The following is a 72,089-nucleotide window of genomic DNA, read 5'->3' as shown; positions in this document are numbered from 1 at the left end:
ATTGAAAACAGGGTTTACAATCATGAACACAGAAATAATAGCAATTATAAGAGCAATAGAATATGCAGATACTAGAAAAATAAAAAAATTGACCATATTAACAGATTCGCAAAGTGCTTGCACTTTGTTAAATAACCCAAAACAAGAACAGAATTACTTGATCACACAATTAATTAACACAGTAGAGGAATCATCAATAGAAACAGTTTACATCCAATGGATACCGGGACACATTAACTTACTAGGTAATGACAGAGCAGACAATGCAGCCAAGTTGGGAACAACCCGTAATGCTATAGAGCAAATTAATTATACCTTGCCAGATTTGTTAAATATCCTTTAAAACGAGACTCTCAATATATGGCAAGAACAATACTCACTTATTTCAACTGAAAAAGGGAAGTTTCATTTTGAACACTCTAAACAAACTTCATCAAAACCATGGTTTCAAAATATGCATTTTGAAACTTTAGACACCATTATGCTATCCCGCATCAGATCCGGTCACATGATCACGAAAGACAGGTTAGCAAAATGGAAATTGACACCTAATGACCGTTGTGACCTATGTTCTGAAACCGAAGACATATTGCATCTACTATATGACTGTCCAAAATACAATGCAATTAGAATCGGCTATCCAAATTTGATAAATAAAATCCCTATTCAATTAATTCTAGCTAAAAAAAATGAAGCTGAATATATGGCAATAGTCCAATACTTGAAAGCAATAAAACAAAATGTTTGAGATCTTCCAAAATTAGCATTAATAATTACTTTCCTACTAATAGCTATTCTTAACGCTAGTTAACAGTGTAATAACTATTCATATAAGGTGAATCAAAATCTCGCGTTCGTTAAACTCTCAATTGATATAATTGGCAACACTTCACAAGACTTGGCTGAATGGATCGATAGGTCTAAGCCAGATGACAGCTAGAAAAAAAAAAAAAGAGAGATGAATATGACACAGCAGGCCATTCTCGAAAAATGAACGGATCAAAGAAGAGAGTCCTTCAAGTCGAAGTTCACTGGGCACTGGGCGAACTGGGAACTTAGTGATAAACTGTCACGACAAAACAAATTTTTACTAACCAATTGCGAAAAAGCTCAAAAACTTGCTATGCAGTTTGAAAGCGCGCACAGTTTTAACTTAGGACTTAAATACTAGTCCAATTGAAAATCAAGTTACTCAGGACTTCGAAAATATTCTCAATCAAGAGAACGTTTTCGACAATTCTTGGGAGACTGATTTGGAAGAAGTGAGAACTGTCATTAAAAAATTAAAAATATAAAAGCTGCTGAGGATGATTTTCAACATCCTCATCAAGAAACTTCCAGAAAGTGGCTTATCATTCTTAGTTGATATATATAACAAATGTTTTCAATTAGCATATTTTCCTGACAAATGGAAAATGCTAAGGTTGTTCCAATTTTAAAACCAGACAAAAATCCTGCAGAAGCTTCTAGCTATCGTCCAATCAGTTTGCTTTCCTCCATCAGTAAACTTTTTGAAAAGGTTATTTTGAACAGAATGATGGCCCACATCAACGAAAATTCAATTTTTGCCAATAACAGTTCGGATTCCGCCATGGACATTCGACCACTCATCAACTTTTACGTGTAACAAATTTGATCCGTTCCAATAAATCTGAAGGTTTTTCTACTGGTCTTGCTCTTCTAGACATAGAAAAAGCATTCGACAGTGTTTGGCATGAAGGTTTGATTGTAAAATTAAAAAACTTTAATTTTCAACATACATTGTTAGAATAATTCAAAGTTTTCTGTCAAATCGTACACTTCAGGTTAATTATCAGAACTCCAGATCTTCCTCAAGGCAGCATTTTGGGACCAATATTATACATCTGACTTATTTGAGTTACCTCAGGGATGTCAAAAATCATTGTTTGCGGATGGCACAGGCCTCTCCACCAAAGGACAAAGCCTGCGTGTCATTTGTAGTCGATTGCAAAAAAGTTTGGATATTTTTTCTTCATACCTCCAAAAAATGGAAGATTTCTCCTTATGCTTCCAAAACTCAACTAATAATATTCCCACATAAACCAAAAGCTCTTTATTTGAAACCTTCAAGTAGACATGTTGTCACGATGAGAGGGGTTCCAATAAATTGGTCAGATGAAGTTAAGTATCTAGGGCTCATGCTATATAAGAATTGAACTTTCAAAAATCACATTGAGAGCATTCAAGCGAAATATAACAAATATGTTAAATGTCTCTGTCCCCTTGTTTATAGAAAATCAAAACTTTGTCTTAAGAACAAGCTTTTGATATTCAAACAAATTTTCAGGCCAGCCATGTTGTTTGCTGTACCAATATGGACTAGCTGTTGTAATACCAGGAAGAAAGCTCTGCAGAGAATGCAAAATAAATTTTTTAAAACGATTCTCAAGCTTCCTCCCTGGTATAGTACCAATGAGTTACATAGAATATCCAATGTTGAAACATTGGAACAAATGTCAAATAAAATAATTAATAATTTCAGGCAAAAATCGTTAAAATCTATTGCCACGATTAATGCGTTATATGTTTTGGTTAAGTTAGGTTCAGTAAATTGAAAATGTGTTTTTTTTCTCTTATAAGCAGGTGAAATGAACTCACTTGTAAAAATTCTGAACTGCTACGGCAAATGAAATGATATATGTTGTTAACAAAATGTTAATAAAATCTTAAATTTGTTTTACCAAATTAGGATGATAGTGTTGTCTAACACAGAACACCTAGATATAAGAAATGAATGTAATGTTTGGAATGATACTAATGAATAAATTCAAAATACAAATGTTCTTATGACATTTCTAGATGATTATTGGGAGCGCAGATTAATTGCATTTATTACCGCAATGAACTCTTATGATTGGAAGTATACCTCTCTTTTGCACAACTGCATACTCCAAATACAAATTGAAAACAAGTCCCACAAGCCCCGACTTCATGCAGCGATAATCTCAAATTCTGAGCTGATCTACCTGCATGCCGGAAAGCGCCTACTCATTCCGCCGGACAAAGTCAACATCATTGTCTCAAACTGTCGTCGTCTTCATCGTCTTCGTCGCCATCTCTCATCTCATCTCTGTTTAATTTTCAGATTATTTATTTTGCTGATTGATGTTCCATTTCTTGATGAAAAGACGAAAAACTTTCAGCATGCTCTCCTTCCGGTCGAAGCCCATCGAGTTCCCGGAAGCTTCACCGACGTCGTCTTCTCCCGGCGACTCTTGAGAAGTTGTTCTCGTTTACCTCCTGCTGATATCAATCAAATCAACTATCATACGAAAACGAGATTTAATCTGCTTCGTCAATATTTGCACACTTCGCACGACGACGATGACGGCCGACGACGGCAACGACCTAAAGCGAGTCATAGGTACCAACTACCTCCTAGGATGTGCCAAGTGTCTTGCTTTCCACCGCTGAGATAAGGCGAATTGTTGTCTGCCTACCCAACCCACCTTCGAAGCCAGCATAGTTTGATTACGACTCGGACACAGCCCAAAGATAATTCGCTCTAAAACACTGCCGACTCTGACGATGTACAGTGGGTAAAGACGGACCCAAAAGTTTACAACTTTGAAAATCAGCTGATGAATCGATTGGTGATGTGCCAGATTTTGCCCATAGTTTCCTTTTTCACTTTTTTCAAAAAGTTATTTATGTGTTTGATTGACATATTTAGATTTATGCTTCTTATGTCTGGTCAAAGATATTCTAATTATAAAATAACTATTGGGCAGCCAATCTTTTTTATATATGTATACTACGATAAAAGTTAGAACCAGCCTAGTATACTGCCCATATTTGCATGGTCGATGTAAAAGCTTAGTTTTTTTTATCATTTTTTCCCACTGTGCGATGATCTGCTACATCCCAGCACATGTGTGTGTGTCAAATCTTTATTGCATCGAACGTCTTTTGTTTGTTTGCCGGGGGAGCCTCTTCCAGAGGAAGTGCTGAGAAATTATCAGTCGACCATTCCCCCTTCTCCCACTTGCTGGCTGGCTGGCCCATATGTGTGTATCCTTCAAATAGAGGTTCATTACAACCGCAATCAACTGCAGGAACCGAGTGTGTTGATTGCCGGTGACCCTCGGGGCCCCTCTCCAAACTCCGGAAGAAAAAGTTAGAGCTTCCAAAAATTTGAACCAAAGGACTTGAACGACCAAGACACAAAGTCAAAACTGCGATAACATTGTGTTTCTCAGCCAGGGAAGTTCGTCTGCAGAAGGATAAATTGCGATTCTCTGCAAAGGAAGGAAGGAGGAGTTGAAGGGAAAGGGTTCTCATTCTTCACTATTGTTGCTTTGTCGTCGTTGTTTGGCTCGCTGTTGTTGCTGCTGCTGCTGCTGTTGATATGACTAGTTGGGTTCGCCAGGATATCCTCATTTGTACTTTGGAGGTCCTTTTTCTTTGAGCTACCGACTACTGCTAATCATCAAACGAAGGAATATGTGCTGCAGAAGAATGGAGCTTTGTTCTTTGTCAGACTCTGGGCTCGGCTGGCCTTTAACTTTTGCAAGTCGTTGGACTCTCACATGAAAGCATGTGGTAGCAATAAGCGTGTTTGTGGCAGGTAAGATGGCAAGGATTTTCCAGATTCATGATACATGAAGTACGAAAACGAATTCTAATTTATGGCTTACTTGTATTTCAATCTTGGACATATAATGTTGACCGAAATTTTAAGCGTCGAAGATCAAAGATTTACCATGAAGTAATTCATGTTCTGAGATGCTTTTTACCTTTATGTCATAGGATAGCGTCGCGAAAAAAAAAAGGTTAATTTGACATTCTCGGTGAAATGTGAAGCCCGCATGGTAGAGGTTGCCGTCTTTGAGGTCCACAGGCATGATCTAATGGCCATTGCTCAAAATCCGATCGTCGCCGTCCTGCATGGAAACCGTAGACAATAAGTGTCCAACTCTAAGTATTTGATGATAACTAGGGTCGATGTACCAATAGCCGCATAGCTAAGAACAAATATTCGTATAAAATCGAAAAATAAAGCCTGCGGGATTATTTTTAGATCATCTGAAAGCTTTTTATCTTGGCTTTGTGGAAAAATTATGAAACATAAGAAAAGTCATGTTTCTGTATTTATTATCGCCTGTGCCACTATAGGAACACATGTGCCGATAGTAGCACTATTCCTAATTTCTGTTCCTATAGTAGCACTAGCCTCACGGAATAGGCAAAACACAAATCAAAACCGTATTTTTACAAAACTTTTATATTTTTCCTTTGAAGTGTGGATCAAAAGCGTTCGATTTATGTAAAAAAGTTCCTAATTTATCAACTATTTTGTTTAATAACAAAATAGTTTCTCTTAGTAGTGCTACTATAGGAACCATAGGTTAACTATAGGTGCAAGGGAGCTAAAATTTTAAGCAAAACTATTTATTTCGATCATTTTTTGAACAAAATCGAGCTGTGTGTCAATGGTACTTAGATAAATAGCTACTGATCTTCATGTCAAAAATTATTTTGCTACGATTACCAGTGAAAAGGCCGTAAAACGCCACTAGTGCGACTATAGGGGACCGTCCACTAAGGGAACACCGACCCTACCACTGGTTTTTCATGATATTTTCGATTCGCGTAGATAAAGTACGCCCCACGTCACGGAATAGCTATAAAGTGAAAATATTCGGTATCATGGTTTGCCTCAGAGGGGCGCTAGTAGTCGATGAGTTTGTTTTTCTCTCATGGAAAGAAGAATCTATGTTTATGGATTTGGAAGCAAACCAGTGAAAACCGAAATGTTTTTTTTATTAGGTCTTTCGGGGTAATCGAATCCTATGTGTTAGTTGTCCGATTACGCCTAAGGTCTTCCAAGCGCATCTACAGGGTATCCGCAAATTATCTGTACAAACTTTTAATGCAAGGCATCATGCAATCAAGTGAAATAAATTCATCACTCCTACATGGTTTAATATTTCGACCTATTTTATTCTTAAGTATGTAAATTTCCTATTTCAAATATTCGTTAAATTAATATTGTCACTGCCTTAACTGTTCAAACCATTGTTTAATATTTGCATTTCACGTTACATTTTTACCGATTTTCTTCATATTCCTTGGATTAATATTGATGTTTTGCCAGACATTCGCTTTTTTCTCTTTCCCATGTTTTATCCCTCCGAAGTTATTTCCTTTCGAAGTTTTGGCATTCGACATTTTGGCATTTGAAGTTTTGTCCCTTCGACGTTTTGTTCTTTCGATGTTTTGGCACCCAACCGTTAAAAATAGTTCACTCCAAAAGTTTTCCTCATTTTACTAAAAAAACAAGTCGTCTTTATTTGACCATAACTTCATGAATACTCAATCGATTTCAAATATGCTTACATGCTTCTGAACGCTAATTTAGTTGATTTTAAACTGCTTAAGCCACACATTTCACTAAAAAATGGTTTTGCAAGAAAAATTCTTTATTTTTTGCAATTGATTGCCAGATGAATTTTAGTTTTGAAGCTGGAGCTAGTTTTTCTCATTGTAACACAAATACTTTTGCTTGTGTTTAAAAACATATGCACTGTTCAACTCGTATTTGAAAATAAGATATTTTATAACCTTTTGTTAATTGTAAATTTCAGACGAAAAAGCATAAATAATCCAAAGAAATTTATTTTTTTCAATAATAATAATTTTGGATAGTTTTTGTTCATTGACTCAGTAAAAACCATTTTCTACTTTAACGTGTTGTACATACAGTTCAAAATCAACTAAATAAGTTTGTGTTGATTAATGATGAATTTAGGATCCAGATAGAGCAGGGTTTGATCCGTGCATGCTCCTTTGTGGGCGCGCGACGGAATACGAATCGTGTCCGGTTCGCATAGTGATCGCACTATCGGATCATGTATCACGTCACTATATTCATGGATTCATTTGAAATTATATCTTTATCATTTACCAAAACGAATCCTTTCCTGTATACAAACTCCCAATGTTTTCTTGAGGAAGTGCAGAGGACTCCTTGGCTTCTATAAAGAAAGTAACACATTAACATTTCCCTCCCATCCCCAAATTGATCTGCATTCGGACGCAGCCGGCGCCATTAAAGTTTGTTATAATAATGAGAGCATCAGTACTTATACATTGAAGATGCTACTGATCCTGAGTAGCGACTGTTGGTTCCTTGTGTGAGTACAGCTGTTCTTGAAATAACAGAGTAGTACCTGCAGTCGGTCAATCATGCTTATTATGGCGGTTAAAAATAAAAAAAAAAGTCTCCTATACCTTCCTCACCATCATTACCTTAAAAAAAGTGTTCTGTGGAATTTTCAGCTTTCTACTGGAAGTACTGGAATGTAAGTACACACTAATCATCCCATAGTGAAAACTTATTCTTAAAACCATGATAAACCCAGTGAACCACGTATCGTATAAGAATATGCATCCAAAATCACATATTCATGCGTCCAAAATCAGAATCACACAAGATGCCATATTAAGCGTTATCAATGTCAATACAAGTTGTATATAAATTCCCAATACGATTCATAAACGACAATCTGTACTGACAACAAAACATGTCGTAAATAGTGCAACATAGAATCGCGTTATGTTATATAAACTGACAGATAATAGTATATATCAATCCAGAAAGCATCGTATGAAATCGCAATAACTTAGCAAAAATTGCCATCCAAACTTTGTCTATCTGCTGACGATGGGCCTCAAAGAACAGCGTATGTGTCGCTGTACATGAAACATGTATTGATATTGGAAAATAATCACCCATCGGATATGCAACCCTTGGTGGTACAGTGGTTAGGTGCCTGATTACTGATCCAGAGGTCCCGCGTTCGAGACTCACTGAAAACTTTTTTTTTATTTTCATCCAAATTTTGTGGCATCGTATATCTGATCGCAGAAAGTCCGAAAAAGTCGTGCCAAGTACGCATATAGCCTTCACTTTGGTAGGTATATAGCCTTTTCGATTGAATTGATTCATATAGAATGATGTATAACAAAAGTTATACCAACCAAAATGTTGACTGGGAAGAAATTTGCTAAAGAAAGTAGTTTAATCTGATGGAAAGTCGTGTTTCAGAAAATTGGATGGTGAAAAACCCCAAGCGGTATATTCTACTTGCCCTGCATAATTGTTGATATTGTCGAAACCCCTTATGGAAATTATTTGCTGAATTATTGGAAAAATACTAGGTAAATCCCTGAATCAAATCATAGTGGACTCCTTCAAAAGAATACAGAAGGATTCTTGCATTGACAATATCTCCATCAAGATTAGTTGTGGATTACAGACATAGTTTGCAAGAGTGCCTGTCCAACACACCAGATAACACTTCAATAGTCGCATTGTGTTAAATGTACAACACAGTTAAGAAAACCTTGGTTTTCGTTCACAGCAACAGCGTGGTGCTTCTGGAGATGGTCAACCGCGTGACGGCCGGAAATGTAAATCGTTTGAACAGATTCGGTATTTCCATAAACATTTATTTTAAGAACTTTCATCTTTAGGGGTCCGTGGGTCGTTTGTCAAACTTCAAAGGGGGTCGCGGCTTCGAAAAGGTTGAGAACCACTGCGCTAATGTACGTGCGGGCATCCAAGTAGCCTGGATAATCTTTGAAACATACTACGAAGGATGTAGATTAAATCGATATCAGATTATTGTAGTCTCGTTAAACCAATCATGCTTTATGTAGAAGTAAAATCTACACTTATTTTTATAAAGAACGAAAGATTCTTTTGAATCCAAAAGTTCTTTTATCCTCCAACACCGTCTTTAGGAAAACTTTTGGGAAATTTTGCCAACATATTCCTTTCGACTAGCGGAGTTAGTTTATATAGAAATGTATGTTGTGGCCTTCGTAGCCGGGTGGTTAGCGGCGTCAATCCTTCAGGCACATTGTGCTATGGAGTGTGGGTTCGATTCCCACCCCAGTCGGAGAAAACTTCTCGTAAAACGAAAAATTCTTCACTAGTCCACTGGTCGTTCCGTGTGTCCGTTATCTAATGTTAGTTATGTTCAGTCTGTGCAGCCTGTGGCTGAAGATGGTGTAAATTGTCTTTAATGTCTAGGGTGGACGAGAGAAGCTTAGGTTTGCCAATGTTGTTTCGTTATTTATTGATTTCAATCCAGAAAAAAACATCTGCCATAAATTTTTTACCCCGGATAACTTTTTACAAAAAAGATTACCTTGATGTTCGCAAATCCACCCCCTAAAGCCAAATCCTCGTTGTGCTACTGTAACAGAACAATTTCGTCAAATATGTTTTTTTTTTCATCATAAACGGAGAAGGTTTTTAATGGAGATCTTGCAAACCAAGTAAAACTCAAAATTTTCTTGTAAATATTGCAAATGCATTTGATTGGCGTTGGAATTCTAATCCTGGAATAAAAATAAATTTGATGATGTACAGCCACGACATCAAGATCATTACAGGAGATTTAAACTAAGGTTTTGGTACCGGGACTACTGACCATTTTTTGGTACCGAAATACCGGTACCGGAGAGCATTTAGTACTGGTATTTTCAGTACTGATGGAAAATCTAATAATCGTTTGAATCAGCAAATTTCTTCACAATAAATGGTACGTTAGTTTGGAAAAGTTTGTTGATGGCGAATTTCTCAGGTCGATCAAGGCTTATTCCAATTATAATCTTTTCAGCACTAAGGATGGTTTAACTCCGTACATAAAACGTTAGAAGCACGCTCATTATTTGCATCTTAATAAAAAAATGTTTGGAACATTTAAATAAAAACTGAGGGTGAAGTTATTGAACGGAAATTAGCAGATATTATGACTACCAACAGGATTATCGAATTATCGATTGCCGAATACAAATGAAGCTTCTGAAAACTAGTTACAAATAATTTCAGGACATTGAAGCATTTAAAGGTGCTTCAATTATACGAGTCTGTTCAAAACAAAAAAAAAATTGTTGACACTTCAAGATGCAACCAGTCGAGCTACATCCGGATGGACCTAGAAAGAGATTTCTCCGTATCTAAAAGTTTTATTATATAAATACACAAGTATGGCAGTTTGGCAATTAAAAATTTAAATTCCAACATGCTTTGCGCTTCAAAACTCTTCTTTATGAATGAAAAGCAAGATGATAGCATGAACATATACAATAAATTATACATTTTAAACGATTTCCCGTACTACATTTCCCGTGTACATAGAATCTGCAACTTTTTAGAATTTCCTTTAAAACGGTCAACTGTGGATAGTTAAAGAACAGATATGATTTAATGTGACCCGCCACGTCAGACAAACTTTGAAATTCAATACATATCTTTGAGTATTTCATGAGTTATGAAGTAAGAACGGTATGCTCATTTATGCTTAGACCGTATTTTGTTCGTGTTATAATTTATCAAAATTAGGAACAAGCTTTAGGAAGCCTGTACTTATTGATGAATTTGAAAAAGTTGATCCATTTTGTCCAATACTACATGCTTTATATTTATTGCGAAAAAAATCTTCCATTACCGGTATTTTACCGGTACTGAGACTTACAGTACTGTGGAACCGGTACTCGTCAAAAAGGGTCGGTACTAGGAAACGTAACATTTTGTCGGACGGACGCGAGGTGATTGAAAGGTGGAAGCAGTACTACGAAGAACCCTTGAATGGCGCTGAGAGCACAGGCACGGAGGTTCAAGGCAACGGAAGAAATGACTAGGTCGGAATGCTCGACAATAGCAACCAACCTGCTTCCACTTTGAGAGAAGTTAAGGATGCCAAGAATAACAAAGCAGCTGGGAAAGATGGTATCGGAGCGGAAATCAATAAGATGGGCTCGGATAAATTGGTCGCTTGTCTGCATCGGCTGATAGTCAGAATCTGGGTGAATGAACAGCTATCGGAGGAGTGGAAGCTAGGGGTTACATGCAACAAAAAGGGCGACAAACTAGAATGTGAGAACTATCGAGCGATCACTATTCTAAATGCCGCTTACAAAGTATTATCCCAGATCATCTTCCGTCGTCTATCACCAATAGCAAATGAGTTCGTGGGAAGTTATCAAGCCGGTTTTGTGAACGGCCGCTCGACGACCGACCAGATCTTTACAGTACGGCAAATCCTCCAAAAATGCCGGGGATCCCTACGCATCACCTGTTCATTGATTTTGAAGCGGCATACGACAGTATTGACCGCAAAGAGCTATGGAGAGCCGTGTTCAATAGCCAAGGCACGATTTTCACAAGATCCAGTCAATTTGTTTGCTCTACTGATGAAATAGATATAATTGGAAGAACATTTGAAACGGTGGCAGAAATGTACACCCACCTGAAATGCGAAGCAACAAGAGTTGGACTGGTGGTGAATGCGTCGAAAACAAAGTACATGCTGGCGGGCGGAACAGAACGTGACATGGCTTGCCTAGGAACCAGCGTTACTGTTGACTGGGTGGTAGATGAATTCATTTACCTCGGATGCTGACGGCGGACAACAATGTTAGCCGTGAAATACGGAGGCGCATTATCTGTGGAAGTCGTGCCTACTATGGGCTCCAGAAAGAATCGGTCCAAAAAAAATCCATGTACAAAACGCTGATTAGACGTGGACGATGCTCGAGGAGGACCTGCAAGCACTTGGAGTCTTCGAACGTCGGGTGCTTAGAACGATCTTCGGTGGAGTGCAGGAGAACGGTGTGTGGCGGCGACGGATGAATCACGAGCTTGTCCAACTCTACGGCGAACCTAGCATCCTGAAGGTAGCAAAAGCTGGAAGAATGCGTTCGGCGGGGCATGTTGTAAGAATGCCGGATAACAATCCTGCAAAAAAGGTGTTCGATTTGGATCCGGCAGGTACAAGAAGGCGAGGGGCACAGCGGGCACGATTTGCTGACCAGGTGCAGCAAGATCTGACCCTGGCGAGTGTAGGACGCAGCCGATGATGGAGGGAGGCAGCTGCGAATCGAATTGTATGGCGTGGAATTGTTGACGTGGTTTTTTTGTAATGTCAATGTTGTCAATAAATGTATTGATGATGTACAAATTTACAGAAATCGAGCCATTTTTAAATTGTGTCCGGTATTGTGAGCCACTTTTTTGGTGGTAAATTTGGTACTTGAATACTTCATCAAAATGTTATGTCAAAATTCACATTTTTTATTTTCAAATTCAAGAATGATATTATTTATCATAAATGAGTTACAGGATAACATTTTATTTAGGAGTTTAGGAATTTGTTTGTGCTAAGTTCGTTTGAAAATTAAAAAAAAAGTTAATTGGACTGATTTTGGCTTTCGTTTCTGATCTTTTCGTTTTCGTTGGCAGTTGGTCTAATTCTTAAACTCCACCACGTACAAGTGTTCCTGTGACGTGGCAGAAAACCACAGAAGTTACGGTATTGATCGATGTTGCCTTCGATTCTGTGATGATTAGGAGAAATTCCTCGAAAAAGGCTTATAAGTAACCTAGCGAACCACCCGAAAGTGAAAGGATCAACAAATATGGTACTCAAAAAAGGTCTCCACCAATGCCCACAAACAATCTTTAATCCGAAGTAGTTTGTCAACATGATCCAAAAAAAAAAAACAGTACTCTGTTAAGGATTCGGGTATCGAATAATTATTTCGAATAAAATTGGACAAAATTATAAGCATTTTTCACACCATGCGTGTGTTGTTTACTTTTTTTGCAGTTTTCTCCTCTCTTCTCTCGCTTCTCACGGACGGAGAAAGTTGCCATCAGTATGCATTTGAATTCTGCAGTCAATTGTTCTGTATAAAATATTATATTCATTTTTGCTGTTAAATTGCGTCGTACATTGTTTTTCTCACGCATAAAAATGTTTTGCAACACTTGTGACATTGTACGCCTTTTGAGTATTATGAAATTATTAAATACGTGGTTGTAGCAAGTGTATGAATATCCAAACAATTTTAATTAAAAAAATTAAAAATTGACATCACTTCCAATCAGCGAGAGCGGCGCATCCGATTCATAAACAATGTTGGCTCAGTGAATTCGCATTCCGGTGCTGTTTTCGAGCACAAATTGACTAAAATAAGTGATTTATTGCTCGCAGGAGCATCGTGCGTGAATAATCAAAGTGTTTCAAGTATCGCATTAGATTTTTGAATTAATACGGTGAGTAAAAATACGATCAAAAGTGAGTTTTAGAACGGGCACCGAAAAGCCAGCAAACAATATCTCGGTGCATGAAGAAGAAGTGATTCGGTAGTGCGTGGTATTTTACAACACAATCTTCTTCTTCTTCTTTCTGGCGTTACGTCCCCACTGGGACAGAGCCTGCTTCTCAGCTTAGTGTTCTTATGAGCACTTCCACAGTTATTAACTGAGAGCTTACTATGCCAATGACCATTTTTGCATGCGTATATCGTGTGGCAGGTACGGAGATACTCTATGCCCTGGGAAGTCGAGAAAATTTCCAACCCGAAAAGATCCTCGACCGGTGGGATTCGAACCCACGAACCTCAGCTTGGTCTTGCTGAATAGCTGCGCATTTACCGCTACGTCTATCTGGGCCCCTATTTTACAACACAAGTCACAGCAATAACTACATGTTTGCATTCAAAAACTGGTAATTTGTGAAAAACACATTATGAAATGCTTTCAGTTAAGAAACCACCCCTCTACAATAAGGTTAGTAGCTTCAAATAATCATTTTTTGTGATCGCTCTCGAAGACACTGTGAGAAGTGTGGGAGGAGGGAGCGGAAAGTGAAGGGGGGAGTAAGATGCCATATTAGAGGCCATTTTGGTACTCAAGTAGATATGTCCTTAAACTTGATAAGAAACAAACTGGAACTTTATTTTATTACTAGTGGTCCCGCCAAACTTCGTCTTGCCATCAAGTAGGCTGCTGGAAAATGTCATGAAATCGTCCATACAAAATGACAGATAAGTTTTCTCCCATTATTCTAACTATCCCGTAAACTTTCCTAAACTATTTTCCCAAACGAACACGTCGCATCCCCTGTTGAATACAACAGTGAAATAATTATGCAAATCCGTTCACCCGTTCTCAAGCCATTTCGTGACATACAAACACCATTCCATTTTTATTTATATAGATAGATAGATAGCTAGATTACCATAACTTAAACCATATAATATTTAGTGGTCTGAATTAGACCATGAAGGGTCCAAATGAAAACAGGGATGTTCCAATTAGGAACTTTTGAAGAATTTTGTTGAAAAGCGTCTTCTCGTATAAGATAGAGCGAGATATCTCATTTTTTCGGGGCTTTGCATAAAACTTTGTTGTAACCTTGTTACCTGTTAAACATCCCTTCCAGACGTAATCTCATTATGAATGAACTGAGATAGACTCATTACGCCTCACGCCATTCAAAATAACCTCAATATCCGAGGCAAACATCCGCTGGCGCAAACATCTTTTATGGCTGCAAAAATGTAACTGACTGCCCAAAAAGTGTTTATCTCAAAATTGCTCAGATATTGCGACTACAAGATATCGCTCCGCCAGCTGACCCCTCCCTCCTTAGCAGTCATCTCCACCAAATAGCCCAGTATAAAAGCCCATCCGCAGATTTGCGCCGGCTTCAATTGTGGCGCTGACTTGGCTTCCGGACTTTTGCGTCTTGTGGAAGCAGAGGATCAGCCCTCCCTCCGGAATCAGGAGATCGGACCTTTAGAGTCACCAAGCCTTTAGAGTGAGGCTGTGAGTGTGACTGAAAGTGAAAGTTTCGCCAAGATGGGATCCTGGGCACTTGGATTACTGGTGCTCTTTGGCGTAGCAACGACGCTGCATGCGGCCACCGGTAGGATTCTAAAAAGGGGACTGCGGGGAATTGTGTGTTCTTTTAGTTCGTGTGTTCGTCGTAATTCATTCTGATATCTGTCTGCTTATCTCGCGAGTGCAACACGCTTGTGTGAAATCCTGCAGTGAAAAAGTGATTGAAAATGTATGCCTACGAAACCGATCTAGGAAAGTCAATCTTTGTGCAGGATTTCAACAGCCGACGAATGTTCAATGGAGTTTTATTCGTTTGTGCTTTCAGATAAAGTGGTGTGCTATTACGGCAGTTGGGCTACGTACCGTGTTTCGAATGGAAAGTATGACGTGGAGGACATCAACCCCAATCTTTGTACGCATATAATCTACACATTCGTGGGCTTGGACGCAAGCAACAGTTTGGTGAAGATTTTGGATCCGTGGAATGATGTGACACTGCGTGAGTTGACACTCAAAGTATTGGAAAGATATCTGCTATCATCTTTTTTATCTCAAATGCAGAGGCATTCAAACGGTTTGTTGGATTGAAATCGAAGAACGCCAATGTTAAGCTGCTGTTAGCTGTGGGTGGGTGGAACGAAGGTTCGTCTGCATATGCTGCGATGGCCTCTTCAGCTGTATCCCGAAAGGCGTTCATCGAGTCCGTTGTCAGTCTACTGAAGACGTACAGTTTCGATGGATTCGACGTCGATTGGGAATATCCAACGCTTCGCGGTGGATTGCCAGAAGATCGAGTGAACTTCATAGAGCTTTTGAAGGAACTGCGCATGCGCTTCGATAAGGAAGGGTATTTGCTGTCGATTGCGGTGGCGGCTACCAAAGATTACCACCGATCGGCATACGACGTGCCGGAAATCAACAAGTATGTGGATTTCGTCAATCTCATGTCGTACGATTTGCACGCTTATTGGGATGCTAAGACGGGACACAACTCTCCGCTGTATGCCGCCTCCTGGGAGACGGATTCTTTCACCAATCTGCTCAACGTGGTAAGTAACCTCGAAATGTTGAATCTTTCATGAACAATGCCGGTGTTATGTAACTGAGTGTGACCACAGAACTGTGAAAATGCTGATTCAATACATGAAGTAGGATTGCACATGACTATGCAGATCAAACTCAGCTATTTTCGCTAGCTAGTGCTTATCTTATACATAATCGCGAATCGTTCAGACGCATTTTTGGCTTTCCCGTATCTTGTGAATAAGAAACTTATCCTCGAATCTCTAAGATCTTACGTGAAGTCCACACAATGTTGCTGGACAATTCATTTGTGCTTTCAAAAAAAGAAAGTATTTTAAAGATAGTCAACATCATATTTATTTCCTCTTCTTCGTTTTTTTAATTGTCGCACGATTACCGCTTTGGCTACATGGGCCCCAGCAGGCATGGGAAACACAAGCTGAGTGTAACATGTAAAACAGTTTGGATTCAACTTCTAAGATTGCACTTTGAAAACTTTTAAGGCACAAATCTCGCGAAGGAAGCATCTAACAACAGTGAACGTTTTATTTTGACTTTGTGGACTAGCAGAAAGCCTAAAATAAGAAGATCAAAAACGTTTGCCTAATATTTCTGCAGTTAAGTGCCTTTGAAAACGTGAGTACGGGCACGAGTCGGCCATCTGTGGATTCCGAGATGTTTCACCTTCAATGTCCAATGCGCTTTCTACTGCTTCGCCGAGCGACCGCCGAAGGCATCCGATTGCAGAAGCGAATGATTATTTACACTCCGATTCCGCTGGAGTGGCATTCGTGTTTGAGTGCCGATAAGCGCTCACTGATTGGAAATACACTCGGCGGAATGATTCAGTGATCGCGAAATCCGTACATGCAGTTGAATGCATTCAGTGATTGAATGGTGAACGCGTTCTTACGTGTCTCCCAGTTCAGAGAGGATTGGTTCTTTTGATTTTCCGGTTATCTCTATCGTTTGCGATTCATCGGGATTGCGCTCACCGTAGCATACTTCGCTATTTTTTATCGGTAGCATTCGGATGAGTGAGTGAATTTTCCATGCTTGGCCCCAAGATTGAGATTATCCCTTATTGCAATCATCGTAATACAAATAGACATACAGGTTCATCAAAATCAAAAATGAAGGATACCATGGGTTTAAACGGACTATTAAAGAACTTAACAAGCTGCTCTAAGCAGCCAGAATCTTATGATTTCTGAAGGGTAATTAGGGATTCCCATGAGGTTTCATATGGTTTCTAAAATGTTACCAATTGGTTTCAAAAGGTTGTCAGCAGTTTCCACAGGTATAAGGAGTTTCTGAGAATTTTTATTAGGATCACAAGATGTTGACATATGTTACAAGATACCCCAGATAACAAGAATCATAGGGCCTCCATAGGCGGCTTTGCTGCGGCTTAGATAATGTTTCAAAGGTGTAACTGCGAACTATGGCGAGATGGAGTTTATTGTGAACGAACGATATTCGATCACAAGATGCACTCTGTTTTAAGATGCATTTCCTAAACCCACTAGAATATATTGCCAAGACCAATGAGATACATATCTTATAAACGTTAAAAGACATATAAATAACCTGTCACATTTTACAGTGGAAAGAAACTGAAAATAGACAGTCAAAACATTATACAAGCGTTATAGCCCGTAGGTATTTTCAGAAAATTGTTTTGAAATAACATCCCAAGTAATAATAAAAAAAATATATTTTTGCGTTTAGTTTCATGAGGACGTAACTTCAGTGATCTATTTCTCTTTATCGATTTTATTGACTTGACCGGGTTAATGTTTTCGCTTGTTTTTTTTATTCAGCAGAAAGTCCTCTTCGTCTTTTATCAGGCTGCATCGTAAAATGTAACGAAATTCTATTCAACTTCGTGTACCAATCTGAAGAGAAAATCTACGAAGAGAAATCGATCATCACAGATATTCCTGTATGATATTAAATGCGAGAATTTTTAAATTATACTTAATGGGGTCCGAGCAAAAAAAAAATGTTAGAGTGAATTTAATTTAACAAAGCTTTAAATCTTTTAAGCAGAGGCGTCTGGTCAGCCTGTTAAACCTGTTTATTGTACAGGTAGACCATTTGAATCAAAATCGTACAACTAATTTAGAAGGCAAATCAAATTTAACAAATCTTAAACTAACATGAGTGTGGGTTCATACGCACTACATAGAAAGTAGCATAGCAATTGTCCCAAGGCGCCAAGAACGATCACGTTGTGTGCTAAGTTCTCGCACCATGTAAATAGCTCGTTTGATATTTACAGCACGAGCGTGATACTTCACTAAAGACAGCAGCGCAAAATTTGAAGAGACATGCTGTCGGAAAACGCTACTGTGCGTTCAACATGTTCAACTGCCGCTGTTGAACCAAGTCCCATTTTACTAAAGTCCCACATACATTCACAACTTAGTAATCTGTACACGCTCAAAAGCATACATGTGTGGAAACAACGCGTTCAACGAAAGAAATTGAACAGGTTTCTTTTTCCGAAAAATTGGTGCACGCTGAGAAGTTTCCTAATAGAATTTATCCTGTTCGGTATAGATCAGATGTCCATAGTCCATCCAGACATATTTATATCAACTTAGAAGGATATCCACATAAACGAACCAGAACGAGTTCTAGTCTTCGGTGAAATTAGCGCAGTCAATGTGGAATTGGAGTGTTCTTAGAGTGTAAAGCATGCAAGTATGATGCTAACTTTCATGCAATACGAAGTCGGTTTCTCTCGACCGAAACGGTTGGTACGGTTGTCCCCGTTTCTTCTTTCTTAAAATTGAAAATTTTTGGCCTATCAGTTTATTCATGCGTGAATACCTAATCGTCATTATTTTTTCAATTGTCTTCAACCCCAAAGTCTGCACAGTGGGCCTGGCCATTTTAATATTTGTATCATATCGCTGATATTCTGAAAATATTAATTGACAAGAAAATATCTGTATAAATTTAGGTATTTCCAGGATGCTTTTCAAAATTGGCTGTGCAAACGCTTAGATTAGATTAGATTAGAATAGATACGAAGTCGGTTTCTCTCGACACGTTCAACCAGCCAATTTGAACAGGCTGGAAAAAAAGAAAAAGCTCAGGAAAAATGTATTATCAATGAAATTATATATATTTTTTCTTCGTAGACTGCTTCAATTTCCGTATTTAAATAATAGATGATTTTCTGTATAGTTTATTGTTGGATTTATGTTGTTTTTTTTTAAAAAGGATTAAACTTTCCCACGGAAACGAACCAGGCGGCGTACGAATCATTCGTGATGTGTTCTTACGCTGCATTCATACAATTCAAGTATTGCAATGCTCGTCTTCAGTGCCGTGTACTAGACTCAACAAGTCGAAATACGCGTATCTACCAAAGGATACAAACTCTAGTGGAATCGAATGGTATAGTACTAAATTTCTACATCTACTTATAGGCATCCCACTAAACAGCTTGAAGATTCATTATTATATCTTTTGATTTTGAACATTATTGCTGAACATAGGGTTCAGAACCACTTGGGCACTTGGGGTTTTTTCTTAGACGAATTGTTTGAAACTTTGTAATAAAAAGCACATCAGTACGACGCATGTTGTAGCTTTTCAGCTCTGTAGCTTTCTAAAAACCCCACTGCCGAAGTGAATCCAAAGTGCCAAGAATCCGGCTCTCTACTTGATATTTTTGACTTCGTTTTCACGGTTATTTTTCGAATTTGTCTTAGTTTGTATTGATATAAGATCTTGTACCGTTTCCATGCTCAAAGATCAAATTATGAACATGATGTGTTCTAGAATATTTTACATCACAAAAATACACAATTTTGTCCAGTATAGCAAAGCTGTGTAATCATCAGATTGAAAGATATGATGAATTTATGGTAAACTTTATATAAATTTCTACCATTTTTCTAGGCAAGTTTCTCCTGAATCGGCACTTTTTGGTAACCATACTTAGTATACTTTGCTGCCACACCTTAAGTCCCATGGCAATAGAATAATAGGGTCTGACAGAAAACCTTAATTTCAACCATTTTTTGACAAGCGTGAAATTACGACCTTAAATAGTTTTTTGACCTTTTTATGCTAACAGTCACGAAGATATCTGTTTAACCCTCTGATACCCAACCCTGCGTTTAGACGGGGTACACTTTGGAATTTTGTGTATTTTTTCGTAGCTCGGAAATCAACATTATTTTATTTCTGGCTTAAACCTTGACTCATAACACGCAAATAAAGATAGTTTTTAATGACTTCTGAAACTTTTTTGTATTTTTGTATAACCTACATGGGTTCATTCAACGTGTAAAATAAAAAGTCGTTCCTTTTATATTTTTCTACGATCAACCTATCACAGAAAAAAGAGCTTGGTGATATTGAAATAATTTCAAACCAGTTTTTTTCCGTTAATTACACGGCAAATCAAATTAAAAACAAAAAAAATATAATATATTTAAAAGTACTGTAAAAACATGAATTTATTTTATTGCCAAAAATCAGACCCTAGAATAGGCTTCAAGAAAAAAATGAAAAAGGATAGGGATGTTCAAAAATAAAAATTAAAAAAACATAAACCAAAATTCATAAATTGCCCAGACAACCAGAATGCACGTATAATGAAATCATCTTTTGCGTTATGCGATGCTTATATGTGCAATATTTCACGTATAAGATGTCGTGAAAAGGCCTTATACGTACAAAAGTGGAGGCGACATACGTGCATATTTTATATGATGAAACATAACATTCAATGATTTTATTGCGAACTAATTTATACTCTTATGCGACTTAATTTATGATAACAAAATTTATTTGACAGCTGCTACGGATTAATCCGAATTACTTTGTACGAGTATACGGAACGAAACGAAATGTACATATGAATTCGTAAAATAGCGTTTTATGCGAGGAAACTCATCGATGATACGATTTCAACCACCAAGTAGTGCGGATGTGATGAAATTTGTATGAGTAAACGTCTTTGTTCGTAAACTGTTATGCGAATTCTGGTTGTCTGGGTGGCGAATAAAAATAAATCTTTGCCCATAACGTGCTTAGAACGATTTCGGATAACTAAAAATGATATTTAGAACTAAAATAAACATTTGGGTATAAGAGGGTTAAGCTATTCATCTGCATAAGCATTCCATCGATAAACACAATGTTTTAATGGAATATTTATGCATTTTACATTTTTGAGAATTTTATAGGTAGGTTTCTAATATATGAGCAATTTCGGGTATAAGTATACTTTGTAGGTACAACCACTTTGTGCTAAAATCATGAGAGGAATTGAGTTTACAGTCACCCCACAGTGATGGATAGCGCACAGATATGGCTCATCCCCCCATCAAGTTTAACAAGTTTGAAATTTCTATGGAAAACGTTAATTTTTCGTAAATAACCGGGAATTTTAAGGCGTATTCTCAAAAATAGCTATATTCTGCAGTGCCAGGGAGGTCATTTTATTTTGAACAGCACCACCATGTTTTTCAATAGTATTTTGTTCTGAACAAATGACCCTTAGTTTATCCATAACTGTGGGGTGGCTGTACAAGCAGTTAAAATTCTTATTTGTTTTTATTTATTTTTTTTTATATTCGCACTGTGATCGAAGTAGAATTATCGTCGGCTACTACAATTTGAAGCGAAAATTTAGCTCTTTTAGTGCGCTTTAAATCTGAAGTTTAGTGATATAAGAATATGCAGAATATTCCAGTTTTAATAATGCACTGTGATAAAAAAAAATAATTTGAAGTCAAAATTCCAAGCTTGTTAAAAAATGGTTGAAATTAATGTGCTCTATTGTATGTAATGAGGTATTGAAATATACTGAGTATGGCTGCCGAAAAGTGTCGGTCCAGGAGAAACTTTTCTAAAAAAACGGTTGAATGTTACACACTGTGCGTCATGTACTGTTGGTGTGGTTCTTACGTTGGCACAAATATCTTAAAAATGTCAGTAATGTTATATATCTGGGTTTTTTAAAACAATTTTTCGAACTATCCTTGTCAACCATAGATTCTCGATAAGTGGTCAAGATGCTGTCCTAACAGTAACAAATCGATCTCGGAGAGTATTCAACTTTTCCGCAGGCTTCACAAAAGGATACCGGGGAGCTTTGGAGGTTCTCAATAGGATGTTTAAAGTTCCAAAGATATCTCAGACAAACAGCAGCCGTATGATAATAATTTCATCGCTATCGCATTCTGAGATTATTTATGAAAAAAGTGTATCACAAACATACCTTCTCAGTAGGCGCGTTTTTTCTAACAAAATGAGTTTTAATTTTGAATAGTAGTTAAAATAGCAAAAAGTATAACACATTTCCTTTACACTTAAGTTAACAGCGTTATTTTGGTGCTTGAGACAAAAATGTGTTCCGCAGTGTTATCTGAAACTCGGCAGTATGATACACGCTTTAATGGGGAATATGCTGACAAAATATGAGCACAGTAGCTTTCCAAAACCTACCCTACCACTGTTTTTTTTTTGTTTTTTTTTTCTTTATTAACGTGAATTTTAACACATATGGCTAGTTCTTCACTCAATTCCTACCACTGTACATTGGTTCGAAGGCGGCCAAAATCTCAAAAATCATAGTTGTTATTTCCGAACGGTAATATTTTTCCAGCCTTTGCTCAACATATAAGTGGCCTAAATGAAAAGTTTGAATTTTGAATTTTATACAACTCTTTGAGTGGACCGTGGAAGTGCTTTTCAAGAAAATTAATTAATGCGATTCATAATTCATCAGCTTTTTATGAATTTAATGAGAGCTCAAACCAAAATTATATCTACAGAGAAGTTGTTTGTAGATATACAAAGTACATTTGAGTTTAATAAAATTTTCCATTGAATTCATACAAAGTGAATTAAGGCAACAAATTCTTCAAAAAAACATATTATTTTTCGTATAAGTGGCCCGCGTATGCTCTCTCATCGCGAGTTCATTCGAAAGCTAAAAAGAGCTATCAAGTAGGTTGCAAATTATTTTGCGATAACTTGCGATAGACCATTTTCAACGCTTTTAAAGGTTTACGGAGTAGAGATGGGCAAAATTACTCATTTTACTGAACGGTTCCGATCCGAATCACTCATTTTAGTGAACCGGATCTTTTGAACGGTTCAGTGGCTCTGCGGCTTGCAAAGGAAGAGCGAACTGATCCGCGCATGGCGCGCAACAGAGAGCGGTTTCATAACTTTCGTATCGTTCGCTCTCACAAAACGACGAGACCGAACCAAAATGAAGAAGCAAAATATGCTTTGCCATTCCAGTGTGCATTTTTTCTCTATCGTTCATCTACTTGTATGCTAGTGGGCGGGTCAAACTAGTTGTTTGGCTTAGTATGCTGAGAGTGTATGCATGTGTGCAGTGGCGCGCTAATCAGGGCAGGTGTCAAGCGATATAAAAAAGTCAAGAAACGAACGAAGGAGAATAGAGAAAAAGAATCAATAATTCGTTTTTTTTTGCGGGCCACTTTTTGTCTGATTAAATGAACCGACTCTCACAAAAAAGAGCCACGGATCACTCGTTCTTTTGAGTGAGCCGGATCTTTTGAACGACTTTGGTTCTTTTTCCCATCTCTAGTACGGAGTGCAATTATAATAAAATAATAGTAATTCTGTGATACGCTAGTACGTGGCATCCCAAGAAGCATCGAATAACTCGCACCTATCTTCATTTAAATCATCTTTCTGGCGTTACGTGCCAACTTTGATAAAGCCTGCTTCTCAGCTTAGTGTTCTTATGAGCACTACCGCAGTTATTAACTGAGGATTTTTCACGCCGATTGACCATTTTGGCAGGAACGATGATACTTCATGCTCTGGGTGGTCGATAAAATTTAGTTTACTAAAAGACCCTCAACTGGTTGTAAACCCACGATTCTCAGGTTGGTCTTGCTGAATAGATGCGCGTTTACCGTTACGGCTCTCTTGGCCCCCATTACATACAATATTTTGTTCAAATTTGAACTGTCACTAAACAAATTCACTAAATAATCTTCTTCTACTTGTCATTACGTCTTCACTGGAACAGAGCCTGCTTCTAATCTAAGTGTTCTTATGAGCACTTCCACAGTTATTAACTGAGAGCTTTCATTGCCGAAGTTGCCATTTTCGCATTTGTATATCGTGTGGCAGGTACGATAATACTCTTTGCCCAGGGAAGTCAAGGAAATTTCCATTACGAAAAGATCCTGGACCGACCGGGAATCGAACCCAGACACCTTCAGCATGGCTTTGTTAGGTAGTCGCGGACTCTTAACACTCGGCTAAGGAAGGCTAAATAATATAACACAAATTATCTTGGCTACTACGAAACTATTTGAAGTCATGCACAAATTACGTCCCGCTCCAAGGTGGGGGGTCAAGTCAAGCGTGACATAATTTGTGTACCATCTCTTTCCTTTGAGATGAAACCTTCAAATAAAATGAAACAAATTGGAAAAATCATTCCCTATGTGGACTAGCTTTTGCTGTCAGAACAAGTTTGATAACATACTGAAGCTAAAGACATAACAATCATGCTGAACCTAATGAAATGGAAGATTCTTGCATTAAGGCAGGGTTAGATCTGAGATATTTAAGGGCAAAGGTGCATAACATTTTCAATTTTTTTTTTCAAACGTCACAAGAATTTCAACATATATTTTTGAGTGATTTTTTAAATCACGACTACATTGCAGTGATTTTTTTTTTTGCAAATCTGACAAAATGGCGTGTTTAACAAATAAGGAGGACATATAGGGTAGGTGTGGTTGGTTGGTTTGACTTTATTAACGAGATTTTTAGCCCTGGGCTAGTTCATCTCGGGACCAACGGCTTTACTTCCCTTCCGAAGGAAGTCGTCACTATAACTTTTTACGTCATAAGTGACTATGTCGGGGATGGGATTCGATCCCAGGTCCTCGGCGTGAGAGGCGAGTGTTCTAACCACTACACCAGGTCCGTCCCCAGGGTAGGTGTACAAGTTATGGACATAATGTTTCCCTATGGCTGTATGGCTAAATGTTTCCCTATGGCTGTATGGCTAAATACATGATAATTTGATTATTTTCAAATTTTTCATCATTCTGTGAGTTTTAGTTCTTTGATACCTATCAAATGAATCTATATGTTAAAACATTCAAAAATATTCAAAATGTGAAAATTTTCGAGAAAACACATATGGCCAAATAGGGAACCACTATAGCCATAACTGGTACACTTTCCCTAGACGAAATTACCAAATTTTCTTTTGATTGTTTTTGTGTAAAGCTTCTATATCTTTGGATGAATCGTTCATATTTTTTGTCAAAAATTTCACCTTAGTCTAGTTGTTTGTACTATTGGGGTTGTGCGTGGAAAAATACTCAACAATATATTTTGAAATTCAAGAAATGCCTGAACTGCTGTGAAAATTTCATTTCAATCCCTCAATAAATGACTGAGAACTAGCCTGCCCAAGTTGACTATTTTGTCTTCTTATTTCTGGCGTTAACGTCCCGGACAGAGTCTGCTTCTCAACTTAGTGTTCGACCACTTCCACAGTTGTTAACTGAGAGCTTTCGTTGTCAAAGTTGCCATTTTCGCATTCGTACATCGTGTGGCAGGTACGATGATACTCTATGCCAAGGAAAGTCGAGGAAATTCTCTTTCCGAAAAGATCCTGGATCAACCGGAAATCGAACCCAGACACCTTCAGCATAGCTATGATTTGTAGGCCCCATTTTGTATAGAAGGTTAAAACAGTTGAATATGTATTATCCAAACCTGAATATTCTAATTATCTTATAATGAAAAATATTCAGTTTATATTACTCAAATATGGTATACAATATGTTAAATATATAATTTCAGCTATTTTGAAGAAAATTTGCAGTTTTGGCCGAAATTTATTCTAAGTCGAACTACTGTGTGCTGTAAATCAAGAGTGCCAAAAACAGTGATTTTTTTTTCGATTTTGCTTGACGTTTGCCAAAGAATGCTAATTGTTTTTCCAAAAGTGCTAAATTTTACAATTTTTCTGTTAAGAAGTGTATAAGGAACCTTAAATTGTGAATTATTGACAGCTTTTGATTCAAAAAGCTCGATGAAAATTTCACACAATTTAACTTACGTAATTATTCTTCATAAAACTAGTTTTAATAGGCATGAAAATTTCATTTCAAAGGTGCTTATAAGATCATTTACTTTTAGTAACGACATCTTTGGAAGCAGAATGAGATTTCATATGTTTTAATGAAATCAAGTGGCCAACATTTCAAGATTCATCTATACGAGTTAAGCTCCGATACCATCCAAACCAGCTAGTCTATAGTTTTATTTTTTTTCATTTTTGATTGCCGTCCTACACTACTCTTGATATTGAGTTAGGTGGATTCCATCGAACGCTGAACTGACATAAATTTTACTCCGCTGTCCTGGAGATGACATGCCTGAGTCCTCCGTTCCATTCGTATGTTCGTCGTAGTGCTGTTTCCTCCTCTCGATCACCTCACAACCATCTGATAAGATAAGTATATTCTTATTCTCAAACGTTTCGGTCCACAGACGAAGCCTTTTCGAGATGCTTTGTGTTTCTTCTAGTAATTCGTGTTTCTTGAGACCGGATTGTTCAGATGTTTGTTGAAGCACTGCTTCCATATTTCACTGCAAGTGCACCCGACTCTGTTTTTGAACGGTTTTTTTACATGAAAGTGCAAAAAAAGTTTCCATACATTTCTTTCCGCCAAAACCTTGTTTTTCATTGAAACATCGAGTCGTTTTTTGCACGGTTTTTGAAATTTTGAACTGAAAACTACGCACAGTACGCATCTTTCTCATTGCATCGATTTTATCGAAATATTATCATGCAATTTCAACTAAATTATACATAAATTGAAGGTTTCAGTCGTATTTCGCAGGCTTGTTAGATAAGATTACAAAAAAAATTGGTAAATCATACTTTAAATTTCATGCTAATATCAATTAAGCCAGTGTTTTATGCAACTTTGGCGACCTTTAGCTAAAAACTGTGACGTGCTGGGGCACTTCTGAAAACGGAATCAGATACAGCGACCCCGAACCTACTTATCCTTGAGACATGCAAAAATGTCATTTTTGTTACGCTGTGTAATTAACGAATATCAACTCATTTACAGGACGCCTGCGTACGCGGTTGGCTCGACGATGGTTTAGCTGCCAGCAAGCTCATCATGGGCGTTCCCGCCTTCGGACATACCTTTACCTTAGCCTCCTCGACGTCGAATGGAGTAAACGCACGCACTGTTGGCGGAGGAACTGCCGGGCCATATACCCTGGAAACAGGAACCTTATCCTACTTGGAGATCTGCGAACGGTTGAAAACCGGCTACACCAAAAAATGGGACGACGTTCAGAAGGTTCCTTTTGCATACCTGAACAACCAGTGGATCTCGTACGATGACGTAACCTCAATTGGGCTAAAAGTCGCGTATGCAAAGAGCAAGAGCCTTGGAGGAGTTATGGTTTGGTCGATTGAGTCAGACGACGATCGCAATATATGTGGTGAGGGAGCCTATCCAATCACCAGTGCAGTCTACAAGGCCGTGTTTGGGTCTTCGGGGACGACCACGACTGTTGCTCCAACAACTACAACTACGGTCAAAGCTACAACGACCACAACGAGCAAAACCACTACAACTGTAGCCACCAGGGTCCCCACTACGACGACAACCGCCAAAGCTACTACGACAACAACGGCTAGAGCTACTACGACGACAACTGCCAAAACTACCACAAAGGCAACTTCTGCACCCATCACTACGACAGTGTCTCCGGGAACCTTGGTTTGCAAGAACGGATTCGCCAAGGACCCAACCGACTGTCAGTATTTCTACCAATGCGATCTGGCTGGGTAAGGACATCTGATGATTTGAAAAGCCTTTGTGACTGTTTTTAATACATCATTATTTCTCCTGCAGATACGTTATCACAAGCTGGCGATTCAAGTGTCAAGCGGGACTCTACTTTGACGAAGCATACTCGTACTGCAACTGGTCGTATCTAGTCAAATGTTGAACGTTTTGTTGATTTAGATTCTACTTAGTATTGAAACAGCTCACTTTTGTCGAATTCATACTCTACCTAGGTTAAGTGTTAGATAGAATAAATTATAAGCATTAAAAGCATCAGGGTTTTGAAACTTGTTTGATGTGCAACATATCCTGGATCGCATCACCAACCAATAATAATGACTCCCAGATCCTCACCTTATCCTACTAACCTAATATCTTTCCCATGACGACTGTGGAGATGCAGAGGAATACTCGGTCTCTAGTAGCAATGGTTGGCTAATTAACATTCTTCACCTTCCCCGATACGAACGTGACCGGCCCCGTTATTGACTTTTACATATTTTAAGCTCTGTATTCATGCACATTGAAAACGATTAACTCTGATCGATCACTCTCCAAATTGACACATTCCCAAATTTTCTTTTACAGACAAGGTATTCTGCTTCTACAATTCCAATGCAATGTATCGTACAGGAAACGGTCGAGTGGCTCCCACAGATCTAAACCCTCATTTGTGCACACATTTGGTTTACCAGTACGCCAATTTTAAGTCATATGGAGCCATTTCAACGGAGGATCTCGAAAGCAACGGACTACGGCAGTTTGCCAATCAGGGTGTAGGCCTTTTTAAGAAGATGATTTCCGTTGGCGGGCCGGAGCAAAGCTCATCAGTTTTGTCCAACATTATGTCGATCGTGTCGCTGCGGAAAGCTGCCGTGCTTTCGATCATCAGTCTGGTCAACGAGTACAACTTGGACGGAATCGACTTCTATTGGCGGTATCCCGTTCTAAGCGGCGGAAATCCTGTAGATCGAGAAAACATCATTAAATTCTTAACGCTACTAAATGAGTCATTGAAGGCGAGCGGAAAGCTGCTAACAATTTCAGTTGCACCAACCAAAGACTTTTTCATGTCGTCTTATGACGTTCCGCAGCTGTCTTCTGTTGTGGACTACGTAAACGTGATGGCTTTTGATCTACGAGCTTATTGGGATGCCAAGACTGGATTCAATTCACCTGCTTACGCGTCATCAGCGGAAGCATCGGTCGACGAAGCAGAGTTGAATGTGGTAAGTGTCCGAAAAACGTAGATGTACCACATAATCAGCAGTGTTTCTTTCAGGACTCAATTTTACGAGGATGGATCAACGCAGGACTCGCTAGTTCCAAGATCATCTTGGGGGTATCGACGGAAGGTCACAGTTTCAAGCTGTCCAGCACTTATGCGACAGGTTTGAGAGCCAGAACGCTTGGTCCGGGCACGGAAGGAATCCACACGATCACGGATGGGGTGCTGAACTACCTGGAAACTTGTGAACTCATTGGAAAAGGCGGTTGGACCATAGTGTGGAGCAATACCCAGAAGGCCCACTACGCGTACAAAGGTGATCAATGGGTGTCTTACGAGAGCATCCCTTCTTTGGAAGCGAAGATTGCATTGGCCAAGCAGTACCAAGTGGCGGGAATGGGAATATGGGCCGTTGATGGCGATGATGTGAGAGACGTGTGTGGTCAAGGAACATTCACTCTGTTGAGATTTGTTGCGGAAAATTTTGGAATTCAGGAGCCAGGAGGGGAGCCTTCTAATACAACCCCAATTACGACCACCACCACGACCACTCCGGCTATCATTAAGCCGACAACCACAACAACCACAACAACCACCACAACAACCACCACAGTGGCAACACCGACGGGACTTCCGGAAATATGCCCCAGCAGTGGATACGTTCGCGATCCATCCAATTGTGCAAAGTTCTACAGATGCGTCATTGGTGCTCGGTTCTCCATTTTGTCCACTGGAACCTGCCAGGAAGGGTTGTACTTTGATACTAGATACAACGTCTGTAATTGGAAGACTTTTGTTTCATGCTAACACTAATATAACTGAAACCTTATAATTTATATTTTATTATTTGGAGGATACTAACATATAATAACTTATATTATAGAACATATAAGATAGGAATACATATTATCTACCAGAGTTAAATAAATGCAAGCACATTTGAAGCGAAACCACGAAAGCATAGGCCTATAAACTGCAAAGCATTATCCAAAAGCAAGGGCCTCACGATTAGAATTCTACCTGTATATTAGTCAACGATACATATATTAGTATTTGATATGTAATCTTGCGCGATGTCCAAAAATAAAAAGCTTGGACATGATTGGCCGCCCGTGGTTGCTACTCCAGTATCGCCAGATCAGCTGCACTTACACAAGGAACCAACCAGATGACTGCTTGGGACTGACAGGCACCCTCAGTGTATAAGTGTTGTTGATCTTCTATTTTTAGGCGATTATGGCGCCTGCCACGTCAGGATGCTGACCAATGTGGGGAAGAGGGAGGAATTGATGATGCATCAAACTAACTCCCTCAGTACACCGTATATACCACTGCGTCTAGCCAGTTCATATGGGAAGGTGTAGGGCTGGTACAATTTTTATGGCAGAAAGGCTTACTGTTTGGTTAGCAGACTGCCTATGTACCAGGCGTAAGGAAAGGCGTGCTATAATGATAGAAGAATGAAAGCGTAGGGAGACGTTTTTTGTCCGTCTTGGGTTCTAGCAAATGCTATGAACTGTGGTGTATTAAAAGTGGGAGACAGAAGCAAGAGAAATATACAACTGCAAAGTACGAGGAAAGGGATGGGCCTGGGATTGAACCCATGACCTTTTGCTTATGAAGCAGAAGCGGTGTCTCTTGGGGGTTGTTCAAAAATAGAAAAAAGAAAAATCGTACACAAAATATACAAATTTTTTTAATAAAAATAACTTATTTCCATGAAACGTGCTAAGAACGATTTAAAAATGATATTAGGATTGCAAGTATGAAGGAAAAATATCTAAATTTTTTTACATACGACACGCAAACAAAGATTTTTGATATATCTGAGATAACTCAGGTAAATCAGATGTGAGTATTGGTCGCAAAGTGCTGCCTTGAAGAACACCAGCTCTTACAGGAAATCTCTCAGACTTGCAGTTCTGATTATTAACCTGAAGTGCACGATTCGACAGAAAACTTGGGATTATTCTAACCATGTATTAATTTTCTAACAATAGTTTTTGAGTTATACAATCAAGCTTTCATGCCAAACACCGTCGAATTGTTTCTCTATGTCTAGAAGAGCAAGACCAGTAGAATAGGTTTTAGATTTGTTGGAACGAATCAAATTTGTTACACTTAAAAGTTGACGAAAGGTCGAACGTCCATGTTGGACTCCGCACTATTCATTGGCGAAATCCGAATTTTCGTTGGTGTTGTACAATAATAAAGACAAACCTCGCTTGTCGTACACAACGTTAGCGTGGCGGTCTGACTTCGGTGAATCGCGTATCAACCAAAAGGTATTTTTTTGGCTGTCGCTCGATTTGTTACCGGTAGAACAAACTTGTGATATGCGCAATAAGCGATGTTTTTCGATATCTCCGTTGCAAAAATTACAAAAGTTCGCCAATATACTAGAAACTCGATTCCCAAAAATTCAAATTATTTAAATAATGCAAACAACGCTGTTTTCAATGTATTAGTATGGAGCAGCACGTTCACTGCATTATGGTTATGAGAATATGAGTATATGAGAATGCCCTGCTTGAAGTGCGCAGAGATGAAGATTTCACTTATAAAAATCCATACCAATTCCTTCTATTATGGCCAACAAAATTAATTGGAAAATGTCGAATAACTTTGGCAATTTCTTAGACAAAAGACAACTGGGATTTGAAGTGAAAAAGCTCAGATAAATAACAGAAATTACTCAAATGTGAAAAAGTCCCAAATCAAACATTTTTTGTAAGAAATAACAAACAGCTTGAATTTTAACCTTTTTTTTTTCAAAATCTTATAATGGTCTAAATTTTTAAGATTTCTTAAAAAAGATTATACTAAAATCTTTTAAAGAATATCGAAAGGTGGCTTCAGAAACCTATCGGATATTGGCTATAAAGCTGATGGAATTTATTCAAATAATTTTGTCATTTGTTTTTAAGCTACTTCAGAAATTTTGCAGACTAATGTTCCCAAAAAAATGAACTAGAAAACCTTTTGCGATGATCATCAAAAGTCTTCCAGAAATACTTCCAGAATATATCACAAATTACCTTAGAAATGCCTTGTCCATTCTTTTATCTGGAAATTCTTCTTTAAATCCAGAATTGCACAAAAACTTTCTAAAAAAAAGTGCTTTGACTCTCCTCCTGAATATTTCCCTCCTAATGCTTGATACTAGCATATCGGTCAAATCTGTGGAGGGATATTTAGCAAATTTTTGATAGTTCTACTGTAATTCTAGGGCGCAATTCCTAGAGGCTTTTTAGCAGAATTTGGGAGACTCCAGATGTCGAATAAGAAATTCTGCTAGATTTCTAGGAGAATTTCTATAAAAGATTCTGATGGAAGACATCTTTGGTAATGTTCCCAACGTCAACATGTATTCGCCTTAAACTTCTACTGGTGCTCCTTACTTCAACATGAAAACTTCTAAAAATCCTGAATGCTTCAACCACATTTGTCTGGAAAAGTCGTGATTGGTTATGTTGTATATGGAGTATCTTACAAATTATTTCCAAAACTTTACAAATTTATTTCAAATTTAATCTGGATCTTCTAGATTTTTGTAAAATGGGGCCTCAATAATCTGAAATATTCCAGACAAATCTGGAAGGTTGGCAACGTTGCGCTCAAGTAGCATGAAACTTCTGAGTTTCTGCAGAAAATTTTTGATGTTTGATATTAATTCCATCAGTATTTCGTCCGTATGAACGCCACCGTTCAAATCATTATCCATTATGAAAATAAGAACGTAATGTCAAGAAGAAAAAGGCTTGGATAAATATAGGCAGTGATTAGTAGAATATTCTGAAAAAAAAAAATCCTTGAAGAATCTTTTGAGTTATTGCTGGAGAACTTTTTGGAACACATGTAAACTTGGTGGTTTCATCAGAAGTTATTCATGGAAAAATCACGGGATTACCAATCTGGAAAATTTATGGAGTAATAACTAGATCCTGCAAAATGTCGGATTACTGGAGAAGGTTTTGGATTAGTTTGAAAATTAATTATAAAAACTGTAGAAAAACTGTTGAACAATTGCATTGAAAAAAAATAAAAGGATCGCTAGTACTTAAAACAAAGCTTGGAAATACTCGAATGAAACTCCGGTGGATTTTACTGGAAAATACTAGGAATAAATCTCAGGGGAAACAATAATATAACGTTTTGAAAAAAAAAATCTAGGAATGATTTTAAGTATTTTCGTAAAAGTGTTTGAAAGAATAGTTAAACGTATTATACTTGAAATTTTATAGAATATTTTCGATGGATTTTTTTTTTCGAAAAAGCTTCGGAGTGATGAGAGAGAGCAACATCATAACGATTTTTTGAGGAATCTAAACACTTGAAGAATTCTTTGTGAAAAAAACTGAAAATTGTTTTGCGGGGAAATCGCTTCGAACATTGTCAAAATTGAATCATCAATTGTAATCGTTAATAATAAATCTCGAGAAATATAAGGTGTCTGTCGATTCCTACTGGGGAAAATATTTTAACGATGTTTTCATGTTTTATTGTATTCGAATTCTCTGAACAGAATCTCTGTAGAGTAGAAGTAAATCCGGGATTATTTTTGTTGAAAACTTTTAAGCATTTTTTAACGAAATTCTGTTAGATTTTCTGAAATACTTTTTGGAAAAATCTGAAGACTTTATTAAGAACCTCAAAGATAGTTTCTGTGAACTCTTCTATCATGGAGACAATTCTGATGCAACTCGTTGAATATCTTGTACTATTTCGGCCCTCCAGAAGCAGAAAAAGCTTTCTCTAGAAACTGGAAAGCTACCTTCAGAAGCTGGCAAAACTTCCTCCAAACTGGAAATACTTTCTGCCAGACGCTGTAAAAGCCCAGAAACTGGGCAATTTTCATTATCTTCATTAACGAGATTTGCAGCCCGAGGCTGGTTCATCTCGATAAATAACTGGGCAAAGCTTCCCCCAGAAACAGGAAAAACTTCCTCCAGAAACTGAAACAAAGCTTTCTCCAGAAGCTGGGAAAAGCTTCCTTCAGGAGCTGGAAAAGCTTCCTTCAGGAGCTGGAAAAGCTTCTTTCAGAAGCTGGAAAAACTTCCTTCAGAAACTGGAAAAGCTTCCTGCCAGAATCTGAAAAAGCTTCCAGCCAGAAGCTGGAAAAGTTTCCTCCTAAAGCTGGAAAAACTTCCTCTAAAAGCTGGAAAAACCTCCTTCAGAAACTGGAAAAGCTTCCTGCCTAAAGCTGAAGAGCCTCTTCCTGAAGCTGGAAAAACTTTCTCCAGAAGTTGGAAAACTTTCTCCTGAAGCTAGAAAAGTTTCAACCCGAAGCTGAAAAAACTTCCTCCAAACTGGAAAAGCCTCTTGCCAGAAGCTGAAAAAGCTTCCTCCAGAAGCAGGAAGAGCTTCCTGCCAGAAACTGGAATAGCTTCCTCATGAAGCTGGGAAAAGCTTCCTCCAGAAGCTGGAAAAACTTCCTCCAGAAACTCGAAAAGCCTCCTGCTAGAAGCTGGAAAAGCTTCCTCCAGAAGCAGGAAAAGCTTCCTCCAGATGCTGGAAAAGCCTCCTGTCAGAAGCAGAATAAGCTTACTGCCAGAAGCTGGAAAAACTTCCTCCATAATCTGGAAAAGCTTCCTCTTGAAGCTGGGAAAAGCTTCCTCCAGAAGCAGGAAAAGCTTTCTCCAGAATTTGGAAAAACTTCCTCCAGAAGCTGGAAAAGCTTCCTCCAGAAGCTGGGAAAAGCTTCCTCCAGAAGCAGGAAAAGCTTCCTCCAGATGCTGGGAAAACTTTCTCCAGATGCCTGAAAAGCTTTCTCCAGATGCTTGGAAAAGATTTCTCCAGAAACTGGTAAAAGCTTCTTCTAGAAGCTGGTAAAGCTTCCTCCAGAAACTGAAAAATCTTCCTGCCTGAAGCGGAAAAAACTTCCTCCTGAGGCTGGAAAATCTTCCTCCAGAAGCTGGAAAAGCTTTTTGCCAGAAACTGGAAAGCTTCCCCCAGAAGTTGGAAAAACTTCCCCTAGAAGCTGAAAAACTTCCCCCAGAAGCTGGGAAAAGCTTCCTCCAGAAACTGGAAAAGCGTTCTGCCAGAAGCTGGAAAAGCTTCCTCCAGAAGCTGGAAAAACTTCTTCCAGAAACTGGAAAAGCTTCCTGCCAGAAGCTGGGAATAGCTTCCTCCAGAAGTTTGAAAAACTTTCTCCAGATGCTGGAAAAGCTTTATCCAGAAGCTTGGGAAATCTTTCTCCTGAAACTGGGAAAAGCTTCCTCCAGAAGCCGGAAAAGCTTCCTCCAGAAACTGGAAAAGTTTCCTCCAGAAGCTGGAAAAGCTTCCTCCAGAAGCTGGAAAAGCTTCCTCCAGAAACTGGAAAAGCTTCCTGCCAGAAGCTGTAAAAACTTCCTCCTTAAGCTGGAAAAGCTTCCTCCAGAAGCTGGGAAAAGCTTCCTCCAGAAGCAGGAAAATCTTCCTCTAGAAGCAGGAAAATCTTCCTCCAGAAGATGGAAAAACTTTCTCCAGATGCCTGAAAAGCTTTCTCCAGATGCTTGGAAAAGCTTTCTCCAGAAACTGGTAAAAGCTTCTTCCAGAAGCTGGTAAAGCTTCCTCCAGAAACTGAAAAATCTTCCTGCCTGAAGCGGAAAAAACTTCCTCCTGAGGCTGGAAAAACTTCCTCCAGAAGCTGGAAAAGCTTTTTGCCAGAAACTGGAAAGCTTCCCCCAGAAGCTGGAAAAACTTCCCCTAGAAGCTGAAAAACTTCCCCCAGAAGCTGGGAAAAGCTTCCTCCAGAAGCTTGAAAAACTTCTTCCAGAACCTGGGAAAAGCTTCCTCCAGAAACTGGAAAAGCGTTCTGCCAGAAGCTGGAAAAGCTTCCTCCAGAAGCTGGAAAAACTTCTTCCAGAAACTGGAAAAGCTTCCTGCCAGAAGCTGGGAATAGCTTCCTCCAGAAGTTTGAAAAACTTTCTCCAGATGCTGGAAAAGCTTTATCCAGAAGCTTGGGAAATCTTTCTCCTGAAACTGGGAAAAGCTTCCTCCAGAAGCAGGAAAATCTTCCTCCAGAAGCAGGAAAATCTTCCTCCAGAAGATGGAAAAACTTTCTCCAGATGCCTGAAAGCTTTCTCCAGATGCTTGGAAAAGCTTTCTCCAGAAACTGGTAAAAGCTTCTTCCAGAAGCTGGTAAAGCTTCCTCCAGAAACTGAAAAATCTTCCTACCTGAAGCGGAAAAACTTCCTCCAGAAGCTGGAAAAGCTTTTTGCCAGAAACTGGAAAGCTTCCCCCAGAAGCTGGAAAAACTTCCCCTAGAAGCAGAAAAACTTCCCCCAGAAGCTGGGAAAAGCTTCCTCCAGAAGCTTGAAAAACTTCTTCCAGAAGCTGGGAAAAGCTTCCTTCAGAAACTGGAAAAGCGTTCTGCCAGAAGCTGGAAAAGCTTCCTCCAGAAGCTGGAAAAACTTCTTCCAGAAACTGGAAAAGCTTCCTGCCAGAAGCTGGGAATAGCTTCCTCCAGAAGTTTGAAAAACTTTCTCCAGATGCTGGAAAAGCTTTATCCAGAAGCTTGGGAAATCTTTCTCCAGAAACTGGGAAAAGTTTCCTCCAGAAGCCGGAAAAGCTTCCTCCAGAAACTGGAAAAGCTTCCTCCAGAAACTGGAAAAGCTTCCTGCCAGAAGCTGTAAAAACTTCCTCCTTAAGCTGGAAAAGCTTCCTCCAGAAGCTGGGAAAAGCTTCCTCCAGAAGCAGGAAAATCTTCCTCCAGAAGCAGGAAAATCTTCCTCCAGAAGATGGAAAAACTTTCTCCAGATGCCTGAAAAGCTTTCTCCAGGTGCTTGGAAAAGCTTTCTCCAGAAACTGGTAAAAGCTTCTTCCAGAAGCTGGTAAAGCTTCCACCAGAAACTGAAAAAGCTTCCTACCTGAAGCTGAAAAAACTTCCTCCTGAGGCTGGAAAAACTTCATCCAGAAGCTGGAAAAGCTTCTTTCCAGAAGCTGGAAAAGCTTTCGGCCAGAAACTGGAAAACTTCCCCCAGAAGCTGGAAAAACTTCCCCCAGAAGCTGGAAAACTTCCCCCAGAAGCTGGGAAAAGCTTCCTCCAGAAGCTGGAAAAACTTCTTCCAGAAGCTGGGAAAAGCTTCCACCAGAAACTGGAAAAGCGTTCTGCCAGAAGCTGGAAAAGCTTCCTCCAGAAGCTGGAAAAACTTCTTCCAGAAACTGGAAAAGCTTCCTGCCAGAAGCTGGGAATAGCTTCCTCCAAACTTTCAAAGATGCTGGAAAAGCTTTATCCTGAAACAGGGAAAAGCTTCCTCCAGAATCTGGAAAAGCTTCCTGCCAGAAGCTGGAGAAGCTTCTGCCCGAAGCTGGAAAAGCTTCCTCCTGAAGCTGGAAAAACTTCCTCCAGAAGCTGAATAAACTTACTTCCTTTTTCTACGCTGAAATGATCGGCACAAATACTTTTTAGAGCCGGCTTAGAAGACAGATGTCAGGGATATTTTAATATTTAGTATATAAGTACTTCATCTCTTAAATGCAAGCAAGAAAAAAAAATGCTGATCGAAAACCACAAATATCTAAAGAAAGTTGGAGTTATTAATGAAGGGTCTGTTTTAGATTATATTTAAAATCCGCCAAAACAGAGTCCTGCATGTCTTGCGGCCCGCTCCATGTTCTGATAGCACCGAAATGGCCCGCATAGACAGTTAGGCTGAGGCCCACTGATCAATCATGTTTTCAGTTCAATGTCAATCTAAAATTATCCAAGTACTCATTTGAATCAAGGACTTCGAATCTACACGCACACCCCGCATGTCCCATGAATAAGGCTACCCAAGCAAGCTCAATCAAATATGTTCTAGATAAATTCAAAATTAACGATCAAAGCATTGATCAAAAAATGTTCTTGAATGAAGGCTTGCGTGCTGCACATTGCCCACTTGCTGATCTTCCTAAGGTTTATGAATGAGGATCCAAGCAGACCCAAACAAACATAGGGTCAGTGTTCCCTTAGTGGACAGTCCCCTATAGTCGCACAAGTGGCTTTTTACGGCCGTTTTGCTATGAATCTTTTCAAAATATTTGTTGACATGAAGGTCAGGAGCTATTTATCTAAGTACCATTGATACACAGTTTGATTCTGTTCAAAAAATGATCGAAATAATTAGTTTTGCTTAAAATTTGAGCTCCCTTGCGCCTATAGTTAACCTATTGTTCCTATAGTAGCACTACTGAGAGAAACTATTTTTTTTATACGAAATAATTAATGAATTAAGTACTTTTTTTACATCAAACGAAAGCTTTCGATCCACACTTTGAAGGAAAAATATAAAAGCTTTGTAAAAATACGGTTTTGATTAGTATTTTGCCAACGCCGTGATGCTAGTGCTACTATAGGAACAGAAATTAGAAATAGTGCTACTATAGGCACATGTATTCCTATAGTGGCACAAGCGATAATAAATGCAAATATATGAATTTTCGCAGTTTTCATATTTTTCCCACAAAACCAAGATAAAAAGCTTTCAGATGATGTAAAAATAATGACGCTAGCGTTATTTTTCGATTTTATATAAATATTTGTTCTTAGCTATGCGGCTATTGGTACATCGACCCTACTCAATTAAGTTTGGAATCCAACGGCTTTCTACGGCTATCCCTGAACTCTGTTGAGCCTAGGTCTTCAGAGCAACAATCAACGTCTTTCTGAGGTTATCCAAGAAAAATTTGGTCGGACCCAACTTTATGAGCCTGTCTTCTTCTTCTTCTTCTTTTTCTTGGCATTAACGTCCCCACTGCGACAGAGCCGGCTACTCAGCGTAGTGTTCTTATGAGCACTTCCACAGTTATTAACTGGGAGCTTTCTTTGCCAAAGTTGCCATTTTCGCATTCGTATATCGCGTGGCAGGTACGATGATACTCTATGCCCAGAGAAGTCAAGGAAATTTCCATTACCGACCGACCGGGAATCGAACTCAGACACCTTCAGCGTGGCCAGTAGAAGCAAAATCCAATTGCAGTGCTGTCAGAAGCCAACGTCCATAGTGTAATGAATAAAGCATGACGCATACAACGCACCTTAATAGATCCAGCACTTTGAAAGAAAAAAAAGGAACAATTCAACAAAAACATTGTGCGTAAATCTTCGCTCAAGGAATCAAACTTTTGCAATTTCTCAATCTGAACTTTTACTCTTTTGCCAGCAGACAGTACCTAACCTAGCTCGATTTCCGCTACTTTTTCTCAACATCATCTCTGTGCAGCTGAAGCCAAGGCCGCCGGTCGTCATGTGCACTTTGCTGTGTTTGCGTTTAATCAAAAAACTTTCCTGATAACAATAAATTTATATTAACTTATCCTATTTTTATAGGACTTCATTAGGTAGTGGAAGACGCCGAACCATACCTGGATTCTTTCTCATTTTTTTTTTCTGTTCGTTCTTCTGTGTCAATTTCGGGAAGTTTTTATTTCCTGAATGTGCTGTTCTCCGATATAGTGAATGCAAAAGTTTGATGGAGCTGCCAGATGTTGGGTCGAAACATTGGTCTCGCATTTCGGTGAGATGTAATCGAACCTTCAGAAATAAAATAAGAACGATACTTTGCGACCAAGAAAATGCCTTGGGCTGTTTACGCGCAAATATGCGTCTAATTATGTTTGCGAAATCGCAATGCGTTTACTTGCTTTCAATAAACATAAAAACTCGGAAATACATTGAATGGAAACATTTTTTTTTCCTCTACAGCTTCATTTAACTTTTGCCAACATGCATCCCCATTGCCATAGCCACCGTTTGGTTTTGGCTTCAAAGATCAAGTCAAGGAGAGAAGTCAACGATGCGTCTCGTCCCGTTCCGCCGACGCATTTCAGTTGGCATCAGTTTTTATGACAACGCAGGAAATTACCAGTCAAAGGAATTTTTCCCAGCACAGCACATTTTCCACCCGTAAATAGGGGAACCAATTTCCAGACGTTTCACAGAGGAGTAGCAGTATGAATGAAATGGCCAAAATGTTAAAAGTTTTCTAAATGCGCTACACGTGGTAGAGATGGATAAATTATGTGTGAAATTATAAAAAACACGTGCTCAGATGGAATTTGAACCCACGACATTGAAATGCTGAACGAGTGCTTCTTCAACTAAGCTACCGAGCCACTTGGTGTCCCAATAACTTAGAAGGTTACAAGTACTATACCATTTAATTTTATTTTCGACCTCAATTGCTACGAGCAAAGGCAACGAGCTAATATCGCAAGCTAATTTGAATCAACGAATGTACCACACTTTCAGATAAAAAATGAAAGGCATGTAAGCATACCTACAAAAAAAAAATTGACTTTGGCCAGAAATTTCTTCCACTCACTCTTGTGTGCATGTTCGTTAGAATCGTCCTTGTCCTCGTCATCTTCGCCGGTGGGTCTCGGTTCAAGTCGAACCTGTCGAATGCAGCTGCAGGAACACCGTCTGATCGTTTGATGGAGCAACAGTACAATTGTCGTCTTGTAGCGGTTTTCACTATAAGGCCATGTATGGCGACGAGGATGATGTGTGGAAAATGGGGTTAACTCTCGTGAACAATGCAGTTACAAAGTAACAAATTGTTGGTTGGATTGGGGTCAAGACGTTTGAAATGCCACTTTCAGAATGTGTTTTGTTTTCTCGTAATAAGATCATTTTTTGAAGACCAAATTGCTACCGGTAACTAAACAATATTTGCAAGGTAACACAATGAAAACATTCCCCAAATTTAAGCCTTTTCACGGATTCCAAATGGCCCAATGGGAAGGATAAAACAAAATTTTGTATTTTCATCAGAGTTCTTCTGGAGATTCTATCAGGAGTTCCTCCAGGGATTCCATCAATATTTCATCCGGGAAAATCATAAGAAGTTTCTCTAGGGATTCTATAAGGAGTCCCTGTAGGAAATTTATCAAGAATTTCTCTAGGGATTTCACCAGGAGTTCCTATAGGGATTCTATCAGGAGTACTTTTAAGGCTTCCATCAGAGCTTATTTGTCTATTTCATTTGGCCGGGTCATTTGGACGAACGCCGTTTGGCCGAATGCCGTTTGGTCGAACGCCATTTGGCCGAAAGGGTCATTTGGCCGAATGCCATTTGGCCGAATACCGTTTGGCCGAATTTGAAAAAAATTCTGAACTACAATTAGCATGAATTTTGTAATTTATTTCAAAGCTAAATTTCAAAGAATAGTTTAGAGGAACATCCTAGATGTACGCAATTATTCACTTTTTTGCTAGCGGAAATAGCTGCCAGCATAGGTTTTCGCATTGCATTTGTAGTCAGTTAGCTTTTGTCAGTTACTTAAACGGTTTACGACTGATTCGTCCTTCTGTATCATCAGTTTGCTTCAATCATTCTGATCGTTCTTAGTAAATTAATTTATTTTTATCAACCACAAGTTTGGTTTCGTCTCCACAACAGTGAAACAGTGAGCTTATTTGACGTAAGTATTTACCGAGTAATCCGGTTTACTAATATACGCAATCAACAGCACGGAGTTCTGTTAACACTTTGTAATATTAATCTTGGTGGAGAATGACATTTCACCTAAGTTATCCCTTGTGCTGAAAATTGTAAGTTTTTAATAAAACTCTTTATTGGACGCTGGCTGAGGTTTCTATTGTGTGGGCTTCCAATGGGTCGCGACGTTCTCAAACGACCGGCGCAGCCAGCGCAGTTGCTGGCTAGTGTAGTGTGCTATTCCTATATCTAAAAAATAATGCGCTCTCGGGCTAGGCATTGGATATATATAGAAAGCGTTGTGTTTGGATGGGCATCTAATTCTTCCGAAAGAGGTGCACTTTGCGAAAGAGGACCACGTGATTATTGAGCTGAAATCGAATTCAGGTTAACTTCTGCGTTCATGAGTCCTCTCATGGCGAAGTGGTTAACGCGCCCCAACTAGAGATCGGGGAGTCGTGAGTTCGATTCTCACTGAGAAGACGTGTAACTTTTTCGCAAATCTTCACATCAATTTGTCCATCTAATCCAATTGCAAATTATATGTAATGTTTAGCTTTTCGGTAGTTGTTAAACTTCCACTCGGCTGGTTGTGGCCGTAAACCACGATTCATAATTAAAACAAGTATGAATACATATGCAGTTAAGAGAGCATTTTTTAAAAATTGATTTATAAAACCCAGAAAAGCTAAAATGGATAGCTGTTTCTACTATTTAATAGAAAAAATGTAAGTTTATCCGACCATCATTGAAAAAAGATCATAATATAATGTTTTATATATAAAATCGCTGTTTTCCTTAACTTGGGCAAACTACCCCCAGTCCCCCTAATTGTTGTTTTTCTCGCAAAAACATGCCTACTTAGATTGTGAATATATCTGATCGGGGTAAGCATAATCAATATCTTTTAACAGCATTCAAAAAAAAAACAGAATGAAATTGTATATTATATCAAACAATTATAGGTGTAATATACTTGTAACTCCAATAAAATGTCTTGAAAAACAAAAAAAAAAAACACAAAACTTTATTATGTTTTGAACATCCACAATCTTTTTGCGTGGAAATTTGCGTTTTCTAAAGTTCTAAATGTCGTTCATAGGCTATTTTGACGAGAAATTTGAAATAAGAAACAAAGGGCATGTTGCATTTTTAACATGAAAATTAAATTTTAGACAAAAACGGTCTTTCACAAAATTGTTTACAAAAATGTAAGCTTTCATACTAGAGTGGTCCACAATATCACATAGATAATATAATCAATTTTCATATTTTCAAAAAATGTTATATACTCTTAAGCAAAGTTGTAAAACGTCAATTTTTTAACTTTAACAAAAAAAAAGTTTTCCTGTAGCTCAAAATTTGACTTATCTTGAGCAATTTTTCCCAGTCATCGTAGAATAGTCCAAGAAAAATAAGTTTTTCATCTCTTTTTTCTCTCAAAGTAGTCCATGAACGAATTTTTAGCAAATAAGAAAACGTAAATCTTCATACAAAAAAATGCTGATATCTATTTTAGTTTAAAAATTATTAAGTTATTGGAGTATTTTGCATATTCATTTGACTTTATTTTACAAAGTTTATAAACTTTCATCCGGTGACGTCTATTTTAGGTTTTGTTACTTATTAATCACTACAAACCAGTATGTTAACTTTTCAGTGATGCATAAACCTGCTTTCAATAAAATTGTTTTTCACCAAAATGTGATGTTAAAACACTTCTTAACAACAACCTGTTGTAGATAGTTTAAAATTGTACTTCGGTTTTCTTTCAACCAATTGGTTGTTTCTGTTTTTTTTTCGGTTTGAAACACAGTTTTTAACAAAGACTAGTTTCGAATTCAGACAAAGAGTTTTAAAATTGGATAGAACATAAGAAAACAAGACGCGTGCGCTACCTCTAAATCTTAATATTTTTAGCTCGAACTTTGAGGTTTTTTCTTGTTTTAATGTGATTTAAATTTATAAGAGCACACGAATTTTTGATTTTTGATAACTTTTTTTGGGGCCTTCCTTAGCCGAGTGGTTAGAGTCCGCGGCTACAAAGCAAAGCCATGCTGAAGGTGTCTGGGTTCGATTCCCGGTCGGTCCAGGATCTTTTCGTAATAGAAATTTCCTTGACTTCCCTGGGCATAGAGTATCATCGTACTTGCCACACGGTATACGAATGCGAAAATGGCAACTCTGGCAAAGAAAGCTCTCAGTTAATAACTGTGGAAGTGCTCATAAGAACACTAAGCTGAGAAGCCGGCTCTGTCCCAGTGGGGACGTTAATGCCAAGAAGAAGAAGAACTTTTGAGAAATAAGCCGCACTCCAATGTGCATCGTCGTATATTAACCCAGGAGTAGAGTGCGGCTTATTTCTCAAAAGTTATCAAAAATCAAAAATTCGTGTGCTCTTATAAATTTAAATCACATTAAAACAAGAAAAAAAGCTCAAAGTTCGAGCTAAAAATATTAAGATTTAGAGGTAGCGCTCGCGTCTTGTTTTCTTATGTTCTATCCAATTTTAAAACTCTTTGTCTGAATTCGAAACTAGTCTTTGTTAAAAAACTGTTTTCTCCAATTGTTTCTTCATTTTACTAAAAAGTTCATATATGTTTGAACATAATTTCATAAATACTCAACCGATTTTAAATAATTTTAAATATTTTCATAGCAAATTTAGTTGTTTCCAAACTGTTTATACTATACATTTTTCTAAAAAATGGATTTGACTTAGTTATTCAACAAAAACTACTTAACAAATTGATTTTTTATTGAGATTTTTTTGGATTCTTGAGGTTTTATCGCCGTAAATTGCATTATCCTAAGAAACTTAAAATTATAAAGCATCACAGAAAAAAAAAAATATATTTAAATTTCTATGTAGTGTAAATTGAAGTCTACTGTGAATATAAATCAAATCCATGTGATGTTACAGCATCATGTAAACTTAAATTAACCCGTAGGCTACGGGGCTGACAACCAAAATTCAAATTGCTCGTATTTGAGCATAACTCCATATTTTTCAGTGAAATTTTGAGGATTGCTTCACTAATAGTTGTAGTTTCATGAGTGAGGGGAAAGTATAGATTCAGAATATTGTGGACAAAGTTATTCCAGAACATCTCTGGGTCAGGTAGGGTAAAAATCACATAAACTTCCTTTTAGAACTCATTTATCATTTGGAAACGAAATGTTTTCATACAAAAAGTGAATAGACCCGTTATTTGTAATAAGTTACGATGCAGCAGGATATTAAGAAAAAATAAAATTAACCTAGAACAATGTTAAGGCCTCCAAAACATTCTGAAGTTTTGACCATAATCTACACAAGTTCATACATTATTTTAAGCGAGTGATGTCCTCGTTTAGTGGTTTACAGCACTCATTTAGCCTTAACAGACGTGTTCACAAATTTTGGCAAGATATTGGATATTGGAAGTCATCCAAATCAACCTGGAGTTCAGTTCATTTTGATCTATCAAATCTACTACAGTTTATACTCACCCAATTCCCGTGAAACTTTCTCGTTCCTATCCATAAAGCTTCATATGACTCGGAAAGTGTACTGTTATGAATATTGATAATCTGAAGGTCTTCAGAACATACTGAAGTTATGGGCATCAATTTTTTATATGCAGCTTGACTTATTATTCAAACAAAATGTTTTCAATATATCCATACTTGATCGCAAATCTCCGTTAGAGTTAAAAAAATTGTTTCAGACGTGTTCACAAATTTTGACAAGATATTGGATATTGTAAGTCATCCAAATCAACCTGGAGTTCAAGTCTTTTTGATCTATTAAATCTACTACAGTTTATACTCATCGAATTCCCGTGAAACTTTCTCGTTCTTATCCATAAAGCTTTATATGACTCGGAAAGTGTACTGCTATGAATATTGAACATCTTATGGTAACTGAGCGATCATCTTTTCCGAAACGTCTCGTAAAAAATACGTCGGCAGAAAAAATAAAAATTCTTTCTTGAATATACGCTACAACAAATTTACACAGTCGTCTTGTTTCAACCACATAATTTACAGTTAATGATGTATACGAACGATACATAAAGCGTCCGTATTGCAATAATCGTTCCACCTTTCGTAAGGCAAAATGTATGATTTTCGATGGTCTACTTCACAGCGTGTAGTTTATTATCATCATCATCATCGCCACCATCATCATCTACATAATTGATTTGATTCCTGTAAACGCATCTTAACATTCGTAAAAACTTCCAGCTCAGTGATTTCCAAAAACTCATGCAAATAATTAAATACACTTTGCAAGAGACATTGTTGAAATTAGTGGAGGTGCTCAGTACCCTTGAATGTCCATATGTCATTTCAAAAGCTTTGCAGATGTCTCTAGAGCACTGTTTCTCAACCTTGTTAACGGCGAAAAAACGGCTCGCTGTGAGGGGTTCGTTTCAGCGTGCTTTCTACTTGGTCAGCGGTCCGCGGACCCCCTGTTGAGAAGAGGAACTGTTATAATAAATGTTGTTAACAAGTGAAAAACAATACCAGAAACTTTTTTTTAACTTTAAAGGAGATTTGTGATCAAATATGGATATATTATAAACATTTTGTTCGAATAATAAGTTAAGCTGTATATAGAAATCAATGTCCACAACTTCAGTATGTTCTGAAGACGTTAAAATGTTCAATATTCATAGCAGTACACTATCCGAGTCATATAAAGCTTTATGGATAGGAACGAGAAGGTTTTACGGGAAATCTATGAGTATAAACTGTAGTAGATTTGATAGATCAAAAAGACTTGAGCTCCAGGTTGATTTGGATGACTTACAATATCCAATATCTTGTCAAAATTTGTGAACACGTCTGAAACAATTTTTTTAACTCTAACGGAGATTTGCGATCAAGTATGGATATATTGAAAACATTTTGTTTGAATAATAAGTCAAGCTGCATATAAAAAATTGATGCTCATAACTACAGTATGTTCTGAAGACCTTCAGATTATCAATATTCATAGCAGTACACTTTCCGGGTCATATGATGCTTTATGGATAGGAACGAGAAAGTTTCACGGGAATTGGGTAAGTATAAACTGTAGTAGATTTGATAGATCAAAAAGACTTGAACTCCAGGTTGATTTGGATGATTTACAATATCCAATATCTTGTCAAAATTTGTGAACACGTCTGAAACATTTTTTTTTAACTCTAACGGAGATCTGCGATCAAGTATGGATATATTGAAAACATTTTGTTTGAATAATAAGTCAAGCTGCATATAACAATTTATGCCCATAACTTCAGTATGTTCTGAAGACCTTCAGATTATCAATATTCATAGCAGTACACTTTTCGAGTCATATGAAGCTTTATGGATAGGAACGAGAAAGTTTCACGGGAATTGGGTGAGTATGAACTGTAGTAGATTTGATAGATCAAAATGACCTGAACTCCAGGTTGATTTGGATGACTTCCAATATCCAATATCATGTCAAAATTTGTGAACACGTATGTTAAGGCTAAATGAGTGCTGTAAACCACTAAACGAGGACATCATTCGCTTAAAATAATGTATGAACTTGTGTAGATTATGGTCAAAACTTCAGAATGTTTTGGAGGCCTTAGCATTGTTCTAGGTTAATTTTATTTTTTCTTAATATCCTGCTGCATCGTAACTTATTACAAATAACGGGTCTATTCACTTTTTGTATGAAAACATTTCGTTTCCAAATGATAAATGAGTTCTAAAAGGAAGTTTATGTGATTTTTACCCTACCTGACCCAGAGATGTTCTGGAATAACTTTGTCCACAATACTCTGAATCTATACGTTCCCCTCACTCATGAAACTACAACTATTAGTGAAGCAATCCTCAAAATTTCACTGAAAAATATGGAGTTATGCTCAAATACGAGCAATTTGAATTTTGGTTGTCAGCCCCGTAGCCTACGGGTTAATATACATTCAATTTTTTACTAAAAACCCTTGAATATTACATAATTATGTAAATTTAAAGTAAATTCCATTCAGAAATAATGGACTGATCGTTAATATTTAGGTTTATTTTGATGCTCCAAATATGAGCCTTTACAACATATTTTTAGCTGTGATCTTATTCAATAGTGCATATATTTTTTAACATGTGCAAACATATTTGTGTTTCAAAATTGTTTAAGAATTGTTGCAAAATTCTTTTCAAAGGTTTAACAAATGAGAAAAAACAGTTTTAGCTTTAAAGATATTTTTTTACTGTCAAAAAATATAAAAAATGGCATTTTTTGTTAAAAAAAAAACATGTGTTTTACAGTTTTTTTGTGAATAACTTGGTCAAAACAGTCTTTAGTAAAGTATAATGTATGAACAGTTTAAAAACAATTAAATAAGCTTTATAAGCATGTATAAAAGCATATTTGTATTTGGTTGAGTACTCATGAATTGATTGTCAAACAAAGATAAAAATTTTGGCAAAATGAGAAAAAAATGGGTTTAACTGCATTCAACTATAACTAGTTTTGATTTAAGACTAAACTGCCCATAACTGCATAACAGTCACATTCGACATTTTTGACAAATTGAAGTCATCAAATGATAAATACTTTCGATCAACTTACTAAAATCTGTGAGATTGTTCTAGAAAATTCGAAAAAAAAAATAAGTTGTTTTGTCACATTGGCAATTGTAACCGCATAACAGTCACATTGAGATTATACATGAGCCTCATAATGTAGTAGCAACGAAATTTTTGTCAGAATTATTTTCTGACTATTCACCCAATATCCGACATGATATCTACAAAATTTGAGCCTTAAATAAACTCTTTTGAATTCTTAATGATATTTTGAAATTTTAGTTTCCTCCCATACTGCAGTAAAATGCAAACTTGTTGTCCCATTTACTCAATGCCTACTTTTGTCGAATGTTACAAAAATGCAGTTATAGGCAGTAAAGTGGTGTTCTACAAAGTTTTCATAAATCTATTTTTGAAGGTAATGGTGCTGAAAGCTTAAAAATTGGTTAGACAATAACGAAGCTATGGTGACTTCACTGAAGACCATTTTTTATTAATTAAAAATCCACCTTCAAGACCTCTAAACCTTAATGTTTTTATTTCAAACTTTGAGGATTATTTTTTAGTGTGGTTTGAATTTATAAGAGCATACGAGTTTTTGGCTTTGAGAACTTATGAAAAATAAGCCGCATTCTAATGCGCACAAAACTTTAACTGCGTTCGACACTTGTTCACACTATCTTGTGCTTTGTGTTAGATGCTCCAAAAAGCGCCGATATCCAAGGAAAAAAACAGAGCGTCAATGTTCAGAATAAATCACTAGTTTTAAACGAAATTGATTGTGTTTGAATCTGCTCAATTCAAATCACTTATTATTCTAAACGACCATTGTAAAATCATCATTATGCCAAAAACGGAGTGAAATCAGGTGTAAGTGACGATATAAAGTTATGAATATTAAAAAATTCTTCTTCTTCCAAGCAGCCAACAAAAAAAATAAATAACATAGTTCATAGAAAACTGGCTTGTTTTTTCGGCTGCCATTCAATTTGAATGGAATAAAAAAATTTCGTTTTTTAAAAACTTGGTTTCGTTACTTAAACCCCGTTGCCCCCACTATTATGTTACTCATTAAAAACGGAAAATTCCTTAGAGAATATTCAAACAACATTTCAAATTTTTCACCTGTAAATTTTATTTCTCGTTTCCCAAGAAATCAAATCTCGAGAAAATAAGAAAATTCTAGTTCATATATCCAAACAATCGCCAAGAATTCATTCCATGATTGGTGTGTCGCAAGGCTGAAGCAAGGGAGACATTGAACTCAAACACCTTTTTGAACTGGGTACCGTAATCCGGGAGCAAATTGATCAAAATTTTACAACTTTTTGTTGGGTTACCCTTCGGAATTCAAATATTGTCAAACAAATTTCGTCAAAATCAGTACTCCATTGATATTTATCAGATTATGTAGTCGATTATTTAACATATCATAGAAATAGTTTTAATATCAAAAAAAAAAAATAATGACACACTGCACAGTGGTCCAGGAATCAGTTTTACGCGGAAAGATGCATTTTGAGCTTTAGAATGAAACATTAGACAAAAACGGTCTTCTACAAAGTTGTTTGTATTAGTTAAGCCCTTTGTTTGGTGTTATTGAAAATCAGGGTGGACCACATTTTCATAGAAATTGTGTAACTAACTTTCTTATTTGTAGAAATTATATTATACATGCTTCAGCAAAGTTGTAGACCATTCAATTTCAAGCAACTTTGCCAAAAAAAGTTTTTTTGTATCTCTTAAATTGACCGATTTAGAGCTTTTTTCCTGCAGTGACATAGGGTGGTCCGAACAAAACTGGTTTTCTGGCTCTAGAGTTTTCAATTCAAATTTCTCATCAAAGTAGTCTAAGAAACACTTTTAGAGCTTTGAAAAATGCGTTTTTTGGTGAGTGAAGAAACTCGCTATCTCTTTCCGTTTAGGAGTTATTGTTGTTTTTCTCTCAAAAACATGCCTATTTTGATTGTGAATATCTCTGATTGGAGCAAACATAAAAAATATCTTTTGACGGCATTCAAAAGACAAAATAAAATTGTATATTATATCAAAAAATTACAGATGTGTTATTTTTGTAACTCTAATAAAATGCCTTGAAAAACAAAGGATTTTAAGCAGAAAAACTTTAATAACTTTTGAACTAAAATAGATATCATCAATATTTTTACATGAAAATTTGCGTTTTGTTAAGTTCTTGAAGTCGTTCATAGACGACTTTGACGAGAAATCCGAAATAAGAAAGATAGGGCTGTAAAACTATTTTGAAGATTTTCATAGTATGTATTTCTTTATTATTTTGCATTTTGAGCATGAAAATGAAATTTTAGACAAAAATGATCTTCTACAAAATTGTTTCTAAAAATGTAAGCTAACATACTGTGTCATTTAAACTAGGGTGGTCCACAATATCACACATATCATAAAATCAACTATTTCATTTGCAAAAATACTGGTATATGCTCTTAGGCAAAGTGGTAGAACTTGAAATTTCGATTAACTTTGCCAAAAAAAGTTTTTCTGTAGCTCAAAATTTGACCAATCTAGAGCATTTTTTCCTAATCATCGCAGGGTGGTCCAACAAAAATAAGTTTTTCAACTCTAGTTTTTTTAATATTATTTTCTCATCAAAGTCGTCTATGAACGACTTTTAGAACTTAATAAAACGCAAATTTTCATGCGAAAAGATTGATGATATCTATTTTAGTTCAAAAGTTATTAAAGTTTTTGTGATAAAAAATGTTTGACTTTCAAGACGTTTTATTAGAGTTACAAAATTAACACATCTGTAATTTTTTGATATGATATACAATTTTATTTTGTCTTTTGAATTCCGTCAAAAGATATTTTTTATGTTTGCCCCAATCAAAGATATTCACAATCAAAGTAGGCATGTTTTTGAGAGAAAAACAACAATAACTCCTAAACGGAAAGAGATAGCGAGTTTCTTCACTCACCAAATTACGCATTTTTTAGAGCTCTAAAACTGTTTCTTAGACTGCTTTGATGAGAAATTTGATTTGAAAACTCTAGTGCCAGAAAACCAGTTTTGTTCGGACCACCCTATGTCACCGTATGAAAAAAGCTCTAAATCGGTCAATTTAAGAGATACAAAAAAACTTTTTTTGGCAAAGTTGCCTGAAATTGAATGATCTACAACTTTGCTGAAGCATGTATAATATAATTTCTACAAATAAGAAAGTTAGTTACACAATTTCTATGAAAATGTGGTCCACCCTAATTTTCAATAAAACCAAACAAAGGGCTCAACTAATACAAACAACTTTGTAGAAGACCGTTTTTGTCTAATGTTTCATTCTAAAGCTCAAAATGCATCTTTCCGCGTAAAACTGATTCCTGGACCATAGTGCACTGGGGCGAAATTGATCTTCATATAACAGAGCAGGTTAAAGAATAAAGAAAACCCAATCTAATAAATTTGGGTGTCTTGAGTATGAAAATGATGTCAAAATTCTTACAACTCGAGTCTTTGATGATTTTATCGCAAATTTAAACTTTGAAAATCAGCCTAATACGCCTGATAGGCAATTTTCTTTGAAATAAGCTATTTATTTAAGAATAAACGGTTTTATTAGCAAAAAACTATACTTGCTATGCTGTATGATATCAAAAATGAGTTGAGTAGCTCATACTTAAGCGTACACAACATTTTAAGAACTCAAAGTTGACATGTGGGCATAGCACCAGTGGATTGTTTAGCACCGACATTTCCAACTGTATTGCTTACACCTACAAAAACTAAGAATATTTCTATGCATAACTGACCCTAATTTTTATTAGGGTATTAGAAATGATTCAAAATCATCATTAGACATCTATAAACCAGAAAACATGAAATGTCTGTGGTGCCAATGAAACCTTCAGCGTCCTTGGGAGGAAATGTTTATGGTACCGACCTGATCAAATTCGCCCCAGTGATCAATTTGCCCCCGGATAACGGTACCGTAAAACGGGGTAACTTTGATAGTTTTTTCGACGAAAACTTGAATATTTATGCATGCTGTTTCAAAGATGTACAATTTATATTTTTAAAACAAGTACTGGCATCCTAGCTATCGATTACAGTCGATAGATTGGCAAAAGATTTATTATGAATGGATATATAATTTTTTACATAATCGAAAGTTGGTTTTCTGTTTTGGGGTAACTTTGATAATGGAGTATGATTCGAACAAAATTGAATGAATAACGAACATTTGTAGGGCATTGCATACCTCTAGACATTTAACGTTATATGGAAATTTGTGACTTAGATTACAAAAATGGTCCCAGTTTGTGAAAATGCTTTTCGCTAAGAGATTTGAGACCGATTTCAAGTTCTATGATAACTAGGCTGTCAAAGATAAGTGGCCAACTATTCAAAACTACATCAAATAGTGATCGTAGAACAGATTGTTTGTAAGCGTTTCAAAAATGCTAAAATTGGGTAATTTTTTAAATTCGTATAAAATGCCTAATATGTTCTTGATTCAAATGAAAACCACTCTTACATGAAGTGTCATACTAATATTCTTTAGTTTTGCATTCGTTTTGCTTAACTGATTAACAGAAATTATGATATTTCGTTTAGTATGTGGTGGGTCACGCACTATCAAAGTTACCCGCATTATCAAAGTTACCCCGTTTTACGGTACTTGTTTTTTTTCTTTTCCTTCGCGCTCTGCAATCCCATTCAAATTGCAAAAGGTTCGTCACACCCACCGCAATATTTTAATGACAATCTTCTGAAACAATTCACATCATTGTTCCTCATGCTGCGATAGAAAACCGCGCAATTCTTCCACTTGTCGATATTTTGAACATTGAATAAATAACATTTCATATACTTTGCAATTGGATTAAATGGACAAGTTGATGTGAAATTTGCGAAAAAAATTCACGGCTTCTCGGTGAGAATCGAACTCAAGACTCTCTGAGTTCGATTCTCACCGAGAAGAGGTGTAACTTTTTTGCAAATTTATACAACTGTAGACAGTGAAGTAGTTCAACAACAATTTTGGAAATAACAAGAAGAGGAAAATTAGCAATAATTAAAGGTGACGCTGCCATGACAAAAATACAATAATGATGCAAAATGAAAGAGAATTTTTTGAATTCTATTCTGAACGCATGGTGCCGAAATACCTCACAAGCTGTTCAAACATTGATACTCTTCATGCAAGCATCAGTATAAATGGCACAACTGTGGATCGAGTTCGAATTAAATTGAAGTTGTGAATTGACTGTGACGAATCAGAATAATGTTTTGGATACTGAAAGCGCTGGTGGCGTTTTGTGGGCTCACAACCCTTTACGCTGCCACTGGTAATTATCTTGCCTGGTTATTGTAACAGAACTAATCACGCACTCTCCCTTCGATTTCAGATAAAGTGGTTTGCTATTTAGGAAGTTGGGCTTCTTATCGAGCGGGGAACGGTAAATTCGTGGTGGAGGATATCAATCCAAAGCTGTGCACCCATATCATTTATTCTTTTGTGGGATTGGATTCTACCACTTATACGGTGAAGCATTTGGACACCTACAATGATATTGACTTACGTGAGTTTCAGGAAAACTTTAATCTTTTCAACACTAATACCGTTTCAACGCATTTTAGAGGCATTCCAACGGTTCATTGGCCTCAAGTCTCGAAATCCCAACGTCAAGCTGATGGTCGCAATCGGCGGTTGGAACGAAGGTTCAATCAACTACTCAAACATGGCAGCGTCTGCCACCTACCGCAAGAAGTTCATCGATTCCGTTGTGAGTTTTCTGCAAACGTACAAATTTGATGGTTTCGATGTCGACTGGGAATATCCGACGCAAAACGGGGGAAGCGTGACCGCTGATCGTGCTAATTTCGTAACGCTTCTCAAAGAGCTACAGTTGCGTTTCAGCTCTCTCGGCTACATTTTGTCGATCGCGGTTGGAGCTTCCACGGCTCTGCGCCCCACTGCGTACAACGTGCCGGAAATCAACAAGTACGTCGATTTTGTAAACTTGATGACCTACGATTTCCACACTTTGTGGGATGGAAGGACGGGGCACAATTCGCCACTGTACGCCGCTAGTTGGGAGGGATCGACCAGCACTCTTAATGTAGATGCCGCTATCCGAGGATGGCTAGGTGACGGTTTGGCTGCCAGTAAGTTGATCATGGGCATTCCAGTGTACGCACAAACATTCACTTTGGCATCTAGTGGAAGCAATGGCGTCGGAGCATCAACGATTGGCGGAGGAACAGCTGGACCATACAGCCAACAGGCAGGAATGCTAACCTATTTGGAGGTTTGCGAACGTTTGAAGACTGGTTTCACCAAAGTGTGGGATGATGTTCAGAAAGTTCCGTATGCATTTTCGGGAAATCAGTGGATCTCGTACGATGACGTTACGTCAATTGGGTTGAAGGTGGCCTACGCCAAAAGTAAGGGTCTCGGGGGTGTGATGATGTGGTCGATCGAAAGTGATGACGATCAGGATGTGTGTGGTGGTGGAGCTTATCCAATTGTTGGAACCATCAGCAAGGCAGTGATGGGTGGTTCCTCGGGAACAACGGTGATTTCAACAACAGTGTCGACGACAAAAGCAGCAACGGTAACGCAAACGGTCAGCACTACAAAACCGATAGTGACAACAACGAAATCAGTTGTAGTAACAACAACGACCAAAACTACGACCCGTCCAGGTGGAACATCCACTTGCATAAACGGCTTTGCTAGGGATCCCACTGATTGTCGAGTTTATTACCAATGTTCTGCCGATGGGTAAGTAGCAATAGGGTGAGATTGGTTTGACTGCAACTACTTTTTTGATATTATTTCAGGATGCCCAACCCTAGCTGGCGTGCAATGTGTCCAGCAGACACTTACTTTGACGTGCGATACAGTGTTTGCAACTGGCAGAGCTTGGTCAGTTGTCCCTAGTAATGTTTATGTTCTCGATTATATTTCACAAAAAAAAACGAACATAATTGTTGAATTTGAGAAATAAACTACTAACGAAAAACTAATAAAATGTGTTTTAGTTATTAAATTTCGAAAAAGTTTGAAAAAGTTTTTGGTATAGCTTGAGCTTGATTTGCCGCCCGTGGTTGCTACTTCAGTATCGTAAGATCAGCTGCACTTACACAAGGAATTAACCAGACGAATGCTTGGAATTAATAGACACCCTCGTGCTCGTGACCTTATATATTTATGCAACCATTGCGGCTGTCATGTCTGAATGCAGTCCAATGAGAGGAAAGGGTAAGAATTGATGTTGCATTTAAAACTGGCCCACAGTAGACTGAATATTAAAGTGGTTTAAAAAATCGTTTTTGCTCCACACCGCTAATTCGATTCTAGATCAAATTCTGGGTGTCCTCCCAAAATTTGAGCTCATTTGGATGAAAACTGAGACTGCCCTTTAAAGTTTATGGGAATAGCAAGCAATTCATTCAATCGGTCATAGTGTTTGCCCATGTGTCTGGGGAATTAGAATTACATTGATACTGTGTGATACAATAATCAGCTTCAAGTTTGCCATGCCCTCAGCTTGGTTACGGAATAAGTTGCAGAATGATGATCTTAGCATGAGTTTTGCAACGAGTTACGAACAATAGGTTTTGCAATTTTGTAGAAGACCACTTGAGGGTATCATAAATTATATCGGAATGCATCCACCATAATTTAACCATTTCTGAAAAAATGTTGTGTAATGATTCATAACACAACTCAAAACAGTTGCGTAATTAGAAAGCGTTGCGTAAATGATCATAACAGCACTGGTTTCAGTTGCGTAATGACTATTCCTACACTGCATATTTCAGTGCAGGAAAGTAGGCCATTTCATGGCAAATTGGCGTGATGAAAAACAGCCTATTACGATGAGAAAGTGCAAAAATTATATTTTTATATTGCTGCTCCAGGAAAACCTCCAGAGATTGTTTCAAAAATACCTCTCACAATATATCCAGGAATTCTTTCCAAGATTCCTCCAGGGATTTTACCAAAAAATCTTCCAAGCTTTCTTGAGGGGTTCCACTAGGCATTTTGCCAGTGATTCCTCCAGGAAAAACTTCTCCTGAATTTCTCCTGATATGTCTTAACCATGCATGAATTACCTTCACCAATTCCAACAGAAATTCCTTCAGAGATTTTCACAAAGATTCCTACAAGAAAATATCTACATCCTTTAGAAATTTAGCAAGGAGTTCCTGTAGAAATGTATTCCGTGATTCCTCCATAGATTCCACTAGTAAAATCTTTCTTGTGATTTGGAATTTCTACAAAGCTTCCTCCATGATCTGTTTCAGGAACACTCCAAAATTTCTCCTGATATTTCTCTAAGGATTTTACAAGCGATTTCTTCTGGTATTCCTGTAGAAAATCTTCCACAGACTTCTGCAAGAATTCCTCCAGGGAAATCTCTACAAGGACTCTTGTAGAGATATCTTCAAAGCTCTTCCAAGAACTCCGCCAGTAGTTACACTAGGACAATCTTCTCAAGAATTACTCAAGATATTTCTCTAATGTTTTCTCGAGAATTTTCTCCGAGTGTTCCTCCACGGATACAAAGAAATCGTCAAGTAGTTCTCTCGAAGTTCGTCCAGGAATTATTCCAGAGATTCTTTCCGGGAGTCAGATCCGCAGAGCTTTAGGGATTCTACCAGGAAATCCTACAGAAATTGAATCATGAATTTTTCCAGGTGTTCTACAAGACATGACATGAGTTACTCCAAGGATTTTGCAAGATAATCATCCAGGGACTTCCTAGGAATGGCTCCACGAATTCGTTCTGGATCTCCAAAAATCCTCCATTGATTCCTCCAAGAGTTCCTCTTGCAATTCCTTCAAAGATTCTCCCATGAATACCTCTAAGTCCCCTGTGATTGGCACACTCCCAAGAATGGAAATCTAGTAATCATGATAAAATTCAAAGAGCATCGCAGTTGTTCTTTATCATGCGATCATAGCAACAACGATAAACCCTCTGTCGCTAAGCTATCACAACAAACTGCGCTCCGCGAATATTGCATCGTTTGAGCCAAAGTTTTATTTTTTTGAAGATTGTTAAGCTTTTATTCCGTGATTTGCTTTCTGATAAGCGTACTGTGATTCCATAATCAATCGGTCATGAAATGGGCTGAAATAATGGTCGAAATGTGTTCTGATTCAAGTTAATCGTGAGTTGTTACAATGTCAGACAAACTGTGTGCCCCACGACAACCAGTAGGGAAAGTTTACCAGTTATGGCCATAGTGGTTCCCTATTTGGCCAAATGTGAAATTTTGATAACTTTCACTTTTTAAATCTTTTTGAATGTTCTTTCATCAAGATTTATCTTAAATCTAACTACTACAACACACAAATATTTTCAAAATTTGAAGACATGAAAGTAATCAGGTATGGCGAAATAGGGAACCATTATGTCCATAACTGGTACACCTACCCTACATCGGATCATTCATATGTTTGTGATGCATTACACGAGTGAAGTTTTGAGATCATGAGTCCGCAAGACAAACGGCCCTCTTAGACCGCTCAAATTCTGTGTTGTTTGTCGCTAGAGTTGGCTTTTTTCCATCCTTGCACACTCCAGTATGTGCCCTTTCTTTTAGATTGAACGCATGAGGGCTTTTTTTTTATTGAGCCGCTGAGGTTTTTTTTTCGTCCTAGTACACCTTCAGAAGTACTTGGTGGAGCGACTGGTAAAGCTGTTCACATCTGTGCTTAAGAAGCTCGACTGAGATTTTGTCCTTCCACAGCTTGATCGTCATCATCAATGTTCATAATGTTTCTTCCTACATTTCCATTTTCACCGTTCAATAGCTGCTGGAAGTGCTCCATCAGCCAATGGGCATTGGTATGGTACACGCTGTCTAAACCAGCAGATTATGCCAATCGAATGTATCTTGGATTTTTTTTCCGCTGGAGTTCAGAAATTGGGTTATATTTTCATATTCAGAAGGTTTTAAAATATTCCTTCAGTGAAATTTAGTTTTTTCCAACTTTTTAGCTATTTTTTCATATACAGACCATGAAAATCAATGAAAATCACGATTTTCTACACATTTTAGCCCTTACAAAATGTATGGGAAAAATTTCATCGATAGAATATTTTGTAACCATCCGATTATGAAATTATAGGTCAAATACTGATATCTGATAGGTGAAAATCCGAGGTACATTCGATTTGCATAATCTGCTGGTTTAGACATAGCGTGTGGTATTGTGCCGCGCGCTATTGACCGTTGCCTAAAATCTCCGCATATCGTTACGGTTCATACTATCTTGAGCTTCAATTATCACACTTTCTCTTCGTGCGGTGGATTTACTTTCCTTCGGTTCTCACTGCATTGTACCGCTATCTGTTCTGTCGGTTACCGGCCACCAGCATACGACTTCTGGCGACATAGTTGGCGGTACTGATGGGCAAAACGGCTCATTTCAGTGAACGGATCCGATCCGAATCACTCATTTTAGTGAACCGAATCACTTTAACTGTTCAGTGGCTCAGCGGCTCGCAAAAGAAGAGCGAACTGAACCGAGCAAACCGAAAAAGAGCGGTTCACACCCTGTTGCGCGACATGCGTTGTTCCTTTAGTATCTTCCTCTCTCTCTCTCTCATTCTTCGTAACCCAGGAACTCACGATACACTCGGCCGATTTCCCCTGCCCAGCTGTGGAAAGCAGCAAATGCAAAATGAATCAAAGTTATTCAGGAGCCACGCTCACACGCTCACAAAGCAATCGCGATCGATTTGCTTACAGATTCTTGCATCGGAGAACCAAAACGAAACAAGTGTGAAACGAGCGTGATTGCTGGATGAGCAAAGATTGTTTGCGGTTGTTCTTTTTCCGTTTATCGATTATTTCCCTAAATATCTCTATGGATTATGATTATGATAGACAGATTACAAAATGAAATATTTTGATGCTCTCTACACTGTTTGTGTTCGAGCGAGCGAAGAAAACAAGAACACAATCTTGCATGTGTGGCGTGGCGTGCAAAGCAAGGCACGTATCAAGCGTTGTAATAAAGCAAAGAAATCGTGTCGTTATTTTTCCGGGTCACTTTTTGTCTGATCCGTGCTGATTAAATGAATCGACTCTCGCCAAAAAAGAACCACGGATCATTCGTTCTTTTGTGATTCTTATTGCCCATACATAGCCGACAAGCGTTGGATATTGAAGTGCAGCGTTCTTTTAGTTCTGGAATTCGTGAGGCTGGAAAACCGCGCTCGAATATAAGCAACAACGAGATAATGATCCAAGTCAATATTAGGGTCTCGAAAGGTCCTGATATCCATGACATCTGAAAAATGTCGCCCATCAACCAGCACGTGGTCCATTTGGGAGCAGGCATGAACTGAAACTCTTGTATATTTTAAACTTAAGCAATTAATTGTAAGTGCGTCAAATCAGGAACATAGTGCGTCAAATTAGGCACATTGAAGAATTGATGCGTCAATTAAGGAACCTAATGTGTTCCACAAAAAGTCAACCAAACATAAAGAAAAAAAAAAGTTTAATATTTTTAATTGATTTTTCCTTAATTTTATAATAGTTGAGCTAGCATATGTTAAAATTTCAACAAAATCGGACAGATTAGACGATTTGACAAGTGTTTGAATTTAGAATTGTCTTAACCGCGTCAAATATGGTACGTCCACGGTACGTTATGTTTCGCAGATGGAATTAGGTGAGTTGAACTAAGCAGGCATTGCAAAAATTCTTCCTCAATTAATTTCGAAGCACAATCAAAGCAAGCGAGGAGAAACATCGCATCTGTATCGGTCTTCAATCAATAATGTTTCATAAGTTGTAACCAGGGTAGGGAAACATCTTGAAATTTACTCTACAGTAGTTAAGCAAAGCAAATCACAGTCAGCGAAGCCAGTGAAATTCACGCACATCGCTGCTGTAGGCAAAAAGCCTTGAAAATAGCAAAACAACCTGAACCTGAACGAGATTCGCGAAGACGGTCTTCTTTTTCTGTGATTGCTGAGTTTTTTTCTTATTCCACTTTGTGTTCATACCAATCATGCACAAGCCGTTTATACCTTCACATGAACCTCACAGCAAAATAATATTGCGTTTGCATCACACCGAACCATAAATAGCCTTTAGAGTGAAATTTCTTGCCAGCAAACGTAGCAGACATTAGACATTAGAACAAATTTTTAATAATAGTTTATTTTGAACACAATACTTTTCATTTTTTCAGCAATAAAAACGACAGGCTGCATTTGACGTTTCGTGACATCGGAATCTGGGCTGCATACGAAGTTGACATTTTTCCTCTTTTTGAGTCTCTCTCAGGTTGTAACAAGCTTGATTAACAGCAGCAGGGAAGCAGGGAACTTTAATGAAAGAGCAATGGTGAAACGCATTTTTTTCACTTATTTACCATTAGCGAAAGGTGTATTACTTTAATGTCATGATGAATAATCCCCGAATGTTTGGATCTTTTTCTGATTGGTTTTATTATGCTCTGGTATCCCCACGATATAGTCAGAGCTGTAGAAATAGACTATGAACAGACTGTCATGATGTACAGCGGATTATGATTGTTACAAGGAGCGCTTAGTGAAAGATGTTCTCAAATTTCTCTGAATTCAACTCCTGGGATTGAAGTAGGAAGAACATACGTAATAGGAAGTTTCAGTGCATTAAAGAAAGATACAACCGTTATTACAGATTGCAAGGTTAATATAGTACTAAAGAATTTTAGAATTTCTAAACTAGGAAAGAATTATTAAAAAGTTTTGAATCATTCTTTATGAAATTATTCATTTTTGAATTTGTTTCATATAATAACTTCATTTTCAAATAACTTTGCATTTCACAAGATAATAAAAACTGTTGCTTGCTATTCCGCAACAAAAGAACAAATTCACCCTCTCAGGCAAAAATTCAAATCAACTCAAAAGTTGGCACCATTCTGCCAAGTCAAAATGTCACCCTGCAACGCTGTCTTCTCATGTGATTTCCATCCACACGCTGCCACATACAATCGAGTTTGAAAACTTATTTTTCACTCCCCCAAAATGGCACGAGTATGGTCATCCTTCCTACCAACTTTCATTTCTCACGTTCCCAATCGCTGACGACCGACCAAACACCCCCCAAAGCAGAGTAAAGAAGTTTGCATTATTTGGCGACATTTCCGGCTTCCAAGACGATCTGTGTACGCACCGACTGAAAAAAAACTCCCAAACGGTATGTCTATAGGTGTCTGTTGATGTTGGACTGAATCGGCGCCATTGTCGTGTTATTCGACGTCGCGTGGGGATGCTTTGGTCTATGACTCTATGTGTGATTACGGCTTATCAGTATGCAAACAAGCCGTGACATTATCTTCTCCCACTGTCACTGTCGTTCATCTTCTTTTTTTTTTGCACTTGCATCGTCGCCCTAGTTGTAAGTGTTTCGTCTTTTGGGGAAGAGAAAGAATGGCGCAAATAAAAGATGAATTTATTTTTTGGGCTTCTTTTCTGTGGAGATTTGCAGTCGCAGACGCTTGTGACGTCGATTTTGGCCACAAGATCCGTGTGAGGTAAGAGCAGATGGACTAATCCATCTTCAAGATTATTGTTCCTTTCCCTATGTGTTAGGTTAGGTTTTGGTTGAATATTTTGCATAATGCGATTCTTTCGTGGACTTTAGAAGTTTATGTTAGAGTTGAAACTCTAAATCATAAATTCCATGATCGTAACACCATTCCCAGACTGTTCCTAGAAACAAGCGTTACATTTTAGACAATCATTGTGCTTTGAGCAGTTTATCTGCAACGTCTTAGACAACGCACGTGAATGGCAAAGAAATTGTTTTCCCTCGCTTCGCTTCCAAATCTCATTTCTATGCGCAAATTTTGCACCAGATAACTTTATTTACTTGCCAAATGTAGAACACGGCCCATCCTTCGAATGATAACGCCGGCTGTCGGTCGTCAACCCCCCGCTCGTAAGAAGTGGATTTTCTAATTTTTTAATTTAACGCTTCGTAAAGGAAGAAGCTGAAAATATAATCAACTTTTCACCCGCAGGGCCAGTTTTTGAGTAAATAGCTGTGCGCCTCCTCGGCTAGAAAATGACCGGAGCCGCTCGGATAATGTCATTTCCCGGTTCGTTAGAATACTGTTCTGGAGAAACCACCACCGCACGGTAGATATGGACGCACTGCTCTGGGGCAAATTGCAACACCATCGACGAGGCGTGGTAAGAACGAAGATACGTCTCGTACTTGAAATGAAAATCCTCATTGAAAACTACTTTACAGGAAACCGCACTCAGCCAAATGCCACAAATCTTCCTAACGCAGCAATTTACTTGCATAGGGACTATGGCAAGGATGACAGAGCCTCTCGCTTCGCATGTCGTCCGTCCTCGTCCACCCACACTTTGGTGCATCGTGCAAGGCTTTCTTTCTCGGCTGCTGTGGGTTAGAAATCCAATCACGCGAGAGAGTGTGATAATATGCATATGGAAGCATTATTATCCGGCATTTGGGAGCGTACCGGAGATATTGGGTCGGATTTGCTTCCCCGAAAAGGGGAGAATGGAATTACCCGGGAAAGGATTTCCGTGTGACAGGCAGTCTCTTCTGCGGCACAAGGCTCAATTGGATACGGTTCACAGCATTGAATTGCACTACTATATGAGCGGAAGGATCAACGGAAGGATGCTTACGGTTTTGGGAGGGTCGCAAAATGTGACACTCTTCGAGGTGTCAAAAATGTGCTAACTGATATTTTATGGGCGTTGTCACTTACGAATGTATTTTTCAGCGGTTCTAGTGCGGTCCATGGTATCTAGTGTCATGCTGCATCTTACCTGAAATAAGAGAAACAAGTTTTTGATTATCAAAATGCTTATTTTAGAATCAATTCATTTTTAAATGTACCATAACAAGTTTTTTTTATTGTAGGCTAGTTTATCTTGGTAGCAATGGATTTACTTCTCTTCCGAAGCATAATGGATTCTAATATCATAAGCAGTGATGCATTTGAACGCGTTCAGTTCGCGTTCCAGTTCAATTTTTTGAACGCAGCGATCAAGTAGGCTTGAACATTGAGCAGTTCAAAAATATGAACCCGTGCGAGCCAAAAAATGAACCCAATTGACTTTTCTTGATACACGACAAAAATCAATATCAAAGTAAAGTTTAGATATTTAAAACAGCAAGAGCAGCATGATTTTTATGTTTATGAAAATTTAATTTAATTCATTAATTTCTCACGTAAGAGCTCCGATCATAATTGTCAACTGAATGGGCCGTTCTTGAGCAGCGGCTGGCTCTTGCTCGGAAGTTCATTGTCTACTGCGTTCTCGTGCAAATTTGGCTCGGGCTCCGTTCACTTTTGGCTCGCGTTCAGTTCAAAATGCATCACTGATCATAAGTGAGTATTAATTGAAAAACTATGATGAGGGTGACTCAGTACGATCTCCTATGCAGTACAATATCTGTGCAGAATTACTATCATCTCGACTTCGCTGGATGTTCCTAATTCAATTCATCATTCACAACTTGTATTAACGACCTCAAAAGTCGAGATGATTACCTTCACAGAAAAATGGAGAAAATCGGCACATAGGACTGGAGATTCGCCTAACAGATGCCAGGAGGACATTTTTCTAGCATTCTAGCAGTATTGAACGATGTTGTTCCAAACCAATTGTAGATGCCAAGTGAACTATAGATATCTGTGTGGTACTGAATAAACATTGATATGGATCTTGGCTTGATGGGCGACTATCAAAAGCCTATAAGAATAATGTAGCATTGAATCGCACAGCAAACGATCTAGTAGGCATGGAACAACTTTGACGACTCACTCCTATGGTAACATCAGAGTGAAATGTCAAGTTCTTCGTGGGGCTCCCGTTTGCTCACTTCGATTCCGAACTCCACATTTGGCGATCCTGCCATGAGTTTAAAACTAATTTTCGTGTTCCTCGAGAGCCTGGGTTTGTTAGCAAACGGGAGTGTCCACAGGAAAATGTGTTTGTTCCGACACCGCGTGTGAAAGTCAGTGTTTGTGGAGTGATTATGGAGTGAATTTTCAGCCTGAGAAAGATTTGAAAAAAGAAGGACTTCTGGAAGAAGGGAAAATTATTGTTTTCTGAGAACAGTTAAATAAAATACTACGGCTGACTGAGGAGACAAGGTGAGAAAATTATTTAACCGCTGCACTACACGTTGAGCCTGTATTTCTTGCTCTTAATTAGCATCTTCTCAACAGTTTCAGTTGCGCAAGAGTGCTTTCAAAGGGTTTTCTTTTGTTGTGCTTGAAAAAAAAATCAAACAGATTGATTTGATTGAAATAGTTGAATATACATGTCTGACAAAAGTACATACACTATTTCCGAACAATTAAATCAATTTAAAATGATATTCATTTTAAAAACCCTAGAGCAAATTCACCTCAGATACAAAGTAAACATTCTGCCAAAAACGGGAACTTATTTTATAGCATTGGTTTATTGAAAAAAAAGGTAAGCTTATAGAAAGAGAATTCTAGAGCAGAATTATTTTTCGATAGGAGTCGATTAGATATGTCCGTGCAAAATTTGTAAAATAAATTTGATATGTTTCGTTGCATTTTGAATTTCTTTTGTAGCATGTGTGCTATTTTTATCGTCGATTTTGTCTTAGTATATTCATTTTAATTGCTATTTTTGAGATAACTTTCCGTTTTATGGTTGAACAGAAAGCTACCGCAGCTGTCATATTATTGATTTTACGTAGCATCATCAATCGAATGCAAGAATACTTTGGAAACCACACCGATGACTGTTGTTTTTTGCTGTTTTATGCGTATCTTGTTATTCTACTTTGTTGTGATTGAATGATTTAATTCAATTATGGAAAGATTCTCAAGCCTGCGATAGATCTATGCGGCTACCGCAGGACGGAATATGTCCAAAAAGGTCCGTACAATTACAAATCCGTTCGTATTTACTATTTCAAAAGAAATTACTTGTATACTTTTTGTGGTTATATTTCTATAGAATTGAAATGAATCGAATGAAAATTGAATGTTGGTGAGTCTGAAAGATTGTTGTCTTTAACCCTTGCTTCAGTACATTGCGTATACAGTAATGTCTCACCTAACAGCTTGAATATAAAGCTGACTGATTCGGCGAAAAAAAAAGTTGCATCGATAATTGGTAAGATCGAGCTGATTATTACCTAATGTCCTTTTTTTAATTTGCACCATGTATTGTTTTGAGACAAATAAAAGACTTTTCTACTAATAATACTACTATACAGTGGCTGTTGAAATGTAATAATCCACAAACAAAAAAAATAGTATTTTATTTAAAAATAAATTAAGTTTGGAGGTTGCTATGAAATAAATGTTCTTAACGCGACTGGTGGTTGCGATAAAAAAATGTCCTTAATGTGACTGGTGGTTGCAATAAAAAAAAAATATGCCCTTAACCTTACTGGTGGTTGCAACGAAAATAAGTTCTTAACGTAGCTGGTGGCCGCAAATTTGTTCTAAGCAAGTTTTATTGATGCTGCTAGCGTGACTGGTGGTCACATATTTGTTCTAAGCAATGGTGATGTGTACTTGCTATCACGACTGGTGGTCGCAAATTTGTTTCTAGCAAGTGTTATTGGTGTTGCTAGCACGACTGGTGGTCGCATATGTGTTATAAGCAATGGTGGTGTTCACTTGCTACCTTGACTGGTGGTTACAAATTTGATCTTAGCAAGTATTATTGATGTTGCTAGCGTGACTGGTGGTCACATATTTGTTCTAAGCAATGGTGGTGTTCACTTGCTATCACGACTGGTGGTCGCAAATTTGTTTCTAGCAAGTGTTATTAATGTTGCTAGTGCGACTGGTGGTCACATATTTGTTCCTAACAAAAGCGATACTCACATGCGTGCGCGACTAGTGGTCGTTAATGAAAAAAAAATAAAAAAATGTAAGCCCAATGATGTATGGTATCTTACATCTATATGAATAAAAATAGAGTGGTGATTATATGTCAAGAAATAACTTGAGAACAGATCACGAATTGACGTGCTTTTTTACTGTTGAATTCGACAGGGGATGCGACATGTTCATGCGAAGAGAAAGTTAGAGAAAGTCTCCGGAAAAATCAGGAAATCGGGATAAGACAAATGTGTCATTTTGTATAGGGGATGGCATGATGTTTTACTACAGCCTACTTGATGGCAAGACAAAAGTTTGCCGGGACCAATAGTATAGAATAAAATAGAACAAGATATATACTAAACAAGTGAAGTCAAACAAATTTTTGAGTGAGTATTGGATTGTATGTTTAATAAGATGAAAGTCAAACCCAGATGCTATTGAGATGCATTGCAGTCCATTAATAGCAATATTTTGTCCAAAATTAGCTCGTCTTAGATACTGTTGTAGCGTAGAATTAGATTGCTGGATCTAATGAATGGAAAAGACATTCAGCCAATTAATATTTTGAACGCCGTTCTGATTGAGTGGGTACCATACAGCGAAAAAATATTCCGAAGTCGCATGCACAAGTAAACAATTGAGAGACTTGAGACAATATATAAAGGTGAAGTTCTTAGCTATGTGGAAGATATATCCTAAACTCTTAGAAGCATTCGCGATGACGTAGGACATTTGATTCTTGAATACCTTTTTTATAGTCATAACGATTTTCATGCATGGAAACCTTTGAATTATAGAATAGAGATGTATTAAGATCCCAGACCAAGTTTCATTAAACATGTGGGATTAAACAAAATGCTGAATCTTCAATCACTTCAAACATTTTCATTCCGGAGAAGAGGGAGGATGAGTGGCCAGGGTTGGTAACCATCGGTTTCGTCACTGACCAATGACGAAAAATTGAGAAAAATATTCAGTGCGTAAAAGATCGTCATTTTCTTTGTCTTCAATGACTGGCAAGGAGACCACGACGAAACAAAGCCGCAAAAAGTCCACGAGTAATATTTTTCGTCACTCTTCCCGTCACCCCTCCGCACTGAACCAACATAAGCTTCTAATCGTCACCGAGTGCACAATTGCAGACAAAGAGAGTCTGAGCTACAAACTACTAGTCAACAAAGTGTCTTTTGTTAGCAATTAGGCAGGCACATTTTCAAGAAGTTATGTTAGCCTTGTTGGTAGGCGCGTGCTACCGATAATCCAAAGGTTTTTTGATCAACTCCGTAAGCGCGCAGATTTTTTTTTTTTTGCTAGTTCCTTTTTTGGTCGGCCTTTCAATTGGCACCGATTAGTTGTCTGCCTTTCCATTCAAGCTGAACATGTTCAACGAAAACACATACAGAGAGAAACGGAAAAGATTTTTCGTCGCGACGAGGTGCTTGGTTGCTGGTAGTTGGGCGTCTAAGTTTGTGCTGAGCTGAGGTAGTGACGAAAACTTTTTATTTTTCGTCACCGTCGCTGATAGTCTGTCGAATCCGGCGACAAATAACAACCCTGTGTGTGGCACTGAATAAACATTGTTATGGATCTTGGCTTGACGGGCGACAATCAAAAGCCTATAAGAATAATGTAGCATTGAATCGCACATCAAACGATCTAGTAGGCATGGAACAACTTCGACGACTCACTCCTATACTAACATCAGAGTGAAATTTCAAGTTCTTCGTGGGGCTCCCGTTTGCTCACTTCGACTCCGAACTCCACAATATCAAGTAGATACAGTATTTCTGATAACTTACACCTCTATTTAAGAGCTGCAATAAGTAATCCTATGAGTAAGGTGGTGGTTTCATAGATGACGACCATGACCTATTTTAGAGACCTCTTGTGACTCGATCTCCCCCGGAACTACATCACTTCGTCAGTCTCAGCCTCTGCTAGTTCCCTGTTGGAGCATAATGTCGTCCAAAACGCTGCGCACTACGACATTTCTACGGTGTCTCTGCGACTACTCGTTTTGCCCAATTGGCGGTTGAAGATCTCACCGGGGCTTTGGACAGCTTTCTGTGCGAAGACGCATATTTCCCTTGGGCTGACCTCACGTCAGAGCCCTGTTGAACTTTTACTGGACGCTCATGTGCATTTCGTTGCACATTTCGGAGCATGACTTCCGGTTCACTGGCGCTCCGACGACCCAAAACTGGTTTGTAAAGATCGACGCTACTCGACCCAGTCCCCGATGGTGGATCTATCCTACTCCGACGAAGATTTCCCCGGCGGCGGAAGATCTCCCAAACCGATGCTAACCGGGTAGATGCCGAGGTTGGTCCTGCGATTCCGGTGGAGGAAAACTTTCGGTTCACAGGCGCTCCGACGACCATGCTATCCAGAGTCAAAATACGCGTATCTGTTTGTATCCTAACTCTAGTGAAATTAAATGGTATAGTACTAAATACGGTTTTTTCATTTACTCATAGGTATTCCACTAAACAGCTCGAAGATGTATTACCATTCCAAGAGTTTACCGAGTGTATCCAGTAAACATATAGGCCTTTATGATCTTGGATCCCCGGACGGTTTTTCTGGCTTTAAAAACAGTAGCAGTTTCCGAATTTTCCAAATTTCATTGCCATATGGTTTGGTCGGCCACATTGTAAGGTTGATGATTCTCAGTTTGACCGCACACAATTCGACCGGCATCGACGGACCCTTGATTTTCACCATTATGACTCGGTAGGCATCTCCCCAAGGATTAACATAAGCTGGTCGGCTAAGCTCTTTGAAGCAGTTAGACTTGCTCAGCTCAATCTCACGTTTGAAAGACGCTTTGGCTGACTGGAACACGATTATCCGCTTCTTCTTGGATTCCTCGTGTCTCGCTCTCTGAAATCGTCTCCTGACTTAAAGACAAGCGGCGCGTAGAGTGCAGAGTGCCTCCCCAGACAACCAGAAATCGCATGAAAGTTCACGTTACAACTCGTTTATTCATACTAATTACATCAAATTCGCTAAACACCGTGGATAAATTCGCCAGATTGATGAGTTTCCTCGCATAAAACACTTCTTTTCTGAGTTCATTTGTACATTTTGTTTCGTCCCGTACATACGTACAATCGGACCAATCCGTAGCAGCTGTCAAATCATCATTTCTTATCATAAGTTAAGTCGCATAATATTGCAGGTTAGTTCGGTAGAATATTTATACACTCGCATTGTATGTTATTATTCATCACATATCATATGCATGCATATCGCCTCCACTTTTGTACGTAGAAGGCCGTTTCGCAACATCTTGTAAGTGAAATTTAGCACATATAGAGCCTCCAGGTGATTTCGTTATACGTACATTTTGGTTGTCTGGGTCGTTCCACCAGTATACGGGACGCCGGTTGTTTGATGTCTTCCGATTTCTTGGCATTGTTATGTCACATACCCTTGTCAGCTCCACCGCATCAATATCCGGGATATCGCTATCTACACGAAGTGCTTCGACGAAAAGGTCATTGTCGAAGGCATTCGTCTTCCACTGCTGCACGATAGTTGTGTTTCTCGGCGTTGTCACGCATTCGCGTCGGCCAATGCTAAAGCGGATTGCCTGATGATGGCAATGGGTATACTCCTCACTTATCCTCCAGTAAGATCGATAATCGATGCTTTTCCGTTTTTTTCTAAATGTGCTAATGGTACCTTCTTTGAACAGTTGGAGATCTAGCTTTGCCAGGGCTTCCAGCAGGCTGTAACCTCTGGTATTGGTTATCCTTATATCCCCTCAACGGTCCATGCATTGAAGTCTCACCCAATTAGTACTGGCTTCCAACCGACAAGCTTATAGGTCAATTCATCAAACATCCACCAGAAGTCGTCGAGTGTCCACCTTGGAGGAGCGTAGCAGCTGCCTACGTAGACATCATTGACTCGTGATCGTAAATCCTTCTTTGGTGCTAGAAACATCTTCCCGTGCTGTCCGCCACCCAGTTGGCATTGTCAAGCGGTACTCGATACGGCTCAGCTATAATCGCAACGTCGCATTTTGCTTCCGTTGTTGACTGCCACAACAGTTGTTGTACAGTGTCGCAATGATTCAAGTTGATCTGCGTTACTTCCAATACTGTCGTGATACGATCGTTTTCTTCTACGCAGGACACTTGAAGCCGCCCGTTACATGGGCATATCCTTCCTCCGGTTTGCAGAGTAAACACTTTGATCGCTTCGTGCAGGCTTTCCCGAAGTGCCCTTTCTCCCCACATTTCCTACACAACTCGAATCTGTCCTGACCGTTACAGATTGTCGCCTGATGTCTGAAGCCCACCTCATCGGTGACCTCTCAGCCCGATAGACCGGCTGAGGCAAACCGACTATCCAATCTTCACCTTTTGTTGGCTGCGACCACTGGTAGCTGAATCGCACTGTGATCGCAACTCCTGTTGCAGATCATCATTGGATGTGATCACGTCCAGTTATCTGCACTCAACAACTGCCTCTTGAGTTATAGCTTTTACGCTTGCCTCGTTTGCCAACGACTCTGCTATCAACTCCTAGTAGGCCGAGCTCTTGATCACCGGATCGTTCTTCAGCTCGAGGAGCATTTCTCCTCTCTGAGTACGCCTCGTTCTGACCACGTTCTCTCCGAGGTCTTTTTTCTTCGGATCATCTCTGACCTTACGAAGAATCGCTGCGTACGTGGTTTGGTCGTTTGTCTTAACAAGTATGGCGTCTCGATCATTCACGCCGCGGACGGCTAGTAACTATCTAACTATCACGCCGCGGGCGGCTAGTAACTATCTAAGGCACTTTGAAAACGGTACCAAGTTGCTTGTTCAGTGCTACTTGCAGAAATGTTTTTTTGTAGATATTCAACTAAGCCCACTGATGAATGCCCGCCACACTGAAAATATATATTGTTTCATATAACGAAATCGTTCGTATGAGCTACGAAATTATTCGTTGTTTTCTGCAACGAAACAGATTCGTAGCATGTATGAAACGAGCTTCGTAATAAATGTCAAGCTCTAAATCAAAACAAACAGTTATTGTTGTAATGTACGAATAATTTTGTAATCAAAATCGATTATTTCGAATTGAGAACGAACTGCAACATACAATGTACGAATCATTCGTAAATGCAGTACTTGCAGAGCTTTAGTCCATTCTACGAATTGGGTTCGTGCATTTCACAAAAAAAAAGATGATTTGCTGGGAAAAATGGTTCTTGTTTACAGTGACTCTGATTTATATTTTACATCACATTGACAAATACAGATCATATGATGTATTCAATTTAAAACACTTTAAATATTAGAATAATCGAAAACACCAGTCCTCTCTACTTCAGAGGAATGAAACGGAAACTATTGGTGACATCGATACTGGCCTTCCGTGCTTGCCTGGGTCTTGCAAGATTTCCTCCTGCTAGTGGCCGATCATTCCCGGAATGATTTAAATATGTCTTACCATTATAATACCATTTCGCAGATGGGTCTTGACAATGGCCGGGTTCTCACTCCGTGGGGCTTTTTCTTGGTCAGAAGCTGGTCCAAATACACTCCGCGGTAGGTAAACTTGCGGAATGCGCACTTTGTACGATATGTTGTTTTGTTTTTTTTTTTTTCCTTTTTTCTTGAAGTTCAATGCCTCATATTCTACGAAATGTGTCTACTAAAACTTTCGTTGCAGAAAACAACGAATGATTTTGTAGATTGAACGATCAGTTTCGTAATATGAAACAATTCTCGATTACTTATTCAAATGAAACGTGATACACCAATTGTTCAATTAAGGCTGGTTTGCTACTGACAAGAAAAGGAATCGCCTATCTCCATACGTGGAAAATTTCTTCCAAGAAATGGTCAAGAAAATCACATTTTTCGGATCGCAGTACGCAGTTGAGAGGGGGGCTCTCTGTAGGAAATTTCTTGACCCATTCAGTCAAGGAATTTCTTTACTTTTCTTGAGCGAAACAGCATACTTAGCTTTACTTACGATGTTCTTGTGCCATCAGTGCACTATGGTCCAGATATCAGATTTACGAGGAAAGATGTATTTAGAGCTTTAGAATAAAAAATAGACGAAAACGGTCTTCTACAAAGTTGTTTGTAATAGTAAGACCCTTTGTTTGGTGTTATTCAAAATTAGGGTGATCCAGATTTCCATAGAATTGATATACAGTAAAACCTCTATGAGTCGATGTTCCTTTACTCGATATCGACTCATGGAACCATACTAAAAAGAAAAGAAATCATGGTTGCTATGATGGTCCCCTCAAACAGCTTTCCTAGTGATTCCTTTTCCATTACTCGATGTTTCCATGAGTCGATGGTCACTTAAGATATCGACTCATGGAGGTTTGACTGTAGCCAATTTTCTCATTTGTTGGAAATAGAAATTCTAGAGTAAATGCTTCAATAAGGTTTTAGCGCAGAAAAACAAACATAACACACGGATTTATTTTATTTAACTTCACAATCGTTTGATTGATTTCGATGAAATTTTCAGAAA

General features: G+C 38.1%; 2 protein-coding genes across 3 annotated transcripts; both read left to right on the top strand.

Moving 5' to 3' along the window:
* The first annotated feature begins 14,516 nt into the window (after window positions 1-14,516).
* LOC5576316 (chitinase-3-like protein 1) lies at window positions 14,517-29,815 on the top strand. 2 transcript variants are annotated; one of them, XM_021855067.1, is made up of 5 exons: window positions 14,519-14,750; window positions 14,991-15,164; window positions 15,227-15,714; window positions 26,818-27,551; window positions 27,619-27,828. In XM_021855067.1, exons 1-5 carry the CDS (start codon window positions 14,684-14,686, stop codon window positions 27,713-27,715), a joined length of 1,560 nt encoding a protein of 519 aa, XP_021710759.1. In that variant the 5' UTR covers window positions 14,519-14,683; the 3' UTR covers window positions 27,716-27,828. The 2 variants fall into 2 exon arrangements, with proteins under 2 accessions (XP_021710760.1, XP_021710759.1); XM_021855068.1 differs by lacking the exons at window positions 14,991-15,164; window positions 15,227-15,714; window positions 26,818-27,551; window positions 27,619-27,828 and adding exons at window positions 28,141-28,781; window positions 28,835-29,815 and having other exon boundaries at window positions 14,517-14,750.
* Window positions 29,816-52,959: 23,144 nt separating this feature from the next.
* On the top strand, window positions 52,960-54,726 carry LOC110679657 (chitotriosidase-1-like). Its single transcript, XM_021855066.1, has 4 exons — window positions 52,960-53,046; window positions 53,107-53,280; window positions 53,339-54,485; window positions 54,545-54,726. The coding sequence occupies exons 1-4, from the start codon at window positions 52,983-52,985 to the stop codon at window positions 54,642-54,644; spliced, it is 1,485 nt and encodes a 494-aa protein (XP_021710758.1). The 5' UTR covers window positions 52,960-52,982; the 3' UTR covers window positions 54,645-54,726.
* The last annotated feature ends 17,363 nt before the right edge of the window (window positions 54,727-72,089 follow it).

This window comes from Aedes aegypti, chromosome 3 (genome assembly GCF_002204515.2).
Source record: "Aedes aegypti strain LVP_AGWG chromosome 3, AaegL5.0 Primary Assembly, whole genome shotgun sequence".
Lineage (NCBI taxonomy): Eukaryota > Metazoa > Arthropoda > Insecta > Diptera > Culicidae > Aedes > Aedes aegypti.
Note: the sequence above shows the minus strand (reverse complement) of the source record. Positions and strands in the feature narration are given on the sequence as shown.

Coding starts and splice junctions, on each gene's coding strand:
- LOC110679657 (XM_021855066.1), top strand. CDS start 52,983: ATGTTTTGGATACTGAAAGCGCTGGTGGCGTTTTGTGGGCTCACAACC. Junction 53,281..53,338: donor CTACAATGATATTGACTTAC/GTGAGTTTCAGG, acceptor AACGCATTTTAG/AGGCATTCCAACGGTTCATT. Junction 54,486..54,544: donor TACCAATGTTCTGCCGATGG/GTAAGTAGCAAT, acceptor ATATTATTTCAG/GATGCCCAACCCTAGCTGGC.
- LOC5576316 (XM_021855067.1), top strand. CDS start 14,684: ATGGGATCCTGGGCACTTGGATTACTGGTGCTCTTTGGCGTAGCAACG. Junction 14,751..14,990: donor GACGCTGCATGCGGCCACCG/GTAGGATTCTAA, acceptor TTGTGCTTTCAG/ATAAAGTGGTGTGCTATTAC. Junction 15,715..26,817: donor TCACCAATCTGCTCAACGTG/GTAAGTAACCTC, acceptor ACTCATTTACAG/GACGCCTGCGTACGCGGTTG.